This window comes from Lagenorhynchus albirostris, chromosome 2 (assembly GCF_949774975.1).
Source record: "Lagenorhynchus albirostris chromosome 2, mLagAlb1.1, whole genome shotgun sequence".
NCBI lineage: Eukaryota > Metazoa > Chordata > Mammalia > Artiodactyla > Delphinidae > Lagenorhynchus > Lagenorhynchus albirostris.
Window position 1 is genome coordinate 167909291 of NC_083096.1, and position 71739 is coordinate 167981029.

The 71739-nt window shown below is 47.4% G+C and overlaps 1 protein-coding gene and 1 pseudogene across 2 annotated transcripts; both read right to left on the reverse strand.

Moving 5' to 3' along the window:
• Positions 1 to 13634: 13634 nt before the first annotated feature.
• On the reverse strand, positions 13635 to 17945 carry RPL11 (ribosomal protein L11). 2 transcript variants are annotated; one of them, XM_060141132.1, is made up of 6 exons: positions 17790 to 17944; positions 16913 to 17063; positions 15790 to 15896; positions 15349 to 15480; positions 14202 to 14312; positions 13635 to 13716 (listed from the first exon to the last, which is right to left on the reverse strand). In XM_060141132.1, the coding sequence occupies exons 1-6, from the start codon at positions 17793 to 17795 to the stop codon at positions 13687 to 13689; spliced, it is 537 nt and encodes a 178-aa protein (XP_059997115.1). In that variant the 5' UTR covers positions 17796 to 17944; the 3' UTR covers positions 13635 to 13686. The 2 variants fall into 2 exon arrangements, with proteins under 2 accessions (XP_059997115.1, XP_059997114.1); XM_060141131.1 differs by lacking the exon at positions 13635 to 13716 and having other exon boundaries at positions 14106 to 14312; positions 17790 to 17945.
• A 2607-nt stretch (positions 17946 to 20552) lies between these two features.
• Positions 20553 to 30529, reverse strand: LOC132515592 (elongation factor 1-alpha, somatic form-like; annotated as a pseudogene).
• Between the last annotated feature and the right edge of the window lie 41210 nt (positions 30530 to 71739).

Here is a 71739-nt window from a genome sequence, read left to right on the forward strand (position 1 = left end):
CTATGGTTATATAAGATGTTAATATCATTTTTTTAATTGAAAATTTTATTGAGATAATTGTAGATTCACCTGCAGTTGTAAAAAATAATGGAGATCCCTGTACACTTCAGCCAGTTTCTCCCCATGGTAATATTTTGCAAAATTATAGTATAATATCACAACCAGGATACTAATATTGATACAATCTACCTATCTTCTCCATTTCACTTGTACTCATTTGTGTGTATGTGACATCAACTTTTTAAGTCTTAAATCATTCCAAAACAAAAAGATTTTTTAAAAAGGTTGATGAATTGGCACAGTTGAGATTCCCCATCCCCACCTCCTCTGAGAAAGGGGAAGGGTCCACCACCATGCCAGCTTCAACCATCTCTGTTACCCCCAGCCCCTATAGGTATATAAATATGTGAAGCCTGGAGCATGTAATTTCTAGGGGCCATTCCAGCAATAAAATGCTATGAATCTCTGAAAAAAAAAAAGGTTGATGAAATGTCACAGGCATGAGGGGAGGAACCTACATCAGACCACCTCAATTTCCTTTCCAACCCCCCTCAACACCTTCCCATCACATAATAAACCCAAACTCTTTATTACCATGGCCTTTTAGGCCTTAAGTGGTCTGCTCCGCACCTCTCCAGCCTCTTTTCTTTCCATTCTCCCACTCCCTTGCTGTGTTCCAGTCACACTGGCCTCCTTGTAGTTTCTCAAAGTGGCCAGGTCCTTTCTCATGTCAAGGTTCCCTCTGTCTAGAATTAGCGCCTTCCTAGATACTCACAAGGCTGCCTCCCTCACTTCAGGTCTGTTCAAATGTAGCCTGCCCAGAGGTCTCCCCTAACCACTCTTTTTATTTACATCCTCCATCATCTTCTACCCAGTTAACTTTCATACCACTTAATCAATGCTTGATGTTATATATATGTTTGTTTACTAAATGTAATCCCCATGAGAGTAAGTATACCCAGAGCTTAAACAGTACCTGAAATACACTAGCTTTTGATATTTATTAGATGAGAAACTAGATAGATGTTACCTATTCTATTCTATTCTTCTAAACAAAGGCTTTTTAGAAGTCTCCTGTAAGAATGTGGAAGCCAGTGCTTGTCATGGACCTACTACATGGTATGATCTCATCTATTTTTTTTTATTTTTGAAAAATGTTTAATTTTTGTTTTTTTATTATTTATTTTGGTTGTGCCAGGTCTTAGCTGCGGCAGGTGGGCTCCTTAGTTGCAACACGTGTGCTCCTTAGTTGCAGCTCACCAGCTCCTCAGTTGTGGCCAACGGGCTTCTTAGTTGTGGCATGTGTGCTCCTTAGTTGCGGCTTGAGGGCTCCTTAGTTGTGGTATGCGAACTCTTAGTTGCGGCATGCACGTGGGATCTAGTTGCCTGACCAGAGATTGAACCTGCATCCCCTGCATTGGAAGGCGGATTCTTAACCACTACACCACCAGGGAAGTCCCCAGTATGATCTCACTTAATTCTCAATAATCCTGTGTAATAGCATTATCTCTATTTTGCAAATAAGAAAACGGAAGCTCAGAGAGGTTAACGTACAAGCTCAAGTTCAACAGTACAAGGCCGGTCTGAATTTAAAGCCCTTTTGTCATCTCTAATAGCTGTTACGGCTCAATGGGAGTCAGTCTAGGCTGAACCCACCAGTCCGGACAATTATATGCTTCTAGCTTGGATGAAGGAGATGTATTTGTGCAAGAGATCTCAAACAGTCTAGACATCTTTTATACTTAACTCCTGGAGGCCCTCCTTGGACCTTACTTTGATATGTCAAAACCTCCAAACTGACCACAGCCCTCCAGATATGCTCTGGTCAGTGGCATATATTTTGAAAGACTGGACCAGGATACTGGATTAACATATCTCAAACTAAGCTCCATGGCCTGTAATCGCTTTTCAGAACTTGCACTCACTGACTTCATTTGTTGTTGCCATCTTTGAAAACATGAGAAAAGTATAGCCTTGAAAATTATAGACCAAAGCCTATCACTTCTACAGAGAACACTTGATATTCTGGAAGGATAGGAGACTTCCCCAAATCTATACTTCCATATAATTGCCCCCAAAATATGACATAAGTTATAACTGGGGGGAAAAAAAGACCCTTAGATACCCACTGATCACATAAATCCAGGACTATGGTGCTTTACAGAGCTATTAAATAATCTTGTCAACTTTTACCTGATCTTTTCCTTCTCCTTGGATGATTGATTTTTACTGTGGATGAAAATGATGGAAACAAATGGCATTTCCTCTTTGCTGCGGAGTACACAATATTCTGCCTATACAGGGGCCACCTACCTCACATCATGGATTCAAGGCTGCCGAATCTGACCTCCACTCTTTATCCCCCATGGGTTTGTGTCTCTGAAACCATTTTCTTTAGAGCACATCATTCTCTCTTCACCTCCATTACCCTCACTAGCAAATGATTTTTTCATAACAGATACCTCTTAGGATGTCCCAGCAAAATTACAAATTAAAATTTGCTACAGACTTCCAGGTTTGCCTGCAAACAGCTGTAATTCTGACTAAAACTCACAAACACCAGACGCCACTCAGCTATCTCTACTTGCCATCCCCTCTCCAACTGCCTCATTTCAGGTCACATCATCTTACATCAGGAGTATGGCAAAATGTTCCTGGTGCTTCTGCCTCTGGCCAGTCTTGATGCCCCTGGTACCCTGCTGCTAGGAAGGCTTTCTAAACACAAAGGAAACTGATAATCATTTGACCATTTGTGTCGTAATAACTTCACTTACATTATTTTCACTCTTCATAATAACCAAGTCACATAGGAATATCTATCCCTACTTATCAAAGAAACTGAATTCAGAGAAATTAAGAAACTCACCAAGATCGGAAGGTTATTAAGAGCCAGCACTGGGATTCCATCCCTGGTCTCTGCGGCTCCAGAGCTCGTGCCCTCCCCATTACAGCCGGCGGCTTCCCAAAGCCTTCCTGTCCTGCCCCCAACACTGCTCTTGGCTCCAGACACAACTTAACATCCTTCTTCCTGCTTCCATACCTTAGTGATCACTATTGCCTTGTCTGAAATGACTTTCCTCAGCCCTTTTCTTTGCCTGGTTCACTCATGACACCGACGTTTAAATCAAGTGAGTTTTCTGTCATCAACTGCCGCCGCCCCTGCACCCCCCCCGCCACACACACACACACACACACACACACACACACACACACACACACACACACACACACACACACACACACACACACACACACACAGTAATCACAGAACAGCCTGAGCAAACCTCTGGCACACCATCCATCAGTTTTCTAACCTGCTGTATCCTAAAGTATGGGGTGGGTACATGGACACAATATTAAATAATATTGAATCGCAAAGTGAGAAAGGTATCCCCTTTCCATTTCTCTTTTAATCTCTGACTACAAGGAGGAAGTTTCACTGCGGTGGTGGTGATCAGGTGGTGGGGAAGAGCACGGCCCCTGGAGCCAGACGGCCTGGGTTCACTCCCTGCTGTGCTACATAATAGCCATTGACTTCTCTGTGCCCCAACTTCTTCATCTGTACTACACAGATAAGAGTATAAATGGGGTCGTTCCAAGGATCAAGAGAGTTAATAACATTAACTCATTACCTGCCCAGGGTCGGTGCTCAGGAGCAGATAATTACTATAGTTCTCTTTAGCTCCTCTCTGACTACTGCTACTTATTCTTTTTTGTTTGTTTGTTTTGCGGTACGCGGGCCTCTCACTGTTGTGGCCTCTCCATTTGCGGAGCACAGGCTCCGGACGCGCAGGCTCAGCGGCCATGGCTCACGGGCCCAGCCGCTCGGCGGCCTGTGGGATCTTCCTGGACCGGGGCGCAAACCCGTGTCCCCTGCATCGGCAGGGGGACTCTCAACCACTGCGCCACCAGGGAAGCCCTGCTACTTATTCTTGAATAGAGCAAGCCTCAGGCCCAGAGCCTTTAGCAGGCAACAGAATCTAACCAGCTACTGATACTGATGTTCCATTTATAGTAGGATATAAAGAGATATAAATTTAACAATTCAGTCCCTTTAAAATAAACATTAGGCAATAATACAGGTGGTACCTCGATATGGCAAAAAAATAATAATAAAAGCAGTATTGGAACAAATAAAGTTAGAGAAGTATACTCAAGTGTTCTCACACACACACATACACACACACACAGATAACTATGTGAGGTGATAGGTGTGTTAGTTAATTTGATTGTAGTAATAATTTCACATGTATACATATACCAAATCATCACATTGTATACTTTAAATATATATAATCTTATTTGTCAATTATACCTCAATAAAGCTGAGGGAAGAAAAGCTGTGGAAGCATATTGTTGATTTATTCACTTGTCTCCCCCACTAAACTGGGAGTTCCTCGGGGACACAGACTAACTTTCATTGCTGTATCCCCCAGATCCCAATACACTGCAGGCCCACAATATGAATTTGCTGAATGAATGAGTTACAGAGAAGTATACAGCCTAGTTCAGTAGTTCTCAAAGAATGGTTCCTGAATCAACCATCTAGCCTCAGTGTCAACTGGGAACCTGTAAGAAATGCAGATTCTCAGACACCACCCCAGATCTACTGAATCAGAAACTCTGAGGGTGGGGTCCCAGCAGGCTGGTTTTTACAAGTCTTACAGGAGATCCTAATGCACTCTTAGGTTTGATCATCACTGATCTGTAAGACAAAGATACAGAGCAGGGCTGGAAGACAGCCCAGACAGAAGCCAGAAAGCAAGAGCAGAGGTGAGAGGAAGCCGCTCGCTCAGGACAGACCCGCAGGTTGAGATGCTGCCAGGAAGAGCAAAGATTCTATCATGGAAAAGATCAGTTCCTTGTGGATCTACCAAGTACCAGGCCAGGAAACCAGGCCAGCTGGGCTGGGCTTGGCTCTGCCTTTAACCAGCTGTGTGATCCTGAACATGGCCCATTAGCTCTCAACCTGTTTCTTCACCCATCGATGCTCCACTGAGAGGGTCCTGCCCTTCAGGAGTGTTTCTCCATATTTGGTGCGGGACTCTCCCAGATGATTCTTTCACTCCTTCTCTAAGGTCTAACACCTCTCCCCCCATCCTTACTCTCCTGCTTCACTGAGAAAATGGAAGCTCAATCAGAAGTGAATGTCCACGGATCTCCATCCCACATCCACCACCTACCAACATCTACGCCCACATACTCAGCCTCTTGACTTACCAGCCACAGTTCTACCCAAACTGAACCCCTTCACTTATGTGATAAAAGTAACCCCTCTCACTTATTCAAAGGTATTGCTACAGCACATCTCCCCTCTCCCACATCAATTTTTTATTTTCCTACTGGACTTTTCCAATCACCAGAAAAAGCTATTTCACCCATCTTTGCTCCCCTTGACAGCAAAACTCCTCCTAAGAGCTGTCTATACCAGCTGTCTCCACTCACTCTGCTCAGGCTGTCACCTCTACCACCCTGCCAGCACCTCTCCAGTCAAGGTCCCTAGTGCCTCCACGTTGAGAAATCTAATGGTCAATTCTCAGTGCTCGCTTTACTTGACCCACCGGCAGCACTTCCCTGAGCTCATCACACCCTCCTCCCGCACGTGTTCTCACTTGGCTTCCAGGACACCAAACTCTTCTGTTTTTCCTTCTACTTTAGTTAGTCCCTCCTTCTGAGTCTCCTTTGTCAATTGCTCTTCTTTTCCCAGACCTCTTAATGCTGAAGTACCCCAAGGTTCAGTCCTGGGTCGTCTTTGCACCACACCCACTCCTTTATGATTTCATCCAGTCTCAAGACTTTAAATATGGATATCCTGATGCTGAAGACCCCCAAACACATGTGCAGCCCAAACTCCAGACTCTGGGCTGCCTATTCCACATCTCCCCTTGGATGATTAATAGACGTGGTAATCATGTTCAGAACGGAATTCCTAGTTTCCTGTCGAATCTGCTCCAAACACAGCCTTCCCTATCGAAATTAATGGCAACTCTGTATTTTCTGTTGCTTAGGCCAGAAATTTTAATCATTCTTGATTTCTCTTTCTCTCACATCGCTCATCCATTCATTCAAAGAAATCCTGCTGGTTTACCTTCTAAACCTATTATCTGACCATTTCTCACCACCTCCAATACTGCCACCATGTCAGACCCAACATGATTGGATTATTGCAATACTTTCTAACAGGCCTTCCTGCTTCTACCCATTCCCCCATATTCCAGTCTCCAACAGCAGAGGTAGCTTTAAAATGGAAGTCAGATCATGTGATACGTCTGCTCTAACTCTTCAGCGTGATCCGTTTTACTCACAGTGAAGGCCAGAGTCTTTATAACGGCTTATGAAGCCCTACACAAGCAGCTTCCTCACCCACTTACCTCTCTGACCTCATCCCCTCCTACTCTGCCTGGCTCTACTGGTCTCTGTGCTACATACCCCTCTGGTGGAGGGCCTTTGCTCTAGCTGCTCCCTCTCTGGAAAGCTCTACCTCACAGATCCATTTGGCCAACTCTTACCTCCTTCAAGTCCTCTCAAACCTCACTTTTTCAATGAGGCCTACCCTGACCACCTTCCCCATCCCCCTTTCCCCACCCTACCTTTTCTTTTCTCCACAGCGCACATCATTTTATGACATACTTTATAATTTACTTGTGTCTTGTTTATTATGCATCTCCTTCCACTAGAATTTAAGCTCTACGAAGGCAGAAATCTTTTGTTCTTTTGGCCACGCCATGCGGCATGAGGGATCTTAGTTCCCCGACCAGGGATCGAACCCATGCCCCCTGCAGTGGAAACACGGAGTCCTAACCACTGGACCGCCAGGGAATTCCCAGAAATATTTGTTTGTGTTTGCTGATATAGCCTAAGAACTTTAAACAGTGCCAGGCATATAGTGGGCACTCAAAAACTTTACAGAATAAATGACTTAAGTAGGACACATTTTTTAGATAGTTACATATCTATTTAGTATATTTACTGGAGAACAATATACTAGAAGTAGGGGAATTCCCTGGTGGTCCAGTGGTTAGGACTCAGCGCTTTCACTGCCGTGGCCCTGGGTTCAATCCCTGGTCGGGGAACTAAGATCCTGCAAGCTACATGGCACGGCCAACTAAAAATATATCAAGTAATATAATAAACATGTCAAACCTGTAAATTCAGTGACAGGTCCTTTTATGACTTTTAAAGAAAATATCTGGTAAATAACAGTACTTCAGAAATAAACTAGAGGTGGATTACAAATTGAGAAACTCTGCCCGCTATATACAGACGGCAAATTCAAATCCTCTGCCATTCTAGAGGGCCTTCACAGCATAAGGGTTGCATCCTAGAACTTTCAAACCTGGCTGTGCACACAAATCATCTAGGAAGGTTGTTACAAAAAGGATTCCTACTTCTCCTCGAAGCTCTTTGGGGTTGGGGCTGGAATCTGTATTTTAAACATATGTCTCAGGTGATTCTCCTGCAACCAGTCCAGTGCTGGGCAAGGATTAGGACTTAGGGACTGCTGGACCAGATCACCTCTGAGGGCTCTTCTAGCTCAGAAGTTCTGACTTTGTGATTGAAACACAACTGACTACCCTGGAAAGCAGGATTTTTCAAACTGCAGATTTAATGGGTTAGAACCAGCATCAGGAAAAAAAAAAAAATTAACAGAACAGACTATAAAATGAGATAGCATTGCCTGTAGTAAGGTATTGTTTCATGAAATATTTTTCAGCGGTGAGTATATATGTATTTAATAAAGTGGTGATATAAAATTTGTGTGTGTGTGGCAGGGTGCTGTTGTCAAAAAACTCTGAAAGCTATTGTTGTTGAGAGAACAACGAATCTCAACTTTCAGTGCTGCAAACTGCTAAGCCCCACAAAGTTCAAGTCTCTGAGTGGAGTTCAGGAATCTGCATTTTTAACAGCTGACTGATGCAGGTGGCCCTAGACCACACTTAACTGAGCTCGGTGAACTCAAACCCGCCCCCAGGACCCAACTCATGCAGGGCTTTTCAACACTGGGGGAGGGGGAAGAAGGGGGTTGGAATGCCCTGGGAAGGAGCAAATCCCAGCCCTCCATTTTTTGGGTGGTGCTAAGGGATGATCTGGAAAATCATAGTTAGTATCACTGTACTGTAATATTGGGGAGGAGCCCTATTTTGTTCTTTATAACATTAAAAAGGACACTGGATTTTTTTCTACCTGAGAAGTGGGGGAAGGAGGAATGTGTACTTTTTGTCCACTTTAGCAGCAAGGACTGTATCTGTCTGGTTCAATGCCATGCTTCAGGGAGGTAAGCACTCAAGTATTTGCTGAATGAATAAGGAGAGAAATGCTGAACTGAGAGAACAGGAAGCTGTGCCTGGTTCCTCTCCAAGTTACTGTCATTCTCAATGTCCAGCTTTTTGAAAACAACGCCCTGAATCTGAGCTTACTCAGCACCTTTACAGTGAATAACCCTCATCCTCATCTTTCCTTTCCCAGGAAAGAGAAGCACTCAAGTCTCAGAATAAAACCTCTTACGTTTAAGCCTACCACAGACCAAAGAATATATATTCAATAAATATGTAATATTTACATACTGATAACAGCTCCTACTATGTGATTTACATATACTACCTTTAATTCTTGAAAATAACCCTGAAAGGTAGGTGTTGACCTATTTTACACAAGACCTTAGGCCCAGAGACGTTGGCTGACTTGCCTGAAGTCTCACCCAGGTAGTAAGGGGCAGTGTTGCTGGCTGTGCCCTATCTGAGCAACAAGCTGGTCTCGGAGGTCAGACACTGGGAGCGCACAGTGAGACGCAGCCTTGTGCCTGAGGTTACAGAACATGAGTTACAAAATGCACACACCTCCCATTCTCAAGAACTTTCTTCCTATAACTCAGTAGTTACTTGGGTGTTTGTCCCTGTAGACCCAGTCTTTGAAAAGTAAAGACCAACTCCATTGCTATGATTGTCAGCCCTCTTGGGGACTTGGAGAATGTAGGCTAGCATTTTGTGGGCCTGTCAACCTAATTTCAAGGAAAATTTAATGGAAGTATATTTCAAGGGGCAGATGTGTGGTTTAACCTTATTACAACAGAAGCTATAAAAAGGTTTAACCTTATTACAACAAGAGCTATATAAAACTGTACAAAAAGACAGCCGGTCTCTATGTCCTCATCATACGAACACCTCACAGTTATGAAAACTAAATGAGATAATATGCATGTCAGGAAAGAATCCCAACCAACATCTGGGAAGGCACACCCCGCTCCCCCAGGTGACTGCCTGGACCACCACCCTCAGGGTAACAGCTGTTGCACAGCCATTTCCTAAAATGAGAGTTGGAAAAGGGGTGAAGTGGCAGCGAGTGGGACCTTTCGTAGAAAGCAAGTCTACACTATCTGCCAGGGACCTGCAAGGGATCCGAGATGCTTACGTTCCAAATTCTGGGCTCCTACCCACTGTGATATACCGTGTATTGATTAAGCAGAAGCAGAAGCAGTTTTTTTTCTTTTAATACGTGCTTTTTAATTAACTGATTGTTTTCAGTTATTTTGGAGTACAATAAGAAATTTGGAATTTTGAAAATAGAGAGATGTATAAACCATATTTCATTTCCTCATAGAATTACACCCCGTTTTTTACATATAGATCCACAAGAAATTGCACACATAGAAAACAATACAGGAAGCAGAACCAATCTTTAAAAGCAAAAAACAGAAATACACTACAGGAAAACATTTCCAGAGGCAGTCACCACAATATTAAAAGGGTTAGAAGTCATGTTATCAAAGCAATGTGTTTAGCAGGGTAACCGGGAGAGTCTAGAACATCACTTCTGCTTAGGTCGTCGAATGCCTTTGCCTTTTAAGCTACTTTCAGATTCCAGGTAACTGTTGATGTATTTATTACATAACAAGTTCAACCAATAGTGATAAATATAATCCTAAATCATGTTATACAAGGTCCTTAATTGGTACAATCACACATTATTTTTGTTCAGATATGTAAAAACACAAACCATCTGCATTTGTTTCCTAAGCTTTCCTGCACCTGCACCGTCAAGTTCAGTCTTCCTGGTGCCCCCAGGTACCTCAGGCTGGATTCCCCTCTGACAACCACAACATTGGTTTCCATAACAAGCTGCTCTTAAAGTGGTACTGTACCCCCAGGCACCAGCTAGGTCCCCAGCGGCAGGCAGTTTACACTACTTGTGGGTGGTTTCTGGGCCCTGACCTCACCACTCACCTAGGCGGCCTGGGCCTTAAGCCTTTCAGACGCAGGCCCCTCTGGCAGCCTACTCATTGTAGTCTTTACTCACCAGTGGGCTAGAGCGCCTCTGTGTACACATGGAGTTTAACAGGTTGGGACTAGCGGGTGGTTAAGCTGGAGGAAAAGGCAAAAGCACAAAACCCAATAGGCTTTGCTATAGAGGGCAAGAGAGGCTGAAATTTGCTGTTACTTGCCTATGGTCACGACGCTGGCAGAAGCAGAGCAGAAATTATATAACACCATCCAACAGCTTTAAGATGCAAGAACCTTACACACACTCACTGGACAGAGGGCCAAGAAAACAGGACGACAGTGCTTCTACTGGGGCAGTTCTGTGGAGCTGACATTCCTGACACTTGGTGCCGGCTGCATGGATTAAGGTAGAGCTAAAGGATGGCATGTTATGAAGCCACTGTAATGACACGAGAACACCTTATGTTAAGAGGAGAAAAAAGCGCACAGATTATAGCTATAGTTTCCTCTCAATTTGTTTTTTTTTTTTAAAAAAAGGCCGGAAGGTAACATGAGCCATGTTTGTGAATTAGCATTTCCAATGGAGAAACTGTCTTTAGTCTTGTGATTCTCATGCAATCATTTCTGACTGAAGTTACCTGGCACGTTTTCTACCTAACAGCTCAAAACAGTAACATATGCACATGTATGATTTCCTGTGACTACACTTCCCTGGCTGGATTTTGATCTCTCCCGTCCGTTTGGCTATCCGATGTGGATGACATGCCAGCACCCTGGAGCAACAGCCCACGTGGTCCCCCTCTTTCTGCCCTAGTTCCCCTTCCTGAAGTCTGTCTCGCCAAACAGCTGGAGCCTCCAATGGAGGGCTCTGCGATCTGGCTCCGCACAGGCCTGACCTGACTATTCCCTCGCTCCCTCTGGCTGTGGTCTCCCTGCTGCTCCTCAACCAGACTGGGACCTGCTAGCGTTTGCACAGCTGGCTAGCTAGCCCATCATGTAGCTAAAGTCATCAGTAACCACCCTGTAACTACCCCCATAGCACATCACACATTTGTGGTCGTCCCGAATGGCGGACTATCTGATACCCTTGACCTCCAGTAGCCCATAGCAGCCCTAGTTACTGTGATGACCAAAAGCCCATGCCCACAAATATCCAAATACCCCAGGATGGGGAGGGGCAACGCTGCCCCAGTTTGAGAACTCTACCCCAAAGGGTAGTTGCAGGACTACAACATTCATTCATCCAAGCAGCATCTAGTGTTCCCGAGCCTGAAACTGGGATAGACAGATGCCCGCCAGGGACACTACCTTATTCTGGACAACCACATGTAGCGTGGGTCCAGAGTCACCTAACATCTACCTAAGTTTTCATGGGCAGTAGCTGAGGAAATGAGAAAAACCACACAGCAGGAACTTCATAAAACTAAACTTATGAAAGAAGTCTCCCCGTTATGCCTTCCCTCTCTGTTTTGACCTAGGATGCGGTCAGCGCTTCTACTCTTTAGTATGCATACATATCACCTACAGATCTTGTTAAAGGAATTCGGGTCTGAGGTGGGGCCTATAGGAGTTCTAACAACACCCAAGTGATCCAAGCAAGCTCGACCCAAACATCAATGCTTCAGACCCTGTGTGACATTTGTCTGGAAGCCAAGCTTCTCATCAGAGAGCGGGTAAGCTTTCCTGGCACTGCTGCTCTAAACTGGTTAAGGAAGCATCCTCACCTGTTCCAGTTCCCAACATGTTTCATCACTCACCTAAAATACCACTGCTAGAACTATGAGTAAAATCCAGCTAGTCTCCAAACTCCCTAGGGCCTTTTTCCCTCTGGGCCAGAAGCCCAGGCGGTTTAATTTTTAAATGGGAAGTGATCTCAACTGAGTACACAACACAGCAGGAACAAATGGAGGGTGGGCAGGTGTACACTGTTAAACTAAATAGTACCACAAGCTTAAAAACACAGCTACACGGCAAATGGCTAACAGTAAAGAGCACAAGGACGGCAATACTATCAGGACTTCCACTTTCTACGTTTCATTTTCCTGCAGTGCTTTATGTAGATGAAGCTAGCATACACTCCCACCTCTGGAAAATATACTGACTTCCCACAGCAGCTAGCACCCAGTCCTAGTTAACTAATATATTCACCAAGAGTTACTTTGTTCTCTAAGATGTTTATTCCAGTTGTAGTTGTTAGTGTAATTACAGATGTTTAACAATGAGGTGCACCCACCTGTAAAAGTGAAGCTGAATCACAAGAATTGGGCTCGTTCACAAGTCTTTACTCCATTTACAAAGTGGGGGCCCACAGTAAAAGACTGAGAAGTGAATGCACATTGATGTTTTAAGTGAAACAAAAGGTTTATGCTAACACATTTCATGATTCTCTCCTTCAAGCATCTGGATCTGATGCCTAAGACTTTATCAGGAAGACTAAGTAGTATCTTCATAAAAAGTTGGGCATACCAAGTAACGTCAAGGTTTAAAAATACCTACGAAGGCAGCTGTTAAATTAGAGAACCATTTAACAGCAACGAAAAGGTGGCCCAGGGACAACTGAACTCATTAGTCACAAGTGAGTAAATTATTGAGTTAACTTGTGCTCAAAATTTAAACTATGAACCACTGGCCAAGTATTGCGTCCAATAGAGAAATGGTGGCTTTTGAATGTCACTGCTTCAGTGACCTGGTAAAGTACAGGCAAGACACGTTCCACTTTCACACCAAAGGGGGAGCAAACTGGTTAAGAGTAACATTTCTCACAGATGATAACACAAAATTAATCCCTTTTGAGCACTTTGTGCCTGGTACAAGTTTAAGCATCCTACAAGTATCAAACCGTTTAATCCTGAGGGATATAACCATTATTGCCTTCACGATACACACGGGGAAGCTGAGGCAGATTTAAACATAGCTAATAAAATGCAGGGCGAGGAATCACATCCATGCAATGTGTCTCAAAGACCACTCCCTTTCTCTACTTATAGTCTCATCAACTCTAGATTCTCATTTTAAAGGAAAACTGAGTCCAATATTTAACCCCAAGCACCACACCAAAGCCTCTGATCCTTTCAGACATCGTTGCTGGTAAAACCTCTAATGAAGAGCAGAATCGCTGAACAGAGGGGAGCCCTGCACCCCACTTTCATCAAGGCTCTAAATTCAAACCCAGCCCCAACCATTCCCTCCCCTCTACAGTCAGTTTCCACGGGGTCACTGCACCACAGCCTGTCAACAAGGGTGTGGTGAGCACAGACAGTGCTGCGGAAGTTCTCAGGTTTGGATCTGCCAGGAAACACTGGCATCCAATCAGGGGTGACAGGGTTGTTACCAGCTACTCCCATCGAAGCTTTAAGTGGCTTGAGGTCCAAGGACTTGAATATGGCCAGGCTCCTTTCACAGAACACACAACAGTAATTGTACATTTCACTGAAAACTTTTTATTAGCCTTTTGGATAGAAACGGGAATTTACTTGCCAGGAAGGATGATCCCATCATACTGAAAGAGAACAGATTTTATTTTTTCAGAACAGGCGGTTAACAGTAAAGACTGCAGCAATGGCTAACGTTCAAGAATTCAAATCAGGTACATGAACTTCAGCTTTGAATCCCATATCCCCAAACAGGAAGCTGGCCATCTTTAACAATTGCTACACTATGCTCAACTGCACTATACCCTGAGAAAAGGGGCTCCTATTAATTAAAATTTTTTTTTTTAATTAAAAATTTTTTTTTTTTGGGGGCTCCTATTAAAGCCATATTCCTCCCCTTCCAGCTATCTGCATTCACAGGGCTGGGGGGAAAGCCTGGTTCTGGGTGTTCTTTTAAACCACCAACCCTGGAAGCCCATTTTCCAAGTTGCCCAAATGTTCCACCTTTAAAAGAGCTACCCACCAAAGGGCGCTAGACTTTGCATCCCCGTATCCCAACTCCGTTCACCAACACCACATTCCACCACTTCACCTGAGACAGATCAAGCTTTACCTTCTGCTGGAACCAGCGCATGGCCTCCTCTTTGCTGATTCTGTGTTTGGCCCCAATGCAGCCTGTCCTGCGCTTCTTGTCTGCGATGCTGAAACCTGGCCTACCCAGCACCTGTCCCAGGAATAACCAACAGTCACCTAGCCAGCTCAGAGTCAAGAGCAGACGGACAAGACTCACACATTGGAGTGACTCATCTTCAAGAGTTACCTGGTGGCCCAAGAGACCCATGATCTCAGTGTCTGATGGAACCTGCATCCTAGATGACACATCGCCTTCCTGTACACTATAGGTCTGCTCTGGAGGCTGGACTTGCAGCTCCTCCCCGCTCCCCTACCTAACTTCCAATGGCAGCTAAGGATTCACCACTGCCCCCACGCCCCAAAGCACTTTTATTTAAAAAAAAAAAGCAAATAAAGTTTACTCCAACATGTGCATTGTAGAAATCTTAAACTTTCAAGAAGCACAAAGAAATAACTATTTCTCTCCTCTGCTTCAGCTCAAAAGTGCTTCTTAAAGGTTTGTCATCCCCCGTGAGCACCCAACTCTCACCACCATTTCTCTGGATATTCAAATCTAGTATGAAGACTGCTGCCATCCTTCAGGTTCATACTAGTCAGGACTTCAGGGTTTTGCCATTTATTTACTTCGATGGTTGGACCAAAACATTACAGTGACACAAATGGTCACGTCTCCATTAAAATCCCCATCCTGAGCAAAGAGCCCCATCGTCAAACCTGCTTCCATGTCCTCTGGATGGAAGCCACCCCATTCCCAGAGTCTAAGGGAAGAAGCAGGGAAAGGGCAGCCTCAGTGCAGCCAACCCAGATGCCAAACGCAACCCCAATACCGTCTCTCAAATTTTCAGTTCAGTGGCTGCATGGAAGGAACTGTTTCCTTCGCCCACCTTTGAGCAACATCAGTGCTTGCTAGATCCTAGACCGTAAACGTCACGGATCTTGTCCATCTAGTTCACAGTGCTATATCCCCACACCTGCCACAAACGAGGTGTATCTTCCCAAGGGAGAGAAGACAGACAACACTCAGAGCCCCAACCCAACATGTCACCATCAAGATAGCACATATGAAATAAAGGAGGAACAGACTGCACTCTCACAGACCAGGAGTAGAAAAGGTTAAGTATTCATACCACATAGAAGTCCAGGCCGTAGATACCAATGCTTGGGTCATATTTGATCCCCAGATCGATGTGTTCTTGGATCCCAAAGCCAAAGTTGCCAGTGTCCGAGAAGTTATTTTTTCTTAACTCATACTCTCGCACCTGAGGGAAAAACACGCAGCAATCACTCCCTGCCAACTCTACCCTGCAATAACTAGCTCAGCTTGCAACACTCAGGACCCCCAAGACACAATTCCATGTAATTTGGCCAGCAACAAAATCGGATATTCCCACTACACCAAGTCACAGCTACGGACTTCATATAACTACTAACTTTCAAAGGGAAAGGAAAAACCCTTTAGAAGTTCAAAAAAGTCAGAAGGCAGAGCATTAAGCGTAACTACTACCACTGTAACTATGTGCTAACTGGTGCTTTCAGTATTATCCCACGGAGTGATGGATCAGCCTCACCTTCAGACCTTTCTCCAGGATTTCTTCTGCCTTGGCCCCACGGACTGTGCAATGGACGGCAATTTTTTCATTTCTTCTGATGCCAAAGGATCTGACGGTGTATCTAGCTGCGGGCAGGGGTAACAAGGAGTCAGCTGTTATCATACTCCCACTGCACTCCCCTCTTCCCCAGAAAATCATCTCCATGACTCCAAAGTGACAGTAAGTATCCATCCACATTCTAAAGTGATGTTCTAATCAGTGTCAACTTGTATCCGTTAATCAGATTCATTTGTAACACAGAAACAGATTTTCCAACTTCCAAGTCACTCAGCCATACTTGACCGATTAAGACCTCAGAGCCATAATGTTAAAGTCTCAGGGAGGGCAAGTTCATAACCAGTATAAGCTAAAGGAAAATGACCATGCATTCTACTAATAATGTTTATTAATAATAGCTAATATTTGCTAAAACCTTATTGTATCCCCATTTCACAGAAGCCGTGAAAAGTTAACTTGCACAAGATCAGTTGGTAGTAAGAGGCAGGCTGTGATTCCAAGGACTTGCCATATTCCATTACCCCAAAGCAATGAAACTCTAAAAACAAAAAATGTAACAACAGTAATGCCTACACTGTGCTTGGTATGCAGCAGGCATTTCATATAACCTATTCTGTCCCCCGCGATCTTGTAATGCAAGTACTACCAATCCCCTGTATGCACATAAGGAAGCTGAGGCCCAGAGAAGCCAAAGTCACAGACTAGCAAGTGATGGAGCCGGGATGCGAACCAGGTTAGCCTAGGGACACAGCCCTGTTCTAGCTGTAGCCTATGTAACCCTAACTGCTAATCAAGCCAAATACCATTTTCTGCATTCCCAACATTTCCACGCTACCTCATACTCTCGTTACTTGCAAAAACCTCTACTTGGGCTAGTCTTAGCTTAATCTCGGCTCATACAAAAGCTGGTATTCCAATACCACTCCTATGTTGGAAGGGAGATACCTCTTGGGAAGCTCAGGAAGGCAATACTTTAACGAGATATCACCTTCAAAACGGGTACAAAACAGGCTTGACAGCAGGCGAGGTAAGAAACATCCCGACATCCCCAGCCACTAGCCCTTCCCTGCCGGCCACGACTCACCTTTGGAGAACACAGGAGTCTGGCCTGTGAGCTGCTCCAGCACCTTGGCTGCCCGGGTCAGCCTGTCTCCACTCTCCCCCACGCAGATGTTGAGGCAGAGCTTGCGGATGCGAAGTTCCCGCATGGGGTTCTCCTTCTCCCCTTGATCCTGCTGCAACAGGGAAGCGCAGCCGTCAACACACACAACCCCGCCGGAACTGCCAGCCTAATATTTATACTTAGCGCATTTCCGCTCATCCCAAATAGTCCCGAAAGCCCTAAAGGTTCAAGAATTAGCACCACGTTTGTGTGGGAAGCACCGAGGAAGACATCTCGGGGTCTTGTTTTCTCCTTCCCCCACGCACGGAACGGGTGAACAGAAACAGGACAGGTACCGAGTGGAAAAATTACAGACAATGCGGATGAACCCCAAGGGGCTCAAAGTGTAAGGTGACGGAGGGCGCCCCGTTACACGGCCCGTGAGGAGTGAGAAAACAGCACGTGGCTGGGCAGCGTCCCCCGAAGCCTGGCCTCTGCCCCGAGGAGGAACCGGCTGAGGCTCCCCAGCACCAGGCAAGTTTCAAGTCCCGGGGCCCAGCAACAGGTCCGAACCCCGCGTCCCAAACACCCCTCCGATCGCTCCACTGGTCCTCGCTGCAGCCTGCGGGCCGTGCTTCTGGGCCTCCCGCGGCTGCCCCGAGCCTGCTCCTGGGAGGATGGGAGGAAGGCGACAGGGTCCAGCTCCGCGGCCTCGGCTCGTATGGCTCTGCCAGTTTCGGCACGGCCGGCATCGCGGTCTCCGTTCTCCTCGGGCGGCGGGAGAGGTAACCCCCGCAGGCTCCGCCGGCCGTGGATGGAAGCGGATGAAGGGAAGCAAACCCACACCTCAGCTACTCACCGCCATGACGGGAAACAGGAAGAGAAAGTGAGACTTCTGAGCCAGGGCCTTATGGGCCAGAAGGCGGACCCTTTTCCCAGGCTAACCAGCGAGATGAGGGAGAGGAAGAGAGGCGCGTCTGGAGCCGCGTAGAGTCGGCTTCCCCCTCGTGGACACAGATGTCAACTGCAAGTGACGCTGGCTGACCACTGGGGCGTGGGCTTATCCAAAAACCGGTTTTTAAAGCTCCCTGAACTGGCATTTCCTTGAATTTCCGGTCCCCAGGGATGCTGTTCCCGCCCACAGCCTCAGGTACGGGTGGTTCTTGGCGTGTTGAGACTGCCAGAATACACTGTCAATTATGCAAATTATGAAGTAACAATTTTACTCTGTAACAGTGTAAACAAATGGCATTTAAATATTTAAACAGTAGTTAGAACAGAGTGTTGGCTTAAGAGTCTTGAGCTGTGAAGACAGGCAGATGTGGTCCTGTCTTCGCTAGCTCAGTAGCTATGAGATCTTGGGCAGGTTACTAATTATATCTCCTTCAGCCTCAGTTTCCCTCAGCTTTAAAATTGGTACTTATTGGGCTTCCCTGGTGGCGCAGTGGTTGAGAGTCCGCCTGCCGGTGCAGGGGACACGGGTTCGTACCCCGGTTCGGGAAGATCCCACATGCCGCGGAGCGGCTGGGCCCGTGAGCCATGGCCACTGAGCCTTCGCGTCCGGAGCCTGTGCTTCGCAACGGGAGAGGCCACAACAGTGAGAGGCCCGTGTACCGCAAAAAAAAAAAAAAAAACCAAAAATAAAATTGGTACTTATATCACTTGAGGTTGTTGTGAAAATTAAATGAGGTAATAATAATAATAATAATATAGTGGGTTATTCTTATTAATGTAAACCCACTATATTCAAGCAACCCCCTCCCCCCAAAAAGTGTTAGACATGGTACATGATGAAGAGAGGGTCATCCTGCAGGCACAAAGATGGCTTACAGATTAGTCTGACAGACAAGTACTCCAACCTCAGGCAGTAACAGGCCTCCCTGGTTTGCACTAAATCCTCATCAGCAGGACCCAAGGGGGTGCTGTGCCAAGGTCCACACCCCAGACAGAAGCTGGCTGTGAGTCAGGGGGTTTCTTTGACAGAAGCAAATGGAGAAAGGAGAGCATACAGGGCTTCGGTGGAAAAGGAGTGAAGGGGTTTTCTTCTACAGCCATAATTCCTTCTCTCATCCCCGTGGGGGAGGTAGAAGCCCCCAGGTTCTCCTTGTATCATCCTTAGGGACGAAAGGACACTTCTGGGAAGCTGGGCTGATGGAGGAAAGCAAAGAGAAAAGGCCCACCCTCTGAGCCTTCTCTACCAAGCACCCAGCACTAGTGCAGAGCAGGGGCCTCAGGCAGACCCCTAGGGTGGGCAGAGCCAAGGGAGGGACTTCTCCAAAACTCCAGAGATGTGACAGCTGGATATAGCACATGATCCTGCATTTTCTGTTCCTATAAAGCACATTATTGGACCCACTGGCAAAATCTGTAGACTTCAGAAATGTATGCATGGTAATTTAATGTTGACCTGATTATATGAACTTGGTTACATAAGAGAATGTCCTTAGGTTTAAGAAACATACATTCAGGGACTTCCCTGGTGGTGCAATGGATAAGACTCCATGCTCCCGATGCAGGGGGCCCAGGTTGGATCCCTGGTCAGGGAACTAGATCCCACAAGCATGCCGCACCTAAGAGTTCGCATGCCACAACTAAGGAGCCTGCCTGCCTCAACTAAGGAGCTGGCGAGGCACGACTAAGACCTGGTGCAACCAAATAAATAATAATAATTTTAAAAAACCTCAGTAAACTTTCAAACTACTTGCTATTAAAAAAAGAAAAAAGAAACACACATTCGGTATTTGGAGGAAAGGGGCAGCATATCTGCAGTTTATTATCAAATGGTTCAGAAAAAAATGTATATTTAGAGGGAAAAGGATAAAGCAAATGTGGTAAATTTAAGATTTGGAGAATCTGGATGAAGGATATGTGGGACTTCTTGAAACTTCTCTGTAACTCTGAAATCATCAAAGTAGAGAAAGTAATTTCAGGGAAACATGTACCTAGGAAGATACATAAAAGCTTATCCTCAAGAACTCCCATCTCATTCCCTCCCACTACAATTTTTCTCCAGCCGAGTCCCTTGACAGCAGTACCCACAGGTGGTAATGAGGAATAGCTAATTGATACTGATATGCTGTGCCCAGTAGGCACCAACTCACTCAAACTTCAACATCCCTGTGGAGGCAAATACTATTGTTTTCCCATTTTATAGATGGGCACACAGAGGTTCAGTAACGTTTATAGACACTATTTAAGTCAGGGGGTCTAACACCAGAGTCCAGTCCTGTTCTAGGAACTGATGATCTAAGCCAGGGCCAGAAGCTGTCCCTGGCTTCCCCCTTTACACCTTTTCCTCCCTGTGACCCCAGCTCTCTGGTTCTTGCACCAGTCAGGCCCCCAGGAGGAAGTCAGAGGGGCAGAATGAGACCCAGCACCCCTCTGCTTCCTCCTTGCTTGACACATCCAGGTCAGTAGAAGCAGAGGCAAAATGACTTGTTGTGCTTTATCCCCATGCCTGAAACTCATCAGCAAGAAGGAAACCCAGTTAGCAGGGGCAGGTTTAGGACAGCCCAGGCAAGAGAAGAGCACGTCCAAGTCTTCTCCTTGAGCCACTCTTTCCCAGGGTGTGGCTCTGCCTGGGCTGCCCCTGGCCTGGAGGGGCCTGAGTAGCCATCACCACTCACTTTTTGGTGGCTTTTATGGTCGCCTTGGTGACTGTGCCTCACGTAGCCGCTTTTTTCTCCACGGCTTTGGTGACCCTGACAGCCTAACGTTTAGCACAGAGCCTAGCACAGAGTAGGAAGTGCCATTCCCTGTGTACTGAGTTCAGAAAGTTCTTGTGCTTCAAGCGCAGTCATGCCTAAGATAACTGGGGAGTCTAAGAGACTGCAGAATCTGAGCCTTTGGGTTTAATAGGCTCCATCAGTAGTTCTGGTAATCCACTAGGTTTGAAAACCACTGCACCAGAGAGTAGTGGAAGGAAAAAAAGTCCCTACTCATCTCTTTACTGTTCACCTTCTCTAGGTCAGTGCTTCTCAGACTTTGATGTGCACCTCAGTTACCTGGAGATCTTGTTAAAATGAAGATTTGAATTCAGCAGGTCTGGATGGAGCCTGAGATTCTGCATTTCTAACCAACTCCCAGGGGATTCCCATGCTGCTGGTGCACGGACCACACTTTGAGTTAGCAAGGCTCTAAAGTGGCCCCTGCCTTCCCGTTGACACTAGGCAAGCTGCTTTCCCTTTCTGGGCCCTTCTAACCTGGTACTCAGATCCTCTGACCAGGTTCTGCTTCCTAGCTCAGGTGTGCAACTGGCTCCCTGGAGCTGGGAGCAGGAGGTAGCAGCCCCGGTAGCCAGTTGCTGTTGGGCCTTACCAAGGGGTGGGTACTCAGGGAAGCTTTCCATGCACATGGGACTGCTCAGCATCATCTGGGTGATGCCTGCCTCCCCGGACTTCAGGGCTTTAGGGCTGTCTTCCAGCTTCTTGCCTGAGTGCCGGTCAAGCTTCTCTCTCAGCTCTGCAAACTTGCAGGTGATGGGCGCTGTGGCAGTCCAGAGCTGGTGAGTAGCCAGCTGCAATGCTGCCGGGATGGTTGAGGATGATCACCTGGAACTGGGGGGAAGTGGGGGGTATGGGGTATGGGGAGGGTATTAGCCAAGCATCCTTCAAAGGAAATGGCTCTAACCAGCTAAGGGGTCAGCTGCCTTGGACACATTTTAAATTATAGTGAATATTTGAATGTTTATAGGGTATGCCAAGTTCCATGCAAAGCAAATGTCATTCATTTCACTTTAATTTTCACAGCAGGGAGCCTGTGTAACCCAAAATTTCATAGCGAGGAAGTGGCAGAGCTGGGTATAAATGATGTCTATGAGTGATAGATATGATTATGTGTACCACTTCCCCCCACCTTTTAGAAAAATGGATTATAATAATAGCTACTTAACTTGTTAGGTGGCCCCAGGTCAGCTGTTTTATACATCACCACATTTAATAATCCCAAGATCACTGCAAGGTAGTCCTAGCCTCCACATGCACAAAGAAGAATGTGCCAGGGACTTCCCTGGGGGCGCAGTGGTTAAGAATCCGCCTGCCGATGCAGGGGACACAGGTTCGATCCACGGTCTGGGAAGATCCCACATGCCTCAGAGCAGCTAAGCCCACATGCCACAACTACTGAACCCAAGCGCCTAGAGCCCGTGCTCTGCAACGAGAGGAGCCACCGCAATGAGAAGCCCGTGCACGGCAATGAAGAGTAACCGCTCGCCGCAACTAGAGAAAGCCTGTGGGCAGGAACAAAGACCCGACGCAGCCAAAACTAAATTAATTAATTAATTATTTTAAAAAAGAAGAAGAATGTGCTAGACATTGCATTAAGAAAGGGTTTCACGGGGCTTCCCTGGCGGTCCAGCGGTTAAGACTCGCGCCTCCACTGCAGGGGGTGCGGGTTTGTAAAGGGAGCTAAGATCCCACATGGCACATAGCGTGGCCAAATTGAAAAAAAAAAAGAAAAAAGAAAGGGCTTCATATTCTGACTCTGGGTCAAGGAAACACTTGAGAGGTCCAAGCATACAGCTTCCCAGGTTCCACACAAACCTACTGAATCAGAACCACTAGGGAGAGTTCTAGGAATCTGAATTTTTTTTTTTTTGCGGTATGCGGGCCTCTCACTGCTGTGGCTTCTCCCGTTGCGGAGCACAGGCTCCGGATGCGCAGGTTCAGCGGCCATGGCTCACGGGCCCAGCCCCTCCGTGGCATGTGGGATCTTCCCGGACCGGGGCACGAACCTGTGTCCCCTACATCGGCAGGCAGACTCTCAACCACTGCGCCACCAGGGAAGCCCTAGGAATCTGAAGTTTTGAACCACTTCCCCAGTGATTTCTAATGCATTGGGTTTGAGAACTCCTGCTTTAAGGCATCAGGAGCGTACTTTGGAAATGAACCAGGTCACCAAAATGCATCATCTCGTTCAAGGGCAAACAGCAAATACACTGCAGAGTCAGGGTACTAACCCAGACTGACTGTACCTACACTGCTGACAAGAGCCCAGCATGGAGCCTGTGCTCAGTGACCACTTCCTGAATGACCCAGTGACCCATCCTGCTCTCAGGACAGTATGGCCACATCAGGAGGACACCCGTAAGTGGGCTTTCTCACCTGGGAGAGGAAGCTCCCATCTCTAAGGGTGGGTCATTCTTGCTGTCCCCTGCCACGTTGCCCTGCCTGATGTCCTTTAAGGACACGTTCTTCACATTGAAGCCCATGTTGTCACCAGGCAGGGGCTCAGCCAGGGCCTTGCGGTGCATCTCCACGGACTTGACCTTGGTGGTGATGTTGCAGGGGGCGAAGATGCCAGTTTCTACTTGGCCCACGGGCATGGTGCCAATACCTGAAGGGACAGAGAAACCAGACCCTAGTGGGCCCTCAACCTCAAGTACCCCCACCCAGCATGTGCTCACCCCCAGTCATCCTGCAGGGACAGCCGCAGGGGCTTGTCTGCAGGGCAGGCAGGCGGCATGATGGAGTCCAGCGCTTCTAGTAGCTTCGTGCCTACCACGTTCCCCTCCTTCCTGATAATTTTCTAGCTTCGGAACCAGGGCATCTGGAAAAGCAACCACATGTCCACCTTACTCAGCCCTGGGAAAGCCTGTCCCAGGTACCAGCCCGCACTTAACATGGGACCTCAAGGAATTTCTTTAAGCATTCTGAGCCTGGACTTCCTCATCTGTGAAACGGCAATATCACTGCCTACTGGCAGAACAGTGTAAAGACACAAAAGACCACACTCAGTCCACCAAGCACAATACCTGATAAGTACTATGTGCCCCCTAAACGGTGGCAATTACTCCACATCTCGCAGGCATTGCCCCTGAGTTGAGCCCATACGTTTTAGGAAGCAGAGATTCCTAGAATCTGAATAGCCCTTACATCCCATTCCATCTGCTCATTATACAGATGGGGAAACTGAGGTCCAGAGAAGAGGAAGGACTTGTTAATGTTCAGCAAAGTTAAGTAAACATTAGTAATAAGAAGGAAAACAAGACTCAGATACTCTAACGCTCATACCTTCTAAAGACTAAGATGCTCCCCAAGGAAGCAGACTTATAAGCAAGGGCACATTATTGAGTAAAAGACCTTCTGGGAAGAGGACTTTCAGTATGACAGTGCATTGTATGCAGGCCTTTTAAGCAGACATTGTCTTTACTCCTCTAAAAACCCTACCCAAAGCTCATCAGAGACATCATCTTTGCCTTCAAAGATATATCAGTTAACTGGAAATCCAGGACAGAGGACATACAGAAAGAATCAAGGTGGTTGATATTAAGGGCCAGGTGGGCTGACCAAGAGCTGGTCAGCACTTGGACCTTATAGGTCAGGCAGACAATTGGGATCCTGATGAAGTGCCTCCTTTCAGCCGTAGGTCCTTGAGCAAACGTCTAGGCTTCGAAACTTCAGTATCCCACCTGTATCAAAGGGAACACCGGCCCCTACCACAGCACTGTGGAGAGGGTAGGTGCCCTGGCCCTGAGGGCACTCACAGCAAGCTCTGTGAACTCTCAGTTCTTAGTGAGACTCTCAGAAGGGGAAGAGGCAACAAGTGCCATGGGTGAAAGGGTGGGGAAGGGGCATCAGGGAAGGTTTCGGTGGATGGGGAAGGAGGCTCCAGTCAAGGAAGCCTTCTTCCATGGAAGAGAAGCAAAGCTATGCAGTACAGAAGCCACACAGAACACATCTCGCCTCATGGACTCAAAAATTAGTGGCCCAAGGAAGAAGGCTACCATTTCTATTAACACTCAGCTCTTATAGAGGATGGGGGAGAGGGGAGAGGTAGGAGGCTTTGAGAAAATTTAATAAGCAATTTTGTATAAATAATTCAAACTTGTAAAAAAAATAAAAGTTTCCCTTCTTTTTCCAGAGGGGGTAATTGAGGGTCAGAAGTAGGTTGCCAAAGGACCAATGACTGGCAGATGGCTAAACCGGGAGTTGATAATGAGGCCGCCTCCTTATCAAACAGCAGCCTCCTCAATGAGGATGAGCTCTTCAATTAATTTGATGAACTTGGCAACTCACTTAGCTCTGTGCCAACTCACAGACCTGCACAGCCTTTGAGGTTGGCATCAGCTCCATCTTAAAGCTGGGGAAACCGAGGAGTTCAATGTCACAGGTATTTGAGAGCTGAGTCTAAACTCCAAGTCTACCATCTAGTCCACTGGCTGCATGCTTTGTTCTTTTAGCATCTAGAACATGGTAGATGCCTAATAAATGCTCAAAAGGACATCAGCATGAAACTCCCTTATCTTACTGGCTGAAATGTGTAACAAAACTCAGGGTGTGGGTGGGACTTCTTTGGTGGCACAGTGGTTAAGAATCCGCCTGCCAATACAGCGGACACGGGTTTATCCCTGGTCCGGGAAGATCCCATGTGCTGCGGAGCAACTAAGCCCGTGCGACACAACTGCTGAGCCTGCGCTCTGGAGCCTGCAAGCCACAACTACTGAGCCCACGTGCCACAACTACTGAAGCTCGCATGCCTAGAGCCCGCGTGCTGCAACTACTGAGCCCGCGTGCTGCAACTACTGAAGTCCGTGCGCCTAGAGCCCGTGCTCTGCAACAAGAGAAGCCACCGCAGTGAGAAGCTCGTGCACCACAATGAAGAGTAGCCCCCACTCTCCACAACTAGAGAAAAGCCCGCGTGCAGCAACTAAGACCCAACGCAGCCAAAAACAAAAATCAAAAAAACAAACAAAAAAGTCGGTGTGGGGAAACAGACATCAAAAGCTTCAGATTTGTCATTTTAGATGAGTCCCCCTTTACCACTAACGCACTCTTACCTTGTCCCTTTACCTTTTAGATTTTTCTCAGCACTTGTCATCATACACGATATTATTCCCCACTCCCAACACACACACACACACAAACACACACACACGACTGTGAGTGCTGTGAGCAGAGCTGCTGCTTATTCACTGTGGTACCCTTAGCACCAAGCACAGTGCCCTGTGTGCAGAAGTTCAAATACGGTCCAAAGGAACACATTGCCAATGGCAGTTCTAATCTTTCTCAAGGGCAATTGGGCAAGATATGTCAGAAGACTCCAAAATAATGCCTACCCTTTGTTTCGTTAGAGATTTTACTAATTAAGTTATTGAGGACACATGCAAAGATTTATTTACCAAAATGCTTATGGCAATTTTAAATAAAATTAGAAACAGTATTCTTAGAAGCTTGTGCCTTTGGGCTATTCCTTAACTGTGTTCCAGTTTTCTTGTTTCACATGGGAATAAAATGCCTTCTTCATGGGGTTCTGTATGTGTAAAGTGCTTAGTCTGGTATCTGTCACATAGTAATTTCTTCTATCATTAATCACCATTTTCATTTAATAATGGATATGGCTAAACAAAATACTGTATTTTGAGATTCAATACGAAACACACCCATTAACTATTGAACATGTTTAAAATATTTATTTATTTAGTTGTGCCGGGTCTTAGTTGCAACACGCGGGATCTTCACTGTGACATGCGGCATCTTTAGTTATGGCATGCAGGTTCTTTTTTAGTTGCGGCATGTGGGATCTTTAGCTGTCATACAGAATCTTTTAGTTGAGAAAGGGGGCTCTTAGCTGCAGCATGTGGGATCTAGTTCCCTGACCAGGGATCAAACCTGGGCCCCCTCATTGGGAGCATGGAGTCTTAACCACTGGACCACCAGGGAAGCCCCTGAACATGTTTTTTTGTTTTTGTTTTTGTTTTCTCGTGGTACGTGGGCCTCTCACTGTCGGGGCCTCTCCCGTTGCAGAGCACAGGCTCCGGACGCTCAGGCTCAGCGGCCATGGCTCACGGGTCCAGCCGCTCCGCGGCATGTGGGATCTTCCTGGACTGGGGCACGAACCCATGTCCCCTGCATTGGCAGGCGAACTCTCAACCACTGCGCCGCCAGGGAAGCCCCCTGAACATGTTTAAATGGCAAGGAAATTTTAAAAATTAGAAGTGTTATAGAATATTATGTTTAGTTTGAGTCCAGCTGTGAACGTCGAGAAAGAACTACATGAAAACTAAGTTATCTGTTAAGCCATGGGATTGCAGTTTATGCTTCATATCTGCATGAAATGCTCCTTGTAAAATGTTAGACATTACTTTTATAGTCAGAAAAAGATAGCTATGTACGCGGGGAGCAAAAGCTTAAGAATCCTCAAGTCAGTTATAGAAAAGGTAGGCTTTAGGCAAATGCAGTAAGTAGTAGCAGTTAGCGCTTGAGCGCCAACTGTTTGTGTGAACAGTTGCCCATGTGGAGTCTCCCAGGTAATTCCCACAACCCCATGAAGTGAGTCCTAAGTTCCAGAGCATTAATACCTCCCTCGTCCCTTTACTGCGGGCAAGGGATGGAAATGGAGCTTGAACCCAGGTCTGATGCTAGAGCTAGACTTCCTTAGTAGGGTGACACTCATCTAGGAATGTTAAACCCTACCAGATTCTGGGATCCACGGGCACAGTGACTATATCTTAGACATTTATATTGCCCCCATAACTGCTTAACCCATCCTGAGAGGTAGGATAGCTTAGACGCAGCGAGCATGGGCTAGAATTCTAGACTCTGCTAACACTACCCAATAGAACTTTCTGCAGTGACAAATATTTCATAACTTCACTGTCCAATATGGTAACCACATATGGTTGTTGGGCACTTGAAGTGTAGCTAATGCAACTAAGGAAGTGCGTTTATTTGATTTAATCATTTAAATAGCCACATATAATCAGTGGCTACCATATTGGACAGTGAAGCTCTATGCTTACTAGTCACGTAGTCTTGAGTTACCTCTGTTTGTTCCTCTGTAAAATGGGAATCAAATCATGTATCCCATGGCGATGGAGATCACTCACAGTGACTGGCCTAGAAGCACACTCTAAATCCTAGGTATTATATTCGAGGAAAAGCCCAAAGATTTGAGTTGGAAAGTCTCATGTAATTGGCCCTGTCCCCATCCGCCCTCACCTTTGTGCTGGGTTCTGTCATGTTGTCCCCAAGCCCGCCTCAGATGGGCACAAAGACAACAGCCTTAGTGTTGCAACCGATCTTCTTGAGAGAGGCCTTCACCTCCTTGCTGATTTCCTCAAAGTGCGTCCTACAGTGAGGAGGCTCTGTGATGTCCATCTTGTTGACCGCCACCATGAGCTGCTTCACGCCCAGTGTATAGGCCAGCTGTGCATAATCACGGGTCTGCCTATTCTTGACAAGGCCAGACTCAGACTCGCCTACACCACTTGCCACGTTCAGCACAGTGCAGTCTGCCTGGCCTGAGGGACAGAGAGGAAGGTCCAACTCAGACCTGTCCTAGAACAACCACTGCCCATCCCCATAGCAGGGCACCCATGGCAGAGCAGACAGCCCCCCCTGGTGGTACCTGCGAGGTGCCCATGATCATGTTCTTGATGAAGTCCCTGTGACCCGGGACATTGATGTTGGTGATGTAGTGTGTCTTGGTCTCGAACTTCCACAGGGAGATGTCAGTGGTGTGCCATGCCCCCGCTCCGCCTTGTCCAGCACCCAGGTGTACTTGAAGGAGCCTTTGCCCATCTGGGCCAGGAGTGGGAGGGAAAACCCCAGGGTCACTCTGCCTTCCAAATCTGCCTACCGACCAAGAAGAAAGTTCCCAAGTAAGCTGAGAGTCAGAGGAGACAGTAACAGGGCAGTGTATGGAGATGCCTTTGAATTTTTAAAATAATAGAATGTATTACTTGTACAATTAAGTTTTTCTTTCAGAGCAAGTTTTAGAGTCAGAATGACCCAGGGCCACAGTGAGCCTTGAATTAACAGCAGGAAACATGTATGTAATGCTGACCATGTACCTGGTGCTGTTTTTAGTACTTAACATGGATTATCTCATTGAATTCTCACAGCGATTCAGTGAAGTTTTATTACCTCCATTCTACAGATGACATAATAGAGAAATGAACTGACTAGCTCAGGGTCACACAGGTAATAAGCAGCAGAGGCAGGATTTGAACCCAAGGCATCTGACGCTAAAGTTCATGCTCTTAACCATTACCCTGTGTTAAATGGTAGCTGTGACTGAGAATTACCCCTGGGATCCTGGGTAAGTTGAATTTCTTTCAGCACTGGTGAAAATGAGGCTACTAAAAATTCTGTAGCATATACAGGTTACCATGTTAGTCTAGGGTGTACTCTGCCTCTTGCCAGCTGGGAGACCCTGAACATTTGTTCATTTCAGTTCTAAGTGCTGTGCTAGGCCCTGAAGGCAGAGTGGAGATCAGGAGAATCCAGAGACCAGGTGGATTCTTCAAGAAAATGAATTAGTTTATTAGGAGATAGGACTAGAACCCAGGTGTCCTGACTTAGGAACTTGTATAAAGTCTCCCACAGTTTAGAATATATATTAGATAAGCAGTTCTCAAAGAGTGGTTCCAGGTCCTCTAGCTGTGTTTTTTAGAGGCTACATGACATGAAATTGCAACAGATTTAATGCAGAAGCTGATAAGAGAATCCAGCTGTCTGCCATTAAGCCAGACATTAATGATACCTGCAAAAAATGTAAAACAATGTCACCGCTCTAGGATTTTTTTGTTTTGAAAAATAGTTACTTTTCAAACACAAAACTATGATATTTATTTAATATGTAAGGGGTTTATCACTGTTATTTTTTTAAATAGATTTATTTATTTATTATTTTTGGCTGCGTTGGGTCTTCGTTGCTGCGCGCGGGCTTTCTCTAGTTGCAGCGAGCGGGGGCTACTCTTTGTTGCGGTTTGTGGGCTTCTCATTGCGGTGGCTTCTCCTGTTGCGGAGCACGGGCTCTAGGCGCGCGGGCTTCAGTAGTTGTGGCGCAGGCTCAGTAGTTGTGGCTCTCAGGCTCAGTAGTTGTGGCACACGGGCTTCGTTGCTCCGCGGCATGTGGGATCTTCCCAGACCAGGGCTCGAACCCATGTCCCCTGCACTGGCAGGTGGATTCCTAACCATTGCACCACGAGGGGAGTCCCCATACTGTTATTTTTAAATGAATTAAATATTTTAAAAACTCAGTTTTTTGTTTTTGTTTTTGCGGTACACGGGCCTCTCACTGTTGTGGCCTCTCACGTTGCGGAGCACAGGCTCCGGACGCGCAGGCTCAGTGGCTATGGCTCACGGGCCCAGCTGGTCCGCGGCATGTGCGATCTTCCCGGACCGGGGCACGAACCCCTGTCCCCTGCATCAGCAGGCGGACTTTCAACCACTGCGCCACCAGGGAAGCCCTTTTTCCCTTTTAAATGGGAATGCAGCTTTACCTCCTGAGATACAGTGTGGCACACTTGAATTTAAACCTTGGCGCCACCTTCAGGCGAGCTGTTTAACCCTCCCGAGCCTCATTTCCTCACCTGGAAAATGGCAGCCACAGCACCTGCCTGGAATGATTAAGAAAAGCACCTACCAGCCCAGCAGGTGCTCAGCGGGAGCGGGCTGTGCCCTCCCCCAGCATAAGGGCTCCCTCCCAGGGAAACCAAGGCTGGAAAGGGGGTGGGGGGCACTCAGGCACAGCAGCCTCAGCTCGGAGGCCTCCTTCTCAAACCTTTCGATGGTCCTCTTGTTGACACCCCCGCATTTGTATAAGACGCTCATTTGTGGTGGACTTGCCCGAGTCCACGCGGCCGATGACCACGATGTTGATCTCTTGCCCATGCTGGGAGCGGCTGGGAGAGAGAAGGACAGGTGTGCTCAGGGCCCCTGCCCCTAGCTCACCTTCCCTGGGACTGGGCCAGCAGAGGTTGAGACAGGAGAGGAAAACAGTTGGCCGGGAAGGAAGGGGAAGGGGGCCTCCCCAACACCTCGCGCCTGGGGAGGCTGCTCTGGTCTCTCCCCCAGCTCCAAGGGGGTCATGTCTACCTCCTGAGTCAGGAGGAGCCCCTGGTGCTTCTTGGCATCTAGAGCTGACCCACCGGGTGCCCAGCCCCACTCCCTTTTACAGCCCACATCCCAGGCCTGCCTCTTGCATCCCCACATCCCCACTGGCTCCCACTGGTCCTCTGGACCACATGGGAAAAACCCAGGGCCCAGCTCTCAGGGGGTGGGCTGTCATGTTTCAGGAGGGGAGGGGATGAGCCTGCTGCCACCAAAAGGAGGCACCTGTGGGCTTTGAGATGCTGAACGACACCCTCTCCCCAACCACTCCCAATGCCAGGTTGGGCACTAAGAGATGGCCCAAGGGTCAAAGGCAGGCCTGAGGATGGGAGGTGAAGGAAGGAACCTGAGGTCCGGGGGCGGTCCTGTACTTGCTGGGCGTTCAGGCCTGTGTATGGGAAAGGGTGGGAGCTCTAGCTTTTTACATATCTGCCTCCTGGGTCGTCCTGGGCCTCAGGAAGCAAATGGATTCATTCCTGTCTCCAGCCAGCACAGAGCCCGACCCATTGCAAACCCTGAGTTTGTTGAGTAAATGCAGAATCGCCGACTACCGCCTTCCGGGCCCTGCCCCCAGAGCCCTGTGTGCACCACCCCCTTTATGCTGCTACTAACTCTCTCTGAAGAGCGAGGATGCTGAGGCTCAGGGGCAGGACCACCGGTGAGAAAGTAGCAGAACGAGGGTTGGAACACAGGTTGTCTGACCCCAGCATCTTAGCCAGAGCATGGCTCTACCTCTCAGCAAATTAACATCTGAAGGAATGAAGGGAGGAAGGGACGTGACTGCAGCCACAGCCTTGTTCATCTCTGGGGTCCCAGCCTCCGGGAGTGGGTCACTAAGTGAATATCGAGGGTGGGACCTGGAGGGGAAGATGAGCTGGAGGGGTCTCTCTCCCCTGTGGGAAGGGCTGCCCCCAGGCTTAAGGGTCAGAGCTACTGGACTGGAGTGTGAGGCCAGCACAATGCCAGCGTTTGGAACCATCCACACATCAGTTCCTGAGGACCTGACTCTGTGCCCGGAGACCAGTGTGATGCAGGGAAAGGTGGCAGAAAGAACACGCTGGCCTAACTGGATTAGAACCCTGGCTTTACCACTCTCCTCCTGTGGTCCTCCAGCCCCTCTGAGCCCAGGTTTCCAACTACCTCTCAGTGTTGTGGTGATTCTAGGAGATACGGCACCCCTCCCCCCACTATAAATCCACAGGATGCTGGCAATACAGTAGGCCCTTTAAAACAGCGGTCCCCAACCTTTTTGGCACCAGGCACCAGCTTCGTGGAAGACAATTTTTCCACTGACTCTGGGGGTGGGGGTGTTCAGGCGGTAATGTGAGCGATGGAGAGTGGCAGATGCCCGCCGCTCACCTCCTGCTATGCAGCCCTGTTCCTAACAGGCCATGGACTGGTACTGGTCCGTGGCCGGGGGCGGGGAGTGGGTTGGGGACCCCTGCTTTAAAAGACTTAAGGCGAAGGAGAAACACATGGGGGCGCTCTAACCACAAACCGCAGAGAAAAATATTCTTACAACCAGGGCGATTGGGAGCTGGGGACAGCTGAGGGGCTGTTACTAAACCCTTTGCTGATGACATGACCAATTCTGGTCCTTCCTCTTGGATACAGGTGGTGGTAGAGAAAGGATTTGTGAGTGGGTGGTTGGATGATGTAATTAATTTCAACTTCATCTAAGCTTTGCTGTTTACTAATTATTTTGCATCTTCTTATGTGAACAGAAATGTTTGGCTGTTAACTCCCACAAGTTCATAAAAGGTAAAGTGAGGCCCTAGTGTTACCCAAAAACTGGGTTCACCTCTCGTTGGATGTTGAGCCAAAAGACACAACAAAGCCAAGGAACGGGAGACGGATTTATCACTCGCAGCAAGTAAGGAGAACACCGGAGATCTTTCCCAAGGTGGTGTCTCCTGGAGCAGCAAAACTGGGGAATTTTTAAGCTGAGGGTACGTGCATATTCATGAGGGGGCTTGAGCAGAGGAGAACTCAGCATAGAATTGGGGGAAAGGTTGACAGAGTCCAAGCTTTAGTTGGCTGAAGTCCTGAGGGTCAGCAAAGGTCAGCATCATCATTCCTTAGGTTCCAGTTGATCTCATGGTTGAGAGGGTTTAAATTCTGCCAAACAGCTCAAGACAGTGCTTCAGGCTAATCTTTACCATTGAAACAGAACTGGGAGTCTTTACAACTGATTTATTATCTTTGCTCTTGTTACTTCTCTTGTCTGTTCCCTTGTTCCTCTTGTCTGTTCATTATTACTGAGACCTGTTCAAGGGCAAGCATTGTGGCCAAGCTTAGATCACAAAATGGGTTAGGCCTGGGACTTTCCTGGTGGTCCAGTGGTTAAGACTCCATGCTCCCAATGTTGGGGGGCCTGGGTTCGATCCCTGATCAGGGAACTATATCCTGTACGCTGCAACTAAGAGTCCACATGCCATAACTAAAAGACCCCGCACGCCACAATGAAGATCCCACATGTGGCAATGAAGATCCCATGTGCCTCAACTAAGACTCGGCACAGCCAAATAATAAATAAATATTAAAAGAGAAAAAGGGTTAGGCCTAAAGTGGCTTCTCTATATTTGGTTCTTTTCTTCCGGAGACCTCCTACCCTATCTACTAGGGACAGTTATATTTCTCACCCATCTCTGGCCTTTCAGCTGAGGTTTCTGAGACTCTCTGTGGAGTGCTGGGAAGGAAACTGGCTTTAGGATCCAAAGACCAGGCCCCAAGTCGCAGCTCTACCACCTCATGGCTGTGTGAACTTGGGCAGGTCACTTGACCTCTCTGAACCCCATTATCTCATCGGTAAGGGAAGGATGGTGATAGCCGTCCTCACAGGATTATTGTGAACATCATGTGAGCTGTAAAATGATTTTGCTGCAGGAATGCCTGTTTGTTGTATGGCATTAGCCTGTAGAAATATGTCAATAAGTGTCTAATCAATGGTTTTAACATGCTGATTATTTGCTGACCACCTCCCCAAATGGGTCAGAAATTTCATTTTACCTCTTAAGGGGTTTTCCAGTATCTGGGTTTTTAAAAGCACTGGACTGGGCTTTTTGCCAAGGGGAGGTTGGTAGTGACTTAACTGTCCCTGAGGGTCCTTCTCTGCACCAGCCTATCGTCACCCCAGAAACTCCACCATCGGCAGTGTTTTAGTTCAGGCTGCTATAACAAAACACTACAGACTGCATGGCTTAAAAACAATAGAAATTTATTTCTCACAGTTCTGGAGGCTGGAAGTCTGAGGTTAGGATGCCAGCATGGTTGGGGGAGGGCCCTCTTCTGGGGGGCTGACTTCTTGTTGTGTCCTCACATGGTGGAGGGGGCAAGGGAGCTCTCTCAGGCCTATTTTATAAGGGCGCAGTCCCCAAAGGCCAGATCTCCTAATACCATCGCATCACACATTCAGATTTCAACAACAGGAGCATTCAGACCAGAGCAAGCAATTTGCTGCTTTGGGTTCCTCTTTTTTAAAAAAAAATAAATTTATTTATTTATTTACATTTTATTTTTGGCTGCATTGGGTTTTCATTGCAGTGAGCGGGGGCTACTCTTCGCTGCGGTGCGCGGGTTTCTCATTGCGGTGGCTTCTCTTGTTGCAGAGCACAGGCTCTAGGCGCGTGGGCTTCAGTAGTTGTGGCGCACGGGCTCAGTAGTTGTGGCTCACGGGCTGTAGAGCGCAGGCTTAGTAGTTGGGGCACACGGGCTTAGTTGCTCCGCGGCATGTGGGATCTTCCCGGACCAGGACTCCAATCCGTGTCCCCTGCATTGGCATGTGGATTCTTAACCACTGTGCCACCAGGGAGGTCCTCTTTTAAAACATCACCAACTACCCCCCCTTTTTTCTCCCTTTCCTTCTCCCAAAGGGCTTTTCTCACTGACTTGCTGATTCTTTTAATGCCACCTTTGGACAATTTGGTTTGGTCTAAGGCTTCAGCCTCCAGATAAAACTGCTTCTAGCTCTAAGAAAAGCCAATACTGGAGACTCAATTATGAGGTCTTCCAGGGCAAGGACCATGGCTCAGTCATCTCTGTATCCCCCAGGACCTAGCAAAGGGCCTGGCACACCATAGGTCTGCAGTGAATGCTCATGGAATTGGCAAGTTTTATCCAGAATCAAACTAAAGTGTCTTTCCATCATCCCTACATCTAGGACGGAAGGTACAGGAAAGGATTTAAAACAGGGAGGCCAAGCTCAGTCTTTCACACATTTTCACAGTCTTTTTTTCCCTCAACACTAAAGTTTGGGTTTGAAAAAATTAATTACTAAATTAATTAATTATTAACTATTAAAGCAGTACACAAGTGAGAGAAACTAAAATAGTATATGATATCACTTATATGTGGAATTTAAAAAATAATACAAATGAATCTGTATACAAACAGAAACAGACTCATAGACATGGAAATCAAACTTGTGGTTACCGAAGAGAAAACAGAAGGGAGGGAGGAAGGGATAATTAAGAGTATGGGATCAACAGATAAAAGTTACTATACATAAAATAGATAAGCAATAAGGATTTGCTGTATAACAGGGAAACAACATTCAATATCTTCTAATAACCTGAATGGAAAATAATTTGAAAAAATATATATAGCTGAATCACTTTTCTGTATACCTGAAACTAACACAATATTGTAAACCAACTATACTTCAATAAAAAAGCAATATATAGGGCTTCCCTGGTGGTGCAGTGGTTGAGAATCTGCCTGCCAATGCAGGGGACACGGGTTTGAGCCCTGGCCTGGGAAGATCCCACATGCCGCGCAGCAACTGGGCCCGTGAGCCACAACTACTGAGCCTACGCGTCTGGAGCCTGTGCTCCGCAACAAGCGAGGCCGCGATAGTGAGAGGCCCACGCACCGCGATGAAGAGTGTCCCCCGCTCGCCACAACTAGAGAAAGCCCTTGCACAGAAATGAAGACCCAACACAGCCAAAAATAAATAAATTAATTAATTTTAAAAAAAGGAAGTAGTGGCTTCAAAAAAAAAAAACAATATATAGTCAATATAGCGGTTATAGAAATACAGAAAGAAAACCAAATTATTCATAATCCTACAACCACCCAGACACTATCATCGTTAAACTGTCATATTTCCTTCAGGTTCTTCCTTTCTTTAAAAAAATCCTGTGGCAGATTGGGAGTGGTCTGGAACTCTGACAGGTGTGCTGGGAACATCCCAGCCTGCATCCCAGCCCTCACCAGGCACCTGCTCCGGCCCCTCTTGCTCCAGCAGTGCTCCCCTCTGGGGAGAAGGTGCTGGTGCTGGAGAGGGAACAGAACCTGCTAGAACCTGACCTTCAGGGCTTCTGCTCCAGCAATTTGGGATTTGACCGCACCCCGATATGGTGGTGGTGTCTACTGAGCAGATAGCAGCCCCTGTTCACACCCAGCTCTGGCTCTCGCCTCTCCACCTCCAGCCCCACCTCCTACCAAGGTGATAGCTGCCAAGGTACTCTGGGGGGGAGATGTGACTCATGCTCACATCAGATCCAGCTCTTCTACCAAAGCCACTGGGCTATAGAGGAACATTCCCACACAAGGACAACCCTTCAGGATCAGGATAGGTAATTGTTTCACCTAACTTCATAGAGACAGAAGAATTTGTTTCAAATGAAAGAACAAGAAAAAACCCTGCAAAAACAACTAATGAAACAGAGATAAGTAATTTGCCAGATTAAGGGCTCAAAGCTACTCTGAACTAGGGAAAAGAATAGATGAACACAGTGAGAATTTTAACAACAAACTAGAAAATATAAAAAAGAACCAGTCAGGGACTTCCCTGGTGGTCCAGTGGCTAAGGCCCCACGCTCCCAATGCAGGGAGCCCAGGTTCGATCCCTGGTCAGGGAACTAGATCCCACATGCCATAGCTAAGAGTTTGCATGCCGCAACTAAAAGATCCAGCATGCTGCAATGAAGATCGCATGTGCTGCAACTTAGACCCAGAGCAGCCAAATAAATAAATAAATATTTTTAAAAAAGGACCAGTAAGAACTGAAGAATACAAAAACTGAAGTGAAAAACACACTAGAAGGAATTAACAGCCGACTAACAGGTCATATAACAGGTCATACAGAAGAAGGCATAAGTGATCTGGAAGATAGAATAATGGAAATCACCCAATCAGAACAGCAAAAAGAAAAACAAATTTAAAAAAATGAGAACAGTTTAAGGGACATCTGGGACAACATCAAGTGTACTAACCTTCACATTATAGGGGTCCCAGAAGGAGAAGAGAGAAAGGTGTCGAAAATGTATTTAATGCAATCATTGCTGAAAACTCTGAAACATTCATGACACAGAATATGACTCAACGACACCAGGGAATGAACTATTGAAACGTGCAACAACTTGGATGGACCTCAAGGGCATTATGCTTAGTGAAAAAAAGTCAATTCCAAAAGATTACGTACTGTGTGATTCCATTTGTAGAACATTCCATTCTTTTTTTTTTTTGCGGTATGCAGGCCTCTCACTGTTGTGGCCTCTGCCGTTGCGGAGCACAGGCTCCGGACGCACAGGCTCAGCGGCCATGGCTTACGGGCCTAGTGGCTCTGCGGCATGTGGGATCTTCCCGGACCAGGGCACGAACCCGTGTCCCCTGCATCGGCAGGTGGACTCTCAACCACTGCGCCACCAGGGAAGCCCTGTAGAACATTCTTAACATGACACAACTATGGAGATGAAGACCAGATCAGTGGTTGCCAGGGCGACAGGGACAGGGGTGAGGAGGTGGGATAGGGTGGGAGTGTTTAGGAATACAAGACATAGGACAAAGCAACTGTGATGATGAGACTGTTCTGCATCTTGATTGTAATGGTGATTACTGGAACCTATACAGGGCATAAAGTAGAACTACACACACATACACACGAATGAGTGCAATTTTTAGAAGATGGTGAAAACTGAATAAGATCTGTAGACCAGTTAGTGGTAATGCAGCAGGAGTAATGTGAATTTCCCAGTTTAGGTACTCTACTACAGGGAATTCCCTGGCGGTCCAGTGGTTAGGACTCCATGCTTCCACTGCAGGGGTCATGGGTTCAATCTCTGGTCAGGGAACTAAGATACTGTACTACAGCTATGTAAGATGTCACCACAGGGGGAATCTGGGTGAGGATACACAAGTCTCCATGCACTATTTTTACACTTTCCTTTGAGTTTATAATTATTTCAAAATAAAAGTTTAAGTTTTCTTTTGAGGGGGTGTGGGGGGCAGTGGCTATGAGAGGCCGCTCCATCTCCCAATGTATTTAATATTTAGTGCAAAGATTCTTACCCTTCCCAGGGTGGGATGCCAAGGTTCCATTATCCTGTTCCCTGTGGCTCTGGGGAGGAGGTTGATGTAGGTGTAACTGCACAGGTGCCTACCAAGGAGGGTGGAGGGAGAGTGATGATGCCACCATTTGTAGATAGATGGGTCAGGTATGAGAGCAAGGACCAGTTTGAATTCCCCTGAAAGCCAGCCTGCATGTTATCTTGAACAGGAGGGACTCTGGCCTCTGACTCCTAATACAAAAAAGTGACCTCTATACCAAAGGGGAAAGGGGGAGGGGAGGGATGAATTAGGAGTTTGGGATTAACAGATACACACTACTATATATAGAATAGATAACCAATAAGAACCTACTGTAAAGCACAGGGAAGTATATTCAATATCTTGTAATAACCTATAATGGAAAAGAATCTGAAAAAGTATATATATATATTCTATATATGACTATAGAATATGACTATTCTATAGTCACATATATATATGACTGAATCACTTTGTCGTATACCTGAAACTAACACAACATTGTAAAACAACTATACTTCAATTAAAAAGCAAACAAACAAACAAAACAGACCTCTACTTTTCATGAATTGTGTAGTTCTCCAAGCCTTTCTGTAATTATCCTTAGAGACTATTTTAAAGGCTGCTTTGTCCAAGGACCCTTCTCCTTAGTAGATGCTAAAAATAAACTCTAAACTAGTCCATTAAAAATCTATTAACACTTCTGCTGTGGACCAAGATGGAGTAACAGGTACCAGATAAACTCCCTCACCTGAAACAACTAAAAAAACTGGACAAAAAAATATTTGAGGGCTTCCCTGGTGGCGCAGTGGTTGAGAGTCCGCCTGCCGATGCAGAGGACATGGGTTCGTGCCCTGGTCTGGGAAGATCCCACATGCCGCGGAGCGGCTGGGCCCGTGAGCCATGGCCGCTGAGCCTGCACGTCCGGAGCCTGTGCTCTGCAACGGAAGAGACCACAACAGTGAGAGGCCCGTGTACCGCAAAAAAAAAAAAAAAAAAAAAAAAATATATATATATATATATATATGAAACAATGGTTTTCTAACATGGACCACGAGCAGTGGAGGACAGTGATTCCTGAGGAGGGGAAACCAATAAGGTGAGTTTACGATGGCTCCAGCTTATAGCCTGGAGAGTTTCTGAGCTGCAGCAGAGGGAGGGGAGCCCGGGGAGGGCCTGGCAGACTCCTGGGGTAGAGATGGAACCAAGGAAGGAAGTTAGCAGGGCCAAGCACCAGAGAGGAGAGAGCTGCAGACAGAGATCTGCAGAGGGTTCCCTCTTCAGCTGAGGAACTGAATTAGCTCATGTGTAAAGAAACTTAACTACCTGAGGCTGGGGAAAGAACCATCACCAGAATTCACTAGTGTCGGGAATACTTTGGATTCCCACCAGCCAGAGTGGAAAACCTCACAGTTCAAGAGCGATTGGGTACAGTACTCCGAAGCGTACTGTCTCAGTAGTGGCACAAAATGAGCCCCAGAATAAAGGCTGCTTTAATCCCACCTTACAAAGCCTCAAAACAGGCCTTGAAGGAATAAATCTATTTCCGGGTAACTTGTGGCCCGGAACAAATTTCAAGAAAATGTATAGGAATACAAAAATATCCAGCACCAAAAAAGGTAAAAGTTATGATTTCTGGCTCCAATAAAAAATTGTCAGACATGCAAATAAGCAAGTAAATAAGACCCAAAATGAGCAGAAAAAACCCCAGTCAATAGAAACAGACTCCAAAATGACACAGCTGATAGAATTAGTAGAAAAGGGAATTAAGAGTTACTGTAACTACATTCTAGGTGTTCAGGCAGGTAGAAGAAAGGTTAAACATGATAAGTAGAGACATGGAAGATTTTTAACGTCTTTTAAAAATTTTGGTTAAAAAATACATAAAATTTAACATCTTAACCATTTTTAAGCATACAGTTGAGTGGTATTAAATACATTTACATTGTTGTGCAACCATCACCACCATCCATTCCCGTCTTTTCATCTTACAAAACGGAAACTCTGTATCCATTAAACAATAACTTTTCATTTACCCCTCCCCCCAGCCCCTGGCAACCACACAATTTCTGTCTTTATGATTTTAGCTGCTCTAAGTATCTCATATAAGTGGAATCAAACAGTGTACGTCTTTTTGTGACTGGCTTATCTTACTTATCATAATGTCCTTAAGGTTCATCTGTGTTGTAGCATACGTCAGAATTTCCTTCCTTTTTAAGGCTGAATAATATTCCATTGTATGTATACACCACATTTTACTTATCCGTTCATCCACTGATGGACCTTTGAGCTGCTTCTATGTTTTAGCAATTGTGACTAATGCTGTTTTGAACATGGATGTACAAATATCTCTTCCAGATCCTGCTTTCAATTCTTTTGGGTATTTTATTTTATTTTTAATAGTTTTTATTTACTTATTTATTTATTTGTTTGTACCGGGTCTTAGTTGTGGCAGGCAGGCTCCTTAGTTGTGGCTGGCAGGCTCCCCAGCTGCAACAGACAGGCTCCTCAGTTGCAGCTCACAGCCTCCTTAGTTGCGGCATGTGGGCTCCTTAGTTGTGGCATGCAAACTCCCAGCCGTGGCACGCATGCAGGATTCAGCTCGCCGAGCAGGGATTGAACCCGGGCCCCTCGCATTGGGAGTGCGGAGTCCCAACCACTGTGCCATCAGGGAAGTCCCTTTTTGGGTATTTAAAAGACCCAAATCAAACTTGTAGAGATTAATACCACAACATCTAAAGTGAAAAATACCCTGGATAGGACTAACAACAGACTAGATACAGCCAATAAAAAGGTTAGTGAACTTAAAGACATAGCAATAGAGAGTATCCAAAATGAGACAGATTTAAGAGAAAAAGACTTAAAAATAATTACAAAGCATCAGTGAGCTTGGGACAACTTCAAGCTACCTTAGGAATAAGGTATAAATGGAATCCCCAAAGGAAGCAGGGGACAGCACAGGTGTGGAGTCATGCATTCTGTTTATGACCACAGTAAGCCGTCTGGGTTTAGGATCAGGTGTGGGGTGAGGATGGGGGTTTGAGCTGAAAGAACTCCAGGTGGGATTGAGGAATCCACAAACTGCTCCTGAATTTTTACCCAGCTACTCCTGGGCTCTCAGTAATCTCCATGGCCACCACTACACCCTGCCTCCCCCTCTAAAATGCTGGCCAAATCCCCAGCCTCATTCTTCTTAGCACAAGTTGGCTAAGGGCATAGAGTTACACAGACCTGAGTTTAAATCCCAGCTTTGTCATTCACTAGCTGTGTGGTCTTTGACAAGTGTCTTAACCTCTTTGAGCCTCTGTTTCCTCCTCCGTCAAATGGAGATACTAATATATATCTCATGAGGATAAACCCAGATCACATGTGTGAACATGCCTGGCATGTACTGGACGTTCAATAAATGATAGTCCTCTCCCTCTGAACTTCTGTTTCCTCATTTGTAAAAAAGAGGGAGATGGATAAAATTTTAGGGCTTCTCAACTCTTCTATTTAAGAACACCCATGGGCATCTCTCTAGATTGGTTTAAAAATTTGGTTCATCTGTACAGTAGAGTACTATTACAGCTGTGAAAGAAAGAAAGAAAGAGAAAAAGAAGAAAAGAAAGAAAGGAAGGAAGGAAGAAAGAAAGAGAGAAAGAAGAAAAGAAAGGAAGGAAGGAAGGAAGAAAGAAAGAAAAAGAACAAAAGAAAGGAAGGAAGGAAGGAAGGAAGAAAAAGAAAAAAAGAAGGAAAGAAGAAAGAAAGAAAGGAAGGAAGGAAATGCTTTTCAAGATTAATTAAGTAAAAAAGTAAGGTCAGGAACTGTGAATCTTACACATTAGAATCCATGTAAAAATGGGGGGAAGACCCATACATATATGCACCATTTCAGTTTTTTTCCCTTGCACTCAGCCCACTTCACAGTTTACAAGAGTTTGTGGGGATTTCCCTGGTGGTCCAGTGGTTGAGAGTCCTCCTTCCAATACAGGGGACACGGGTTCGACCCGTGGTCAGGGAACTAAGGTCAGGGAACTTAGCTGCTGCAGGGCAACTAAGCCTGTGCGCCACAACTACTGAGCCCTCGCGCCACGACGAAAGATCACACATGCTGCAACTAAAACCGATGCAGCCATAAATAAATAAATATTTAAGGAAAAATAAAGAGTTTGTGATCCCTGCTCTGAAGAAGCCCCATGTCCACACATGAACCAGGACCATGTTCCCCAGGGTAGGGATTTGAGGCTCTCAGGACTAGAAGCACTTTCAATGCCTTTGGTCTGATATTCTGGGATTCTCTCAGTCCAACAGCAGCAGAAATGCCAGAAGCTGGCATAATCTGTGGGGGAACAGGAAGTTCTGCCTGGGGGTGGGGGTGGGGGGAATGCACGTCCATCTCAGGCCAGGTTTGCAAAAGGGAGAAAGAGAGAATACTACTAGCTCTCTGTCTGACAAGCTGATTTTGGTGGTCCCAGGGAATGGGGACAGAGTCCCTGGTGCAGGGAAAAACTGATATCCCTGGCCCCCTGAACTAGGTCCTTCCCCTGGGGGGTTAAGAACCCCACAGCCATGGGAGACAAGATCCCCCATATGGTTGCTATGGTGTTTGCGATGCCAAATAAACCTCTGTACCTGGAGGAAGAGGCAAGACAGGAAATACCTTTTAATGACTTGTGCCAGGAGTCAGCTTCCCGCGGCTGCCCTCTCGCCCTTGGGCCTGGTCACCATGAGCTGGGGGGCAGAGGTGGGACTTACTTGTGGATGACTCTCTAACTCCTAGCTGGAGTTTGGCACAGAAAGTACACTCAATACTTGTTCAGTGAGTGACTTTCTGAGGACCTGAAGTCCTTCTCGATATCTTCCTCTCCATCATCATTCAATCCCTTATTCCTGTCAATTCTTCCCTGAATGCCTCGGACTGACCTTGCTATTTATTGCATGGGAAGCAGTCTGGGTAGTGGTTAAGAGCACGGGCTCTGAAGTTGAGTTTTGTGGACTTGAATCTTGGCTCCTCCACCTAACTACGCTGCAAGGAGACTCAGGAAAGTCTTCTTCTCTCCAAGCCTCCAGGCTTTTGCTAATGTTTCCCTTTGCCAAGAATGCCCTCTTCTACCACTCCCTGCGTGGTGCATGGAAACCATTCTCATCCTCCGAGGTCCAGCCCACTGGTCAGTCTTTCTGAAGGCTGCCCTGAGTCCCTGGGTAGAAAACATTTCTCTCCTGCTCTAAAAGCTGTTGTTCAGACTCTCTAAACTAGCAGTTGTGATATGGTAATAACCTATGTCGCATTCATCAGTGTATTCACTCATTTTTTAAAGCAAGTATTATTAAACACCTACTACGTGCCAGGCACTGTTCTACGCACTGGGGAACGAGAGCAACAAAACCTCTGCCCCCAGGGGCTGGCATTCTGTTTCCCCCATGGTCTGAGAGGCAGCCGTGTTGCAGTACTGCTGGGCTGCCCCCCAGCAGGATGCAAGCCCTGTGCTTTCCCAGCCTCACGGGAGAAGAAAGAGCCTGGAGTCAGTGACAGAGATATAATGGTTTAATGGATGGGGATGGGGGTCTTACATGTCTGAAGCAAGGTTCTGGAGCGCCACCCCACCATGTGAGGCAGACGTGGCAGCAATCTTTGCTATGGGATGGGGGGGGAGGTTACCAGTTATAAAGGGAGTTGAGATCAGGTTGGCTCATCAGTTACCAGGGACACCAGCAGAGGGGCACACCCCTTTAACAAACCATCATAGTGGAGATAGTTCTGATCTAAATATTAGAACAATCACTAGCCGGGATGGGGGGCAAGTACATAGGAAATTACTGATGAGGCTCTATGATTAAGAGAGCAGGTCAGGCATGTGAACAGGGTGTAGGTGAAGCAGAGACTGGTAGAGCAAGGGATGTACAGAGAGCAAGAGAACAGCCATCTTGGGTGGCCTGATCATACAAGTACAAAACAGCTGGTCTTGGAGTCAGGCGGGCTGGGTTCTATTGGTTCTGGTCTTCCGTAGCTGTGAGATCCTGGGCACATTTGCTACCCTCTCGGAGCCTCAGCATTTTTACCTCTAAAATGGGCTTCATGATGCTGATTTCAGTTGGATGTTGTAAGGATTAGTTGTATGAATATGAAGTGCCTCGATGGTGCTGGCGCACAGTAGGTCCTCAGTGAAGGACGGACCAGAACGGGCTAACAGCTTGCTGAGCACCAACCCCGTGCCAGGCCAGGCTGGTGGTGCAATGGCTACCCAGATGCTGGTCCAGCCCCCAGGAAGCTTCTGGGTCGAAACCTATACCAAGGACCCTCTAAGAGGTTTGGGAGGCGCTACTGATATTCTCTAGGGATTGGAAGTAGGCAGGGATGCTGAACGTCTTCAATGCATGGATTTTCCCATCCAATAGAGAGAGTGTTGCCCAATAAAATGCCCCATCTTTGAGAAACACTTGCTAGAACCATTCAAGGCAGAGGTTGCAAACTCAGTGCCTCCTGGGATCAGGCAGGTGAAATGTATCGTTTGTCTTCCTGCAGACAGTTGGTTTAAAGTCAAACATACAGAAATGAGCTCTCGTTCACAAAGATGCTTCCATTTTTCTTGAAACATCCATCTCTCATTGGCTTTTGTTTTCTTACGTTTGATAGAAATTGGGGCATAGAGAGATACTTACTTTCCTGTGAAGACAACCTCGAGAACAGGGTGAAAGGATAACAAGTCACAAGACCACGTACAGGATCTATTCCAGGTGTCACACCTGGTTCTTTAAGGTGTTTCAGATTTCTCAATATTGCAATCTGGGCCAAACCCAGACCTTCTGAGTATTGAATTTAGCCCATGGGTCCCAGTTTTTGTCTCCTATTTGGTTTTTCTACTTCTGACCTTTTATTTCCCATCAGAGCCCAGCCTTCACCCAGGTGGGAAAGATGGACATGGCAGGGAAGAGAAGGGAGGGAAAAGAAAGGCCTCATCTGGGGGTAATATCCATCAGGTTCACCAAGAAGACGGAAAGTGCAAGGTCTAAGTCATGGAGAGAAAGAACAAGATGCAGTACTGAGGTGACGGACTCACAGCCATGACCAGCACAGAGGGGCCTAGAATTCCTGGGGGACAAACCCGTTCAGGGTGATCCTGGCCAGGGTGAGGCGCTCTCCTCTCCCCTGCCTTTCAGTTCCCCTCCCCCATCCTTCTCCCTGCCCTCCCCACTTTTCCATCTTCCTTTCCGGTTCTCCCTCTCACCTTCCCTCTTCCGCAGGGGTTCATGGGAAGAACTGGACCCAGGCTCAGATGGTGCCACAGCTGGGGGACCTTGGGCACGCCACCTGACCGCTCTGTGCCTCAGCTTGCTCCCTGAGAGAGTGGGGAGTGTCACAGCCCCTCCCTCACTGAGACCTTGACCCTGAGCCACGGTGCCAGGAGACCTGAGTTCTGGTTCCAGCTCTGTCTCTGACTGGCTGGGGGGCCTTGGACAAACCACATACCTCTGGGCTTCATTCCTTCTTTATTAAAAAAAAATTTTTTTAATGGGGGCAGAAGTTAGACTAGGTAATATAGAAATCTCTTTCAAGCTCTGACCTTCTGAGGTCAATTTTGTGAGCTCTGAATTCAATTTCTAGTCACTTCCACCCCGTCTCTGGGAGAACTCAAGCTCCTAGCTGGCCTGGTCTTTCCCTGCCTATAAAAAGCAGTTCTGATGAACTCATTTGCCCTCCAGCAGTGAATGACTGTGTTATTTCTCAAGAGACAACATCTGACTGGGATCTGGGATTTGAGTCAGACCCTGGTTTGGGGATTTAGGGTCAGTTAGTGAATCTCTGTATGCAGTTGAGACTTTAACTGGGAGAAGCAGTTGTTGGTGGCCATGGTGGCAGAGAAAGACAGTCTTGAGGGAGAGAGAGACAGAAACAGAAAGAGGAACACAGCAGACCTACAGGGGGGAGCAGAGAGAAGAATCCCCATTTCAAGCTCTTGAAATCTGAGACACCCCTGAGCCTTTGTAATGGATTCTCCCCACTTTTTTCTTTTCTATTAAACTCCGGTTAATTTCTGTTCCTTGTCACCAAAGGTTTCTAACCTACATAGGTTAAAGCACAGAGGTTTGGTTTATTATATTTCTGAAAAGCTGAGTTTGTTTTTAGTAGGAAAAAAGAGAAAGCTAAACAAGGATGGACACCCACACACACACAAGAACAAACTGAAAGGAAAACAACTGTCAGTTATTAATTTGACAGATGTTTCTTGAGCACCTACACTGTGCCAAGCATTGTGTCCAGTGCCGCATACACACACATTACTTTAATGTGTGGGTAATGCTTTTCTCATTTCAGAAGGCATTGAGGCACAGGGAGGTTAAGGGACTCCTGCAATGACACACAGCTGGTGAGCAGCAGAGACACTGAGTCAGGGCTTGGTGAGATGACAAGAAGCTGGGTCTTACCTGTGTCAGCACAGCTCAAAAGTGAAGAGATCTCCTGGGTGGGGACCCATTTGGCCCAGAGAGTGTAGCAAGCCTGAAAGATCACACCCTGTCATGACTCAGTTATTCTGGCTACAAAAGAACACAGCAATCTTTCCAGTTTGAAGCAGGGAGGGATAGATTGGAGAGGAAAATCTTCCAAAATACGAAACACTTGGAATCCCTCATTGTCTCTCATTTTCCATCTTCTCAAGATTTCTCCTGTAAAAAGCCTTACTGGGTTCAGTAAAAATGATTCCTCTCCTAGATCCATGGAGGAGGTTAGAGGGGGTAGGAAAGGAAGATGCTGTACCCAAATCAGGTCGGAAACAAGAGTTTACTTTGCAGTTGCATCACCTTTTTTTTGGCTGCACCGCATAATTGCAGGGTCTTAGTTCCCCGACCAGGAATGGAACCCGGGCCTGTGACTAAAATTGCCGAGTTCTAACCACTGGACCGCCAGGGAATTCCCTGCATCATCTTGATATAAAAATTTCTTTGAAATCAATAAAAAGAGGCCCTGTCAATAGGCAATAAACCAAGAAAGAATAGTCAACATTTCTAAGAATCAAAGGAATGCAAATTAAAGCAACATACTATTTTTTACCTTCTGGGTTTTCAAGCATTAGAAAAAGTATAAAGACCATCGCTGGGGAAAGACATAGGGAGATGGGTACTCTCACACTTGCTTGGTGGGAATTTCAATTGATGGAAACATTCTGCAGGGCATTTGGGGAATATGACTCTAAAGCCTTAAAATGTGTATCCTTTTGACTCAATAATTCAATTCTAGGTATTTAAAATGAAATATAATGACAGGGATATTCTTTCTAGAATTATTTACAATAGTGGGAGGGTCTCTGGAGTGGGCTGAAGCTGCCAGGGTGCTCAGGGCACCCATGGGGTTTGGGGTAGCTGCTATTCATCCACCAGAGGAGAACTATCTCCATAGTTCTCCAACTGGTTCTGCCATATTGCCCATCTGTAATGTCAGTTTTAAAAACTAATTTTTTTTTTTAAGGTTTGCCTCTGCTTCTCGTAAAGTTGGACCTGGGTGCTGGGGCTTTGGTTCTTGCTTTTCTGCTTGAGCACAGGTCCTGGGGCATGACTGTGCCATTGCTCTGATGGGTAAAGGAGTGTGTGTTTGTGTATTCCTGTGTTTTAAGCATTTCTCAATTTTAATTTTCAATATGGCAAATACTGAAAAGAAATAACCCACATAAACAAAATGTCTGGAGGGTCCTTAATAATGCTCCTGAGACCAAGGAGTTCGAGAATCCCTAATCCAAACAGATGGATGTCAGGGCCACTTTCAAGATATAAAAGGTGGGGTGCACGGATTGCCCAGTGTCACCAGCTAATGAGGAACAAAGCCTGCATTCGCATCTAGGCTCGTCTGACCTCTGAATCCTCTCTTTCCCACTATTCACTCGGCAGATCAATGTAATGACTCGTGTCTGGGTGTTTCCTGGTGGGGACCCAGGTGCCTTCCCTGCAGCATCCTAGCTCCTGGCCCAGGGCCCAGCCCTAAGTGGGAGAGAAATGAATGTTTGTTGACTGAATAAATGAACGACCCATTCCAAGCATATCTAATTGAAATTCTCCCCGGGAGTGAAAGGTTAACCAAACTCTATCCCTACTCCCTCAGCCCTGCTTCTCCAGCCCCATTCTTTGGCCTCAAACTTTCTGTAGTAGCCACCAGGGTTAAAAGGCCCTGGGCCCAGCAGATGCTTCAGACAGAAGGTTGAACAGAATAAGTCCCAGTACTCAGGGAGATCCTGAACTAGCAAGTAAGAGAGGCCCCAAATATGTAGTGACATGAGTGACAAATCTTACTGACAAGCGAGGCAGCGTGGAAAGTCTGTAGGGGCAGGGAGGAAGGGTCCCAACCTGGCGGTTCACGGGTTGGGAGAGGTCAGGGATGCTTCATTTCTAAGCTGGACTGAAAGCAGAGCAGCGTTTGGCCAGATAGGAGGTGGAGAAGACTGTTTCAAGTGGAGGAAGAGTATGTTGGAAGACCCAGAGGAGAGAGAGCTTGTGGACCCCCAGAGACAGGAAAGAAGATGGTCTGGAGAGGTGGGTCCTGACCACACAGGGCCACAAAGACCATGACCAGAGCTTAGGCAGAGGGGAGCTGTGTTAGCTCGGACTGCCATAACAAAATACCGCAGACTCAGTAACTTAAACAATAGAAATGTATTTTCTTACAGCTCTGGAGGCCAGAGGTCCAAGATCAAGGTGGCAGCAGATCCGATTTCTGGTGAGACTCTCTTCTTGGCTTGCAGACGGCCACCTTCTCCCTGGGGCCTCACATGGCCTTTTCTCTTGTGCTGGGGACAGGGTGGAGGCAAGCTCTCTGGTGTCTCTTCTTATGAGGACACCAATCCTATCGGATCGGGGAACCCATCCTTATGATCTCATTTAACCTTGGTTACCTCCTAAAGGTCCTATTTCCAAATAAGTCACATTGGGGTTAGAGCTTTAACATATGAATTTGCAGCTGGGGGGACACAATTCAGTTCATAGCAGATGCCATTGAAGGTTTTAGGCAGGGAGGTGCTAGGGTGAGACTAGCCTTAGAAGAGCTTCCTGTGGCTTTCCTTCGGGGAGGATGGGCCAGAGCAGGCGAGACTGGAAGTTTTTGAACGGATGCTCTTGTCCAGGGGTGAGAAGTGCTGCCTGGATCAGAGGAATGGCATTTAGGATGGAGAAGGGGCAGCTGTTTGGTGAACTTGAATCTACAGGACTTGAAGTCGGGGTGAGGGAGGGGAAGAAGCCAAGGACGAGAGTCAGGCTTCCAGCCTGGGGGATAGGTGGCTGCAGGGCCAGCTTTACGGGCATGTGACCTGCACAGCCCCATACTCAGAAGGGCCCAGTGCTGGTTTAATGCCCTGCTGCCGCAGTCCTGAAGTTATTAATACTTTTTAAACAAGGGGCCTTGCATTTTTATTTTGCACTGGGCCCTGCCAATTAGGTAGCCAGTCTGTGTGGGTGGGGATTTGTGGACCAAGATGGGGGGTTTGGAGAAGGAGGAGTTTGGGGAAGAAGATGCAGAGTTCAGAGTGAGTCCTTTCTCCTACCAATGTTCAGAAGCTTTCCAGTCTTTTCTGCAGGAATCTTTTCCCTGGGCAGCAGGAAAAGGGGGACAGTGTCCTCTGGGGGGCTTTCTCCTGTAGAGACTTTTCTCCTGAGGGGTTGCCTGGCCAGGGGGAAGCCCCTCTTTTCAACCTCCTTCTTTGAGGTCTTGTCCATGTCCTCCAAGGGCATCCTCTGGGCTCTCCCTTCCTTCTCACGAGGCACCTCTTCTCCCCACGGATCACTGGATGGGAGCAGTGAGGGAGCTGGCCTTGTAGTCCCAGGAGGACGCCCGTCCACGCTGTGACCTCTCTCTTGAGTTGATTGGATGACACCAGCTTATCTCTGCCAAGCAACCTCTCCTAATCCACACCTCACATGGGTTCGAGCCCTGGTCCAGAAAGATCCTACACACCGTGGAGCAACTAAGCCTGCGCGCCATAACTACTGAGCCTGCGCACTAGAGCCCGCGAGCCACAACTACTGAAGCCTGTGCAGCTAGAGCCTGTGTTCTGCAACAAGAGAAGCCACCATAATGAGAAGCCTGTGCACCCCAAAGAAGAGTAGCCCCCGCTTGCGGCAACTAGAGAAAGACTGCGCACAGCAATGAAGACCCAATGCAGCCAAAAATAAATAAATAAAATAAATTTATATTAGAAAAATAATAATTCAACTTCATTTATTCAACATGTGCTATCTGATCTGTTAAATTCCTCCCTCACTTCTGGGAGTCCATCTGGAAAAAGGAGATTTGCTTGTTGCTTTTTTTTTTTTAAGTAAGTGTTTTACATATATTCATAATAATTGTAACAATAAGAACAATTCACATTTACTGAGCACTTTGTTTTAGACACCTAACAGATATTATTTCATTTCACTCTCACTACAGTCCTATGAGGAAGTTTTTATTGTATCCCAATTTGCAGAAAAGAAAGTAGAGGCTCAGAGAAGTAAAGGAACTTGCCCAAGTCCACACAGCTGGCTTTTGCAACATTGCCCTATAATGCTGCCATTAGCTGTAGAGTGAAAAACCCTGATTCCTGGAAACATCCGCCCACCATCCCCCTCCTCTTTCTGCTCCAGTTCTACTAAATGATTGCTGCTCTGAACCTACCATGGTGTTTCATGCCGCCCTTGCACATGCTCTTCTCTCTATCTGAACTGTTCTTTTCACTTCTTTGCCTGGCAAACTCTTATTCATCCTTCAAGACCCTGCTCAGGTTACAAACATTCATTCTCTTTGAGCCAATCATTCTGCTTTCAGTAAATCTGTCCTAAGGTATATCCTTCCCTCCTCTGTGCCTTGTAGAAGCACTATCATTGAACCCACCACTTGCTAGTGTGAGTATTTGTGTAAGTGTCTGTCTCCAACCCAACTGCGAGCTCTCTGTGGCCTCCTTTTCTATCCCAGCATGGGGCCTGGTACCGATAAGTGATCAGAAAATGCTGAGCTGAACCAACTGCAGCGAGGCTAAGATGATTATCACCCCAAATGACACAGCAATGTGAAAAATGCTCCTGACCAGACAATACAAGTGTGTGGCAAAGTGGTTGGGGACACCCGCTCTGGAGCCAGACTGTCTGGGTTCAAATCCCAGCTCCATTCCTTACTAGCTGTGTGCCCTGCTGTGCCTAAGACCCCTTGTCTTTATTACAAAATAGGCACAACCTTGTATGAGGGTTAAACGATTAATGCAGGTAAAGCGCTAAGAATGGACCTGGCACATAGGAAGTGCTCGATAAAGATAAGGTATTAATGTTAGTGAGGGGCCGACTCTGAGAGGATGACTCCTCACTGTTTAATATTGGTAGTGGTGTCACCTACTGAACTATGCTCTAGAAACTCTGTAATCCTCACAGCAAACTCTGAAATAGTGGCTATTATTATCCCCCTTTCCAGATGAGGGGGGGCTGAGGCTCACGTGCCTCTTACAGATGAACAGTGGCATCTTTCTGACTCTGCCGCTTTCTCCCCACTTTCACTATCTCTAAGTCCTACTTCCAGATCAGGCGTGGGAATGGGGGCTGGGAGGCAGTTTCCTATTTCCGTTACCACTGTTCTCAGGGAGGCTGCAGGTAACAGCCTCAAGGGCAGTACCTGGCCAGATGCTGGTGCGGTGGCCTGGCCCACTGCCCCGGGATGGGCCGCTTAGCCTCCTCGGTTTCCCCAGAAGGGGTTGGGCAAAGAGGGGACCAGCCATCTGGGTTGGGGGTTGGGGAGGAAGGGGGACACATCGCTTGCCTTCTCCAGGCTTTCTTTCCCAGTTGCCTTTCAGGGAAGCCAGCCCAGCACAGAGGTGCCGTCTCAGGGCCCGCGGATGCAGCCCCCACTGTGCAGCTCCAGGAGAGGTCATCGTAGAGGGGACTACAAGTGGCCTGGTGGCCCCCTGCCACCACCCTGTGCGAGTCCTTCCTGGGTCCCTTCCCCTCACACCCTCACAACAAACCTGGCCTCCCCAGCCGGTGCCCTGACTCATGGGCCTCATTCATTCATTCACTCATTTGTTCAACATGTGTTTACCTAATGCCAGGACCACATGTGAGGTTTTGTGTTAAGTGCTGAGGATACAGCAGGAATCAAGACAGTTATCTGGACCTTCACAGGCTGGCAAATAGGGTGGAAAGATGGATATTAAGCCGACCCAGTGGAAGCTGGTTTGATATAACTCCAGTTAACCCATGGGAAGATTAGCCATCGCTCTCCATTCTCTCAGTAAAACTCAGAGCCTGGAGCTCAGGAGACACTGAGTATTCAAGGCCAGTGGGTCTCTCTGCAATCTGCCCCACATGTTTATTTTTTACCTAGAGTCTTTTGGTACCTGCCCACTACCAATCCCCATTGGGTCAGAGGCAAATTTGCATTTACTGAGTAAAATACAAAGAGTTAACCACTAACACGCAGGATGAGTGCTTGTCAGGAGAAGCATTGCATGTGTGTAACATGCGGATCTGACCCTGTTTTAGCAATGTGGGAGGGCTTCCCAGAGGAGGTGACTTTTAAGCTGAGCTCGGAAGGGTGACTAGGAGACGGCTCAGGGATATGGGGGACAAGAAGCCTTTCAGGCTCCTCACCAATCCCAGCTTGCTCAGCCACAGTCAGACAACTCATGCCCCAGGGCTGTCACCAAGGTGTGCAAACAGACTCTCAGACACTCTCCCTCCCTGCCACATATACATTCATATGCACAACAGCAAGATCCCCCAGCAGCTTTGCTCCCCGCTCCTAGCCTGATGTCTGGGTAGCCCATCTGCTTTCCATCAATCCCTTTCTCCTGGAGTCACATTTCCTGTTTTCAGATTCCAGCTAAAATGCTCACTTGCATGTAACCTTGGGCACGTTACTCCAATCCCGATACTGCTCCTCAGCTGTAAATGAAGGTAATAATCCTTCCTGCCTCTCAGGGTCATTGAGAGGGTTAAGGGTGATATCCCCGAAAAGCACCTACCTCGTGCAGGTCCCTTAATAGTGGTAGCTCAGCCTAGGGTCCTTGCCGTCATCACCTCTCACCTTGGCCTTGCTCTGGCCCCCTGCCTCTGCCTCTCCTCCTAGCTCACTGCTCTCCGACCACCACTTCTACTGAGCGTCCCTTCTTTTTCTCCTTTTCCTACTTCCTGAAGCTGAGACCCAGGATACCTGAGGGGCTGGGGAAGGAGAAAGGGCAGCCATTTCCCAAAGAGAAATGCCACCTGGCTTAGATTCCCAAGCAGGGAGGGGGAGGGACTTCTGCCCAGACAGAGAACCTAGAAAACCCCACGCAGATCCTGAGGTAGCCTCTGCAAGGCATAATCCCGCAGAGACAAAGCTGGGTCGGTCAGGTTACTACCTGACCTGTTTTCCATCTGTGAACCAGAAAGAGAGGGGATTGACCTAGATGCCCCTAGATGCCCTCAGGGGACACGTCGGGGGCTGAATCCACACTGGGGGCAGGTGGAATGTGGAGTGCATCTCACTGACATGCATTTGAATCTTGGGTCTTCCTTTACTTCTCTTGGAGAAGTCACTTCTCCTCTCTGAGCCCTGGTCTCCTTATTGGTAAATTGAAGCCAGACAACAATCCCTGACCACTAGCCCCCCAGGGCTGTTGGGAGGAAACCACGTTCAGAAGAGGGGCAGAAAAAGAGAATTGTGTTAGGAATGAGCGCCTTCCCCTTGCGGCCTAGCTCCACATCTTAGCCAGCAGATGGAGCCATCGTAGCACCAGTATCTAGGCCCTTCGCCTCCCTACAGTGGGCTCCCAGGTCCCATCTGCACTGCTTGCCTCTGCTTGGATGGGGATGTTTGCTGTACGTGACAAAACTTGGTCTAGAAGGTTCGTTAGGAGCCAAACTTTGGAGCTGACGGAGCCGGACTGGACTGATTCTACTCCTTTAATAAAGGCAATGTGACTTTGGGTAAATGGCTTAACTTCTCTGAACCTCAGTTTCCCCATCCGTAAGATGAGGATGGCATCTTTCCTTCTGGGGCTGTCTGGAGGATTGATTCCATCTAGGATGAAAGGCTCGTGTTGCAGCACCCGCAGGGGGTCAGTGCTCAGTGATGTGACTAGTACAGACGGCTTCAGAGAGAGGCACCAACTCCTGTTCCCTCCCAAGCTGCCCGAGTTCAGCCACACCGTGTTACCCATGTCCAGTCACGTCACCAGGCTTTCACTCCTGCCCTCTGTGGGGAATGTTCTCCCCATCTGTGTTTCGTGACTTCCTAGAAAATTCAAGACTCAGTTTTTTCCTAATTGCATGTTTAAACCTTATTGAGCTATAATTTATACATTATAAATTTACTCATTTTAAGTGTACAGTTCAATAATTTTCAGGAAGTTTTTTTTTCCCAAAAAACTTTGATTTTGTTATTAAACCTTGTAGTACAAACCTGAAAAGTAAACAAAAAACTGGCAATAAGCAACACGAAGTCTTCCCTTCGGGGTGGGTGTGCAGGGCAGCGCTCAAGATTTGATTTTCAAAATAGTGTATCTCAAATTCGACCTCTCTCCCGAGTCCCGGACCCTCTCTCCAGAGTCCCCTGGACATTGCCACATGGCTACCCCCAGCCCCTCTAATGCAGAGCACCCCCAACCAAACTCATCATTGCCTCCCCTTCCCTTCCTCTCTTCCAGTGTTTCCTACTTCCTTTCTTGGCTTCTCCAGGCCAGCAATCCCATCTTTTTTCTCTGTGCTCTCTGTGCGTTGCTCAGGACCTGGCACTTAGTAGGTGCTCAATAAAAGTCTGCTCTCTGCGTGAATAAAATAATCAGCACCATCCAGTTACTCAAGTTTGATTGCTCTCCCCTCACATCCCACCTGCCAGCCACCCTGTTGAATGGAACCTGGAACTGTCTGGTTGGGGTCCACCCCTGTCCGAGTCCTGCAGCTGCAGCCTTGCTCTCCCACCCTCCCCTCCACTGTTGCAGTGGTCTCTCCCCTGCCTGCCTCCCAACCCGCTCCGGCTTTTCTCTGCCTGTCTGGTCCTACAGTGACTTCTCAAAACAGCGCATCTGATCTCATCATCCTCACCCTAAGAACGTGCTACCTATTCTGCTACAATAAAGTCCAGATCCCCCAGCCGCATACATGCAGCCCTTCAGGGTTTGGTCCCAGCCCATCTCTCCAGCCTTGCCCTCATCCTTCTCGCTTCTCCAACTCTTCCAGCTCTAGTCACCCCAAACTACATGAGCAATTTGACCCCATGGCCCAAAGGCAGGTCTGGAGTCAGCCTGGTTGGAGTTCATGCCCCAGTGGCAGAGCCTCTTTCAGCCTCAGTGTCCTCATCTGTAAAATGGGAATGATAATAGCACCGACCTTGTAGGGTTGTTGTGGGGATTAAATGAGGTGGTGAAGGCAAAGCATTTGGAATAGGGCCTGGCCAAATGGCCAGTACTCAATTAATGTTAGTTTCATTTCACCCCCAGGTCCCCAAGCACACACAAGTTTTGCTCCATGGGTTCATCTGCGGAGACTGCCTTTCCACTGTCTCTCCACCAGGGGTGCTGCAACCCACTCCACAGCCCAGGGAGACCCGCTCCACCTGGGAGGCCTGCCCCAGGCCCCTCAAGTCCACTTTAATCAGAACTTTCTTGCTCACAGAGCTTCTCACACTAGGATCCCTCTTGCCACCTCCCCCAGGGCGAATCCAACACCAAGTTATTTACCTCTCACATCTCTCCCCTGGTCCACATCCCCAATGCCACCTCCCTTACACCAGCCACCCTTGTGCCCACCCTGCCCCTTCAGTGGTCTTCCCCGAATGGACAGCTACCCTCACTGCCCTTCCCTCAAACCCTTCAGTGGCTCCCAAGCATGGTCCACCAGATCCTGTGGGCTCTGCTCTGTCCCCAGCCACATAATATAGCCCATGTCTTCTGCCCACTGGGTTCCAGCCACACTGGCCTCAGGAACACTCTTCCCCTTCCCACCTCGGGCCTTTTGCATATACTGTTTCTTCCACCTGGACCCTCTTTCTGCACCCCTTCATCTCCTATTAAACTCCTTCAGATCCTCAGAAGCATCTCTGACCCTCCCACCACCACTAAATCAAGATCCCCCACCATATGCCTTCAGAGCACTCTGCTTCCTCCTCTTAACCCTTATCACAGTTTGTAATTATATATTTGGGTGGCTATTTGATGAATATCTGCCTCCCTCACTTCCTTTGAGAGCTTCCTGAGAGCGGAGGCTGCCTTGTTCCATTGCGTCCTCAGTAGCCTGGCATATACCAGTGGAACGGCCGAATGGAGTTCGTCTGTCTCCTCGTGTCCCCTCTGCCCTCTTGTCAGGTTTCCAAGGGAAGGGCCATAATCCAGGTCCGTATTTCCAGACAGAACCCCTATCCCACCTTGGCTTGGAACACGATAGGGGATCAGTAAATGTCCCATGGATGAACGGTGACATCTTTTTCTGGCCTTCCTAAGGTTGATATTTTAACTATGCTTAAAGAAACTATGGTGTGTTGTGATCAAATATTAACAATAATAATATCTACAGTGGGCATTGAATTGGCTGTCACTGCTCACTTATTCCCCAGGAGAGAATGTTCTTTGACCATGAACATCTCTGCAGGCCTTTGCAATTCACTTTCCCAGCCCTGATCAACCCTGTGGGATCAGCAGGACAGTGTCACTATTTTCACACTTTTACACAAGAAAACAATGGAGGTTTAGGGAGATGAAATGGCCTGCCCAGACGAGGCTGAGCTGGGGTCCGAATTCAGGCCCCTGTGTCCATGCCCTGTGACTCTCCACTCCACGCCTCCCAAGCTGACTTTAATCTCCATGTGGGCAGATTCCACATGCCACGGCCCCTCTATACCTGGGTCCTAGTGCAGGGCCTGGGCAGCAGGGGGAAGGCGTGCAATGGCTGTTGAATGAATGCATGAGCGAATGAATTCCTCCTTAGGTGCAGAGGCCAGATCCCAGGACATCCTTCCCCACTTCCAGGAGCCACTCAGAGGTGCTTTCTCTCATCAGGGCTCCATATTAGAGCCCAGAGGTGGGGAAGAAAAAGGGCCCAGGCAAGAGGAAGAAGAGTCATGTACAGAAGCAGCTCCTGAGCACAGCACTTTACAGTGTGCAGAGCCCTCACACTCACTGCCTCTTGCTGAGATCTCAAGGGAGCTCTGCAAGCAGCATAGCAGAGCCAATGAACAAACAAAACAAACAAGAAAGAAAAGCTCTTTTTCCTCTTTGCAAAGCCCACGCGTGTTCTTTGTAAACACTTCAGAACTGTGCTGCCCGATGCAACAGACACCTACTACACGTGGTCACTTAGATTTAAATTAATTACAATTAAATACAATTTAAAATTCTATTCTTCAGTCTCGCCACATTTCAAGTGGTCAGTAGCTACATGTGGCTAGTAGCTACCATATTGGACAGTGCACATATAAAACATTTCCATTACCGCAGAAAGTTCTATTGGACAAAACTGACTTATGACATACAAATAAGCAAAAGGAAGGGGGAAAAAACAACCTGTAATTCCGTTTCCCAAAGAAAACTACTGCTAACATTTTGGAGTGGGTATTTCCAGTTTTCTCTATGGGTGGGCATTATATATATATAGTTTTTTTTTGAAAATGAGTTAATACTGTACAGACTATTTTATGTTCTGTTTTTTTGCTTATCAAAGTACTATAAATATCTTTTCTATTACACCTTTTTAAACAGTAGCACAGTATTTATATGACTCCCACGATTTATTTACCCAATTCTCTATTTGCCAGTAGTGATATTGTCTTCCGTTTTCTTTTTACACTATCAGGGCAGCTATTATCTTTTTTTTAATAAAAAAATTTTTTTGTATAACAAGAGCTATTATTGATTGATTGATCGGCCGCACCGAGCGGCTTGCAGGATCTTAGCTCCCCGACCTGGGACTGAACTCAGGCCACGTCAGTGAAAGCGCTGAGTCCTAACCACTGGACCACCGGGGAACTCCCAAACTATCTTTTATTTTGAAATCACTTTATTATTTTTGTAAAAGTAGTAGATGCTCATTATAGAAAATTCAATGAAATACATAAACTATAAAGAAGAAAAAAAAATCTCCCCAAATCATTCTACTCCAAAATAACCACATTTTCTTTCAACTTTTTCTTGTAAGATTTTTTCAAACATGCAGAAAGTTTGAAAAAGTAACACAATAAACACCCACACACCCACCACCTCAATTCGATAACTGAAACCGCCCCATTTAAACATGTGGGAGCTGTCTTTCTAAACATCCTCCTGGGACTAAAGACATACAAACATGTGTATATAAGAGTAACATACATGCTGTTTTGCAATTTGTTTTTAAAAAATTTTTTACCTTTAATAATATATTGCAAATATGGTCTCAAGTTTCATGAAATATTCCTCCACAACCTCATGTTTATGGCCACTTAGTATCCAGTGTATGGATCTATCATAATTTTCATAACCAACCCCTATGGTTTGGACATTGGTGTTTCCAACTTTTCACTACAATGGAAAAAAAAAGTTCAGTGAACTTGCCTGTATCTTTTTGTCTTCGGGTGATAATCTTCTGAGGATAAATTCCTAGACTGGAGATTCAGGAGCAAAAGGACCTGCCTTCCTCAAGGTCCTGCTGATTTACATTTCCACCTGTGATGTTACCTACAGCCTCACCAATATTTTTACTCTTAGGGCAATTGTGTGTTTACATTATGTCATTTTCGTCTCTGCCTCTCTCTCCAGAGATGATCTTATTTTGAGCTCTCCTTTTTGTCTTGTTTGTTTGTTTTTTGTGGGTTGTTTTTTTTTCCCCACTCCGCACCTTGCGGGATATTTTACTTCCCCGACCAGGGATGGAACCCGGACCCACAGCAATGAAAGCACCAAGTCTTAACCACTGGACTACCAGGGAATTCCTGGACTGCTCCTTTTTGAATTTCAGACCCTGGCACAATAGTCAGCATGTGACAGATGTTCAACAAATTCATGTTGAATATATGGTTTCTGTATCTCACCGAAGGAACCCAGGGAGGGCCATGACACAGAGAACACGGTGGAAATTCATCTTACTGGAAGTCGGGTTTTTTAAGTTGGCACATAAATAAAATACCCCCCAAATGTTTGTTGAATGAGCAAATGCTTGAAAATCCTTTAGGAAGATGCCCAGTGGATACTAAAAACTAGCTTCTGAGTTATTCACACACTTTCATTCATTTAACATGTATTTATTCAGCAGCCACTAGGAGCCAGGCACTGTTCTGGATAATACAGCAGAGAATGAAACAAAGTCTTTGCTTTTGTGGAGCTGACATTCTAGGTGTCAGACATACGATAAACAAGAAAATGCTTAGTATGTCCGTTCAATAATGACGAGTGATATGAAGAAAAGTCAAGCAGGAGAGGGGGCTTGAAAGTGGCAGAGGTGAGGGGGGAGGACAGGGGGCTATTTTATGTAAGGTGGCCAGGGAAGGCCTCTTTATTGATGAGCAGAAGTGAGCCCTGTGGATGGCTAAATGGGCCAGAGGGAAGGGAACAGCAAGTGCAAAGGCCCTGAGGTGCAGTTGTGCTTGGCTGCTCAAAGAACAGCAGGGATGCCAGGGTAGCTGAAGTGAGGGAGCAGAAAGCCAGAGGAGGCAAGGTGAAGAGGTGTGCACAGCTCAGGTAGGAACTTCTAGGTCTTGGTAAGGTGTTAAGATTTTCTTCAAGTGAGAAGGGTGCCACTGGAGTGAAAGGATTTGATTCATGTTTTAAAAGATGATGCGGCTATGATATGGAAAATGGAACATGGGGTGAGGGGCAAGGAAGGAAGCAGAGCCCCACCGGGAGGCTTTTACATAAAACCAGTCAGGAAAAAACAGTGCCTTGGACTCAGGTAGTAGCTGTGGAGAGGGTCAGATTCTGGACATCTTTTCTTTCTTTTTTCCTTTGGCCATGCCACGTGGCTTTCAGCATCTTAGTTCCCCGACCAAGGATTAAACCTGGGCCCTGGCAGTGAAAGCACCGAATCCTAATCACTGGACAACCAGGGAATTCCCTCTGGACATCTTTTGAAGGTAGGGCCGGGGTATTCGTGCTGAGTTAGATGTAGGTGTGAGAGAGAAGAGCCAAGGATGACACTCATTGTGGCCTGAGCAACGGGAAGGATGGAGTTGCTACTTGCTGAGACGAGAAGACCAACAGAGGGTCAGGTTTGAGGGTAAAAATGAAGAGTTCCGTTGTGGACATATGGAGTTTGGGTTTCTTGCTGAATATCTGAGTAGAGATGTATGATTCTGGAGTTGAGTGGGAAGGTCTGGGCTGGAGAAACAAATCTATAGTCATCAGTATTTAAGAATGTATTTAAAGTCTCAGGAAGGATGAGGGCACCTGGAGAGTGAGCCAGAGGAGAAGAGAGGTCCAAGGGCTGAGTTCCAGGGAACTCCAGCATGTGGATGTCGGGAGGATGAGGGAGGAGACTGGAAAGGAATCCTCTGAGTTGGGAGGGGAACCAAGAGAGTGGGATCCAGGAAGATCCAGGAAGGATGTGTACAAGCAGGAGGGTTCGATCACCTGGTCAGATGCTGCTGGGGAGGACACTGAAAACTGACCATTGCATTGGGCAGCAGGAGGTCATTGATAACCTTGACAAGATCGGTTTTCATGGAGTGGTGAGGGTGAAAGCCCAACTAGAGTGAGTTCAAGAGAGAAAAGGAAAAGAGCAATACAGAGTGTCTATCTGGAAAACTCTTGGAGAAGTTTTACCGTAAAGGGAAGCAAAGAAAAGTGTGTGTGTTTGCATGTGCGTATGTGTGCTTAAGACCGGAAGAATTGCAGCATAGTTGTGTGTTGATGGGAATAACCAGTAGAAGGGGAGGAAACCCGACGCTGCGGGAGAAACAGGAGGAATTGCTGGATGTGTCCCGGAGTCAGCAAGAGGGACAGTGCAGAGCCCAGGTGGAGGGTGTAGTCTTAGAAGTACACTCGAGGCGTCCGTGCAACGGGGCAGAGGCAGAGAAAGGACACAGAGGACAGCAGGTGAGCAGAGGGTGAGGTGGGAGTCTGGGGAAGCCTCCTTCTGATTGCTTCTGTTTTTCCAGTGAAACAGGAAACAGGGTCATCCATCAGCTGACGGCGAATATGGCGGGTTCATTCTTCTGTGTTGTTACAGATAGCTGTGGCTTCCGCTGACCACCAGATGAAAAGGTTGGCTTATATTTAGGGCCACACAGTATAAAAACCCTTTGAATGCCAGGATCACCCTGGGCATGGTGAGAGCTCACACTCTGCTGGATGTGGGGCAACTAGGACCAACTGGGGGACCAGGGCAGGTCACACCAGTTCATGTCCCCATGAAGGTGTGGGTGCTCATGGGATGGGATGGGAGTGTGGCTCCGCAGCCGCGATTCCTGCACATTGCACTCTCTCTTCTCTCCTTCTACGTGCGTGTTTAAATGTAAGTTAAAGGCACTGTGGTGAGGACTCTGGCATAATGGCACGGCTGGAATCTCAGGCCTCCTGACTCCAGGCCAGTTTTCTCTCTGCCAAGATGCCCCATCTCTCATCACATCAGTAGGGAACAGCAAAATTGCAGGGAGGAGAGTAACCAGGCTGAAAGGAGGAAGAGAGGGTCTAAATCAGGGAATCCTGGGACATCGGGGCAGGGTGGGTCCCCACAGACCATCTGGTCCAGCACCCTTATTTTACAGCACCTTGATTTTATCTTATTTCTCAGCTCAGGCTGGAGAGATTCAGTGACTCGCCCCAGATCACGCAGCAGGATCCCCCCCACCCCCATCACTCCTCTCATCACCATCATCGCCATCAGCACCATTATCATCTTCATGGCAGCCAGACTGCATCGATCAATCCCTGTGGCCAAGCGGCATCTCACTTCATCCTCACAGCCTCTCTGAGGTGACCACTCTCACCATTTCCATTTCACAGGTGGAGAAACATCACAGAGCAGGTAAGGAGCAAGCTGGGAGACCTTCCTCTCAACCACTCTAAAAATCTTGACTGGAGATCCCACATGGGGCCCAATAACCCTCAGATACAAGGCAGAAGGGGGCTCCCCTTGAAACCTGAAAGTGGTAAATTTAAGACCAATAAAGGGAAGTTTTGCTTTGCACAGAGGGGGTAGGGGCTAAAAATACTAGTGGCTACAAGAAGTATTTAGATGAATTCATAGATAGTTGATCTTCACGCAGCAGTCAGAGTCATCTTTTCAAAACGTAAACAACACTTTACTGTCCAAAACCTCCCACTGCACTTGTAGTAAAATTTAGACTCTTCTTGCTGGTGGCTTCCCCACCCTCCTCTCCTGCCCACCTCCTTGCTCACTTGGCTCCAGCCATGCTGCTCTCCTGTCTTTAGGACATGCGCTGCTCTTCCTGTCTTGGAGACTTTGCATGTACCCTTCCCTCTGCTGGGCTGCTCTCCTCTCTGCTCTTTGCCTGGGTGGCTCTTTCTCACCCTCCACACCTCAGCCTAAATATCATCTCTTTCAGGGGGCTTTCCCTGCATGAACACACAGCTGAGTCAGTGCCTGGTCACTCTGTCTTGTCACCCGTGCTTTTGTTCCTTGCCCTTATTATAAGCCATAATAATTAATTGATTAGCTTGTTTCGTGTCTGTCTCCTTCTGCTGGACAGTGAGCTCCATGAGGTCAGAGTGTCCCTGAATGTGTTTTCATCCCCATGTCCCCAGAACAATTACCCTGCCAGCTTAGTGCCTAGCATGTGCTAATTATTTATTCAGCACTGACTGTGCTGGATATAGTCCTAAACCCTTTGGTATGAATTTACCCATTCAGTCCCCACACATCAACCCTGTAAAAGAGGTACTGTTAGTATCATCCTTATTTTATAGTTAAGGAAACTAAGGTACAGATTGGTTAGAAATTTACCCAAGGTTATAGCTAGTGAGTGGTAGAGAAGAGATTAGAATTCAGGCAGGTGGGCTCCAGAGTCTATACTCTTAACCACGACTCTCTCCTCCTTCTCCAATATTTATTGAGAAGGTCATCAGTAGACAGTTGAAGAGCGAATGAATGAATGAATGAATGAGAGGCAAAGGGATTGGTACAAAGGGTCCTGGAATCAGATGGGTGGAATTGGGACCCAGCTCTGTCTTCTCTGAACTTGGGTCTCAGATTCTAACTCTATTAAGGAAAAAAACCAGGGGCTTCCCTGGTGGCGCAGTGGTTAAGAACCTGCCTGCCAATTCAGGGGACACGGGTTTGAGCCCTGTTCTGGGAAGATCCCACATGCCGCGGAGCAACTAAACCCATGCGCCACAACTACTGAGCCCACGTGCCACAACTACTGAAGCCCGTGCGCCTAGAGCCTGTGCTCCACAACAAGAGAAGCCACCACAATGAGAAGCCTGCGCACCACAACAAAGAGTAGCCCCTGCTCACCGCAACTAGAGAAAGCCCGTGTGCAGCAACGAAGACCCAATGCAGCCAAAAATAAAAAAATAAATTTTAAAAAAGGCAAAAAAAAAAAGGAACAAAACCAAGAAACCTCCCTGAGAATGCCTCAAAGCAATAAGAAAATAAACCTAAACAACCTAATAGAAAAGTGGGCAAAAGGCTTGAACATGCAGTTCACTGAAAAAGAAACCAGGATGGAAAATAAACAAATGGAAAGACGCTACACCTTATTAGGGAAATGCAAATGGTGACTGACATATTGGGCACCGTGAAGATGTCTGGTGTTGGTTGGTGTTGGCGAGGACCTGTTAGTAAGTGTTGGTGAAGATGTGGAGCAACTGGAACTCTCATCCGCTGTGGCAGCGGGAGGGGAGAGTGTTCATGGGTATAAGCACTTTGGAAAACAACTTGGCACCACTTGTAAAGTTAAACATGGACGTACCTGGATGACCCACAATTTCAATCTCAGATATGTAGCTCAGAGAAACTCCCACATGTGTGCACCAAGAGACAGGTATAAGAATGATCACGGCAGCCCCAGTAGTTATAGCAAAATACTAGGAACAACCTACATGGTCATTGACTGGAGAATGGATAAAGAAGCTGAGGTCTAATTTAGACGATGGAGTACAAGACTGCTGAGAAAATGAATGAATGTCAGCTAAAAGGCAAAATCATGTATGTATTTTAGAAACCTAGTGACGTGTGAAAAAAATCAAGCCAAAGAGGAATATCTATGCATCATATTATTTATATAAAAGTCAAAAAGCAAACAAACCAATATGTTGTGTAGGATCCATTCCCATAGGGTGACAGTATTTTATTTTCCAAAGCAAGTGAATGGTGATCACAAAATTCAGGATTGTGCTGAACTCTGGAGAAAGGCAAGGAAGAGAATTGGGGAAGCACGTAGCTGGCTTCAACGGTGCTGGTAAAGTTCTAGTGCCCAAGTTGGGGCAGTAGGTTCATAGTTGTTTCTCTTCATAAACCAGACGTTCATCACACATTTTTTTGTATTCACCAAATATTACATAATAAAGGCTTTTTAACTTCTGCAGTTTTCAGGGCTGTTGGAAGAATCAAATCGGAGTGTGGATAGAGTGGTTTCATTCATTCAACAAGCATCCACCATATACCAGTCATCCTCTTAGAAGACACAAAAAATGAGAACATGACTCAGTTGGGAGGAAGTAGCTCAAGATGAGAGAAGTGAAGAGCACCAGCTTTGGTGCTATAGGGAGACTTGGTTGCAAATCCCAGCTTTGCTATTTACTAGCTGTATGACCTTGGGTAACATACCCAGCCTCTCTCCTCCTCAGTTTTCTCATCAACATCAGGAATAACAGTCATGGGATGCTATAAGTCTTAGATAAAGCTTTAAAGATAACTGGCTCGCCAGGATAAAAGCATTTAGTAAGAGCTCAGTCAATGTTGTTGTTTGTGCAACATGCTGAGGAGGTGGGGTGGAGAGGAGGGTGTCAGTCTGCCCACGTGAGCGCTGAATGGTAGGAGAAGGAGTTTGAACCCTTAAGGCTCAGAGGGATCATTGAAGTTTTGAGGCAAGGCAGGGACAAGATTTGTGTCTCAAAAAGATCCCCCTGGCTAAAGCGAGGGGTAAGACCTGAGCCAGGAAGCCCGCTTAAGAGGCTGTTAAGGGCTTCCCTGGTGGTACAGTGGTTGAGAGTCCGCCTACTGATGCAGGGGACACGGGTTCGTGCCCCGGTCTGGGAGGATCCCACATGCCGCGGAGCGGCTGGGCCTGTGAGCCATGGCCGCTGAGCCTGTGCGTCCGGAGCCTGTGCTCCGCAACAGGAGAGGGCACAACAGTGAGAGGCCCGCGTACCGCAAGAAAAAAAAAAAGAGGCTGTTAAAATAATCCAGGTGAGAGATTATAGAGTCCTGAGCTAGGGGATGTGGAGTGCACAGGGACAGGAGGGCTGGAAAGAAAGGGATGGATTCTAGAGCTACTGGGGAGATAAAATTGATGGGACTGAAGACTGTATCTGGGGGCAAAGGAGCAGAAATCACATGGAACAATATCTAGGTGTGATGCCCTGAGACAGGGAACCGAGAAGGAGAAGCAGGTTGGAAGGGAGAACAGGAGGATGAGTTCAGAGGTGGTTTAATTGAGTTGGGGTGCTTGGGGGTCACTAAGGGGAGATGTCTAGGAGGTGCTGTATTTACACCTTGGGAGCTCAGGGCAGAGGTCAGCTTGGAGAAGGTAACTAGGAGTGAGTGACGGCGTCTATCTAGGAAGGTAATGGAGGGTGTGCAGTGGGCTGCGTTGCCCACATTCCCAGTGGCAGGAGGAGGAGGAAAATAGGACTGTGAGGTCTCCTTGAAGCTGAGGGAGGTTCTCACCTTGAAGGAGGAGGAGTGGCCTGCCCCAGAGTCACAGATAGACTGAGAAGAGGCCACCAGATCTGGCCATAACGAGTTGTCAATGCTCTGGGCAGGAACATTTTGTCGCATTGTGGGGACTGAACTTGGAGAAGCTTTTCTCAATGTTCCCAGAGTGAATTATGACCCTTTAATGCTCCCCCTACAGCTGCTGTCCACCCTGCTCACCCCTTAGGTCTTACTCATCATATTTGTTCAATGTCTATTCCTGGTGGGTTGTAAACTCAGGAGCAACCACCAGGAATTGTGCTAAACATGATATTTCATTTGAGCCTCGTTTCAGTTTCAAGAAATCTGTATTATTTTCATCCCCACTTAGCAAACTGAGGCTCATCTGAAGGCCCTGAAAGTGGGGTGGACTTATTTGGCTAAGATCAGGGCCAGGTTCCATCCCTAACTTATGGGTGACAGACAGGAAAATAAACTCATAGCATCTGAACCTCCAATACCTGAACTCGGTGGTTCTCAAACTTTAGCCTGCACGCAAAACACCAGACTGGTGTGAATTCGCAGATTCTCAGGCCTCAGACTGCAGAGATTCTGATTCAGCAGGTGCGAAGCAGTGTCCGGGGACCTAGTTTATTAACCAGCACCCCAGGTGATTCCCATGCAGGTGATGGAGGGCCACCCTTGAGGAAACATTAATCCAATGGTATGCTGCGCACACGGTCCAATTTCAGGCAGCAGAGTGGTCCTGGACCCCGAAGCTACTGGTTTCTGGCAATCGGTTAGGGCTCTGGGCTGCAGCTGGGAGCAGGCTGGGGCTGGGGGAGGCAGTGGGTGGTAATAAAGAAACAACAGGAAGCTCAGCTTTTATTAGCCCTGGGTAGTCGCAGCTGCAGGTGAGTAATCTGATTTCTGCGGCGTCCTGTTTTCTCTGCTGCCTGGCGGTTCCTCGACACCCACTCACCTGCCACTAGCCACGGGAGAAAGGGCGGGTAGGAGGGAGGATGGGCGTGGGGCTCCGCCTGCTTGCGTCCCTCGCCCGCGCCCACACGGGCACACCCGCTGCGCCGTGCCCACCGGCCACGCACCTGGCGCGCGTGCTGCGAGGCAGGGCAGGGGGAACACCCACTCGCGGCCCTGCCGCCCCCCCCAACCCCGGTTGCCCCCCCCCGACTCCGGGCGCGCTCCCCCGTCAGAAGGCCTGGTGCCATCTCCCAGCTCCGCCGCTGACTTCTGAGGCTCAGTTGCCGCCTCTGTAAAATGGGAGAATGCCCACCTCCCAGTGTCAGGCTGGTGAGATGGGGAAGCGACGTGAACGTTATAAACTCTAAAGCGCGGTACGATGCCGAGGCGTCAGGAAGAACCTAAGAGAGGCAAATCGAACTGCTCTGGGCCTCGGTGCCCTCATTTGTGAAATAGGAATGATTAACCCTTCTTCATGAGCAGGTAATGCTCACGAAGTGCCTAGACCACGGTACACAGTGAGGGCAGCAGCTATCGTTGTGGTTATCATCACTTACTGCCCAGTCCAGAGGCAGGCATTCCCTCCTCTCACTCAGGTACTCTGGGCTTCCTTGGTTCTCAGCTCCTACCTGGGAAATGGGGAGGATGGGGGAAGCTCGGATGGGAAAAGTCTGAGGATCTGAGAGAGTCAGGCACTTGCCCAGGCCTGGGGATTGGTTCCATCCCAAACTCTCTGAATCAAATTTTCCATCTGTAAAATGGGGTTGATAACGTCCTCCCTGACAGTCCACTGAGATGTAAAGATCAAATGAGAAAATAAACCTGGAAACACTTGTAAATTGTGAAGTGCTGTCCACATGCAAAAAAAATTTTTATTATTTTGTCCTACAGGGTCAAGGATTGGTCAAGAACCAAACTAGATTTAGCCAGTGAGTTACCGAGGGTCCCCTTGAGAAAGGCCACTGGACTTTACCTTCGCTCATGGAGCCCACCTTGTCATGCCACACTGGTACAAAAGTGGAGAGGGAGATGCTACCATCAGGGGGTTCAGGGTCCAGTTACCCAGAGGTAAAAGTGTTGCGGAAGCACAGAGGAGGGAGGAACGGGTGAGGTAGGGAAGGGGTGACAAGGAGGAGGACTTCCCGGAGGAGTCAGCCTTGAGAGGACTCTTTGAGGGATGGTTGTAGTTCCCATGAGGAGAAGGGGAGGTGTGTTCCAGGCAGAGACAAATTCCAGCAGAGAAATCCAGGGGTGAGAAAGTGTGTAGTGTGTTCAGGGAAAGGGCATGAAATGTGGCTGAAGTGCAGGGCGGGAAGGAGGGAGGAGTTCAGATGAAGGCAAACTGGGCGGGGCTTCCAGTGCCTCCCTAGGGAGCTCAGACTCCATCCTGAGGTTGATGGGGACGCATGCAGGCTTCGAAGCAGGGGAAACATGTGGTCAGGTGTGGGTTCTAGAAAGATCACTGTGGTAGGTGCAGAGAATGGGTAAAGGCAAGAAGAGGGAATAGATGACAGACTGAAGCTGTTGCTTTGAGTTGAAGGTGGCCCGAACCAAGGCAATGGCAAGGGATAGATGGGCGAGAACTTTGTGAAACAGAACAGCAGTACTTACAGTAAAACGATTTGAGGGAGAGAAGGTAAAGGTGACTGAATTTTCTGTCTCTGGAGCTTGAGGTGGATGGGGACAAATTAATTGTGATGGGGAACCCAGGAAGGGAGCAGGGTGAGGTCACCTTTGAGGTACGGGTCAGACATCCATTTCTTCAAGGGCTGTCTGTGCTAAACCCTCAGATGTGGGAGTAGATAAGACCCAACATCTTCCAGGGAGAGGCTAGAGAGAAGAGAATATTAGTCAGGAATCTTTTCATTATAAGTGACAGAACTCAATTCAAACTAGGTTAAAAAAAATGTTTTTAAGGAGAAAGAGAGAGATTAAGAATCTAGTGGCTCTGTTTTCTTGGAGTTTCAAGGGAGTGTCAACTTCAGGCATTGCTGGATCCAGGATTCCTGATAATGTCATTGGATTATCTCCCCACCACCTCCATCTATCGATTCTGTGTGTTTCTGCCTTTCTTTAAGAATGGGCTTTCTTCTCTTTCTCTCCCATAGCAGATGGGCCCTCTCCAGTCCCAGGAAAGATACTCACATGTTCACATTCCATCAGCTCACACTTCAGAAGGAGAAAGCCTATGGTCCCCACTAGCTGCATCGACAGTCCTGGGGGGGCCTTAACCGACCAGCCTGCATCACACGTCCAAGCCCAACCCAACCACTGTATCAAGGAGAATGGGGCCCGGTGATTGGTCTACTTGCCTTTCCCAGTGGGTAGGAACCTGTTTGGACACCCCACCAGCCCGCAGGTTTGAGGCCAGAACACTGGGGAACACCAACATTTCCAGGTTGGACATAACTTGGGAAGGAAACTGAGGAGTCTGAGAGAGGTTCTGGGAGAAGCAAGGTCTTCAAGGGAGGAGAGAAGTTCTACAAGGAAGCAATGGGCAAAGGCTAATTCTGGAAGGGGTGACAGGCTCCCACGGTTCTGGGCTCCAACAATCCACCCTCCCCCGGAGTGGAAAAAGGCTGTGGGCCCTGATGGACCAGTACAGATTCTACCACCGCCCCCAGCAGAGCCCATTTCCCTACCTGTGAAATGAGGAAACTAACAGAACACCCACCCCATAGGATGAGTGAGAGGTACAAGCAAGATGGCACTGAGAAGTGCTTACCCCAATGCCTGGCACATGCTAAATGCTCAATAATTGGTAGTTACTTATTGGGCTGGTGGAAGAAATAGTTAGTAGTGGCAGTGGTCATAGTATCCAGAAGCCTGCTACCCTGATAGGGTAGAAAGTTTAGCTCATACATTCAGCACCACTGAGGCCTCATTCATTTACCCATTCAACAGTCCTTAACGGAGCACCTGCGGTATACCAGCCGCCTGCCAGACACAGCAGATGTCAAGGAGGCTAGAACACAGGCATCTGAGGCAGCATGGGATATGATGTGATGGCGAGTAACTTACCATACGGGGTGATAAGTGCCACAGGGACCGGGCTGTGAGAGCCAGAGAAACGTGGTCCATATGGAGGCACTGGGGCAGCCCCACAGGAAGGAACATTTGAGGTGGGTCCAAAAGAAAACTGATGAGGACAAAAAGAGCTGACATTCTGTGCACGTCACAACGGGTCAGGTGCTGGGTGTGCTGAGCATTTCCACATATGAGGTGAGGACCGCTGTCCCCATTTCATGGATGAGGCAGTAGGGGCCCAGAAGGGTTAGGTGGCTTTTGCTCAAAGTCACAACGTTTATAAGTGGGGGCACCAGGGATGGTCTGACCCCACCGGATGAGTTTACCAGGTGGAGAAGAGAGGAGGGGCAGGATGCCGGGCAGAGAGAGAAAAAAAACATGACCCAGTCTCTGGGATGGGGAGAGGAAGCCAGGGTTCCCACACTGGGCAAGCCCTCACCTGAGGGAGGGTGAGGCAGGGAGAGTATGACACGGAAAGATGGGGGCCATGACCTCCAGCAAGCTCTGTGCCTCCTGGAACCTCAGTCTCCTTATCTGTACAATGGGGATGAGCAAGTCTATTATCTCCATCCCCATTTTACAGATGAGGAAACAGATCAAAGCCTTGTGGCTGCGGAGCTCACGGGCCAGGGCCACAGCGCTGCGGCATTGCTGCTACCAGTGCAGATGAGATGTGAAAGTTCGCTGCAAACCCTCCTCTCTGTCTCAAGGGTGGTAGCCACAAGCAGCACCCCGAGAGAAGCAGGCGCCTCCATGGGAGCAGCCCTCAGGGCATCCCAGAAAACAGTCCTGTGCTCCTACTCAGAAATTCAGTCTCTTAAAGACCTTAGAGAAAATGTCATTCATGCACTGGGGAGAAGGCATGCAACCTGCAGATGCAGAAACTGAGCCCAGAAAGAGGGGAGCATCTTGTGCAAGGTCACACAACGAGCTGTGCTAGAGATCCATCCAGAGTGCAGCTCACCTGACACCTGGTTCTGTGCTCTTTCTCCATTCCACACTCCACTCCTTACAAATGGCCTCTCACCTTGCCTCCGCGATAGCAATCTCTACTGGTCCTGAACAGTTAATATGGACCAGGCACTTCACCTTTCTTTATCTCTTGTCCTCCAAGCCACCCTGTGGAGTGTTATCCAGGGCAGCCATAAGGTCTAGAAACAGAGGCAAATATACATACACAATATATGGTTCATTGATTGTATATTAGAAAACATGTCAAATAATGATCAATGCATCGGGACTTCCCTAGTGGTGCAGTGGTTAAGAATCCACCTGCCAGTGCAGGTGTCACGGGTTTGATTCCTAGTCCGGGAAGATCCCGCATGCTGCAGAGCAACTAAGCCCGTGCGCCACAACTACGGAGCCTGAGCTCTAGAGCCTGCAAGCCACAACTACTGAGCCCCCGCACCACAACTACTGAAGCCCGTGTGCCTAGAGTCCATGCTCCGCAACAAGGGAAGCCACCGCAATGAGAAGCCCACACACCGCAACGAAGAGTAGCCCCCACCTGTCGCAACTAGAGAAAGCCCGCGTGCAGCAACGAAGACCCGACACAGCCAGAAATAAAAAATAGTAATAAATTAAAAAACATAATCAATGCATCTAGACTTTATAGCCATCCTATAAATTATGCAATCCTGGCTTACAGATAAGAAAACTGGGGTTCAGAGATGTGAGAAGTCTGCCTCAGGGACTCACAGCTAGGAAGTGACAGCATGGGGATTAGTATCCAAGCATCTCTGACTCCAAAGCCGGAGTCCCCACCCCAAGCTGCTGTTGGATAAGAGATGGAGGGACCTGCAAAGGGAGGTGAGGAGTGATGACAGAAGGCTCTGATCCCCAGCGATGAGGGAGGTAACAGTTATTGTAGTGGCTACACATTAGGCCCCCGCAGGCAGGCTGCCTGGGTTTGAATCCTGCTCTGCCCTCAGGCAAGTCACTGGTCCTCTCTGAGCCTAATTTCCTCATCTGTAT

What these genes read in the sequence shown, in the direction of transcription:
- RPL11 (XM_060141131.1), bottom strand. An exon ending in GACTCCTGTGTTCTCCAAAG is followed by an intron (nt 15,897 to 16,912) that starts GTGAGTCGTGGC and finishes CCCTGCCCGCAG; the next exon opens with CTAGATACACCGTCAGATCC. An exon ending in ACGGCCTGGACTTCTATGTG is followed by an intron (nt 14,313 to 15,348) that starts GTATGAATACTT and finishes TTCCTGGGACAG; the next exon opens with GTGCTGGGTAGGCCAGGTTT.